At 36.2% G+C, this 72,089-nt stretch overlaps 1 protein-coding gene and 1 pseudogene across 2 annotated transcripts; both read left to right on the top strand.

Annotated features, from left to right (window-relative positions):
- The first annotated feature begins 12,271 nt into the window (after positions 1-12,271).
- Positions 12,272-15,442, top strand: LOC140814131 (flavonoid 3'-monooxygenase CYP75B137-like; annotated as a pseudogene).
- Positions 15,443-24,811: 9,369 nt separating this feature from the next.
- Positions 24,812-51,355, top strand: LOC140814272 (DNA mismatch repair protein MSH4). Of its 2 annotated transcripts, none has more exons than XM_073173206.1 (24): positions 24,812-24,928; positions 25,179-25,382; positions 25,468-25,503; positions 25,585-25,697; positions 27,140-27,185; positions 28,037-28,083; positions 28,396-28,503; positions 36,510-36,585; positions 36,891-36,963; positions 37,063-37,208; positions 37,290-37,375; positions 37,852-37,991; positions 38,066-38,205; positions 38,287-38,337; positions 40,374-40,437; positions 47,569-47,712; positions 47,800-47,867; positions 47,998-48,056; positions 48,596-48,752; positions 49,263-49,315; positions 49,407-49,505; positions 50,502-50,616; positions 50,687-50,809; positions 51,051-51,355. In XM_073173206.1, exons 1-24 carry the CDS (start codon positions 24,863-24,865, stop codon positions 51,213-51,215), a joined length of 2,379 nt encoding a protein of 792 aa, XP_073029307.1. In that variant the 5' UTR covers positions 24,812-24,862; the 3' UTR covers positions 51,216-51,355. The 2 variants fall into 2 exon arrangements, with proteins under 2 accessions (XP_073029307.1, XP_073029308.1); XM_073173207.1 differs by having other exon boundaries at positions 51,039-51,225.
- Positions 51,356-72,089: the final 20,734 nt, after the last annotated feature.

Below are 72,089 nucleotides of genomic sequence, written 5' to 3'. Positions count from 1 at the left end.
TATTTTTACAGCCGTATTTGATACAGATCATTGTGAACCGTTGAGATTATATACAATTCAATCCGAATCAGAGTTGAATTCGAGAATTTCAGTGATGTGATCAAAATGTTCAGAACTAGATTTCGATAATCAGAACAGAGCATCGATCAGAGTGACAGATATATGATTCGTACTGTATGAGAATAAGTATCTGGTGATGTCAAATGTTTCAGAATTGTACAACAGAATTTGATATCGATAGTCAGAACCAAATACCAGGTAGGTATTTTTCTTTAATTTATGTTATTAATTGATGTTTGTACCAAATAGTTCGAATCTGAAATGACAGATATTATCAAAAGCGCACAGAAGTAGATTCAGGATGATTCTGATAACAGAAAGTGTATGATAAGTCGAACAGACAGTTTTGATATAGACAGATTAAATCAGTTAGGGCAGAATTTGTACTGAAATGTCTGAATCGCCAAAAAATAAAGATAGAAAGATAGAGATCAGAAGATTTATTACAGAATTTTTATAATTCTGACTGAACATGGGGAGTATATTTTGATGAATTTTGTAATGAGATCACTACAATACTTTCCAGATTGTGAGATGATATGATTATGATTGACAGATTGTTCAATCTATATCTATTAGTTTGTACAAGATGACGTACAAACATGACCAGATGACAAAGATCGATGTCAGAGAAATGGTCAAATTGAATAGAATGTTGAAATAGATTATATCAGATTGTGATTGTTAAGTTATTTTTCACTTATGGCAGATTATACCATAAGTTATTTCGCAGATTATTCACCGATTGACAGATATCCAGAGTATACTATCCAGATATTGGAAGATATCCAGGGAACTGTAGTGCTGGATGTTAGCACTAGATGATATGACATGTTTTCATTGTGTGAATTATTGTATGATTATGGCTATCAGATTATCAGATGGGTAATGAGATAGTTACGGACGACACATGGTATTGTGAGTACTGCAGATGTCCTTTGTATAAGAATAACATCTCGGAGATACATGAGATAGGATCTGATACGGTCAGAGATATGACCAAGAAAAGGTAGCTAATTCAAAAAAGAATGAAGATAATTTAGATCAGATATACATAATATGCCAACGTCGGATGATGACGATTGGTATTCGAGGCTGAAGATTTAATGTATCCTTGAATAGAATAAACAGACTTGATAACAGCTGATGATGTTGAATTGTTATGAGCTGTGGATGAGCATATACGGATGTTGTATAGCCAGTATTACGAGATTGATTTTGTCAGAACTATTTTGAGGGGTATTATGACATTATACTTCTTGAATTCTTATTCCAGATTGGAATCGGAAGTCCGTAAAAGAAGAATACTTCAGAATGAAGATTATTCTGTTTTTGAAAACACAGTAAGATTGTCAGAATCTCAAAGAAACTATTTGAGGGATAGAATCTGATATTAGATTAAGTTTTGAGAATTGATTCATCGAGATGAGTTCATAATTTAAACTCTATATACATTTCTTCTGATATATCTGAATTGATTACTTGCGAGTTCGAGGACGAACTCAGATCTCAGAGCGGGACAAATGTAAGGCCCGAGATCTAATTACTGAAATCAGACGTGATTAACTGACATGAGTGAGGTTATACGAATCTGAATGAAGAAGTCGGGGCATTCAGAGACCAAACTGGGTAAAGCATGTGAATTATGTATATTTTGTACATAAATGCTGGCGCTCGAGCGGTAGAAAAGAACCGCCCGAGCACCAATGCATCACAAGAAGGGATTTGGACAGAACGTCTGGCGCCCGAGCGGTAGTTTTTGACCGCCCGAGCGCCAGGGGATGGTAAGATGAGTAACCGGGCAGAAGGTTCGACGCCCGGGCGGTAATTCTTGACCGCTCGAGCGCCGCTTGAAAATAGTGAAAAAGATGACACGTAGCTTGACATGCAACGTGTATATATTATACCGTCGAAACATCAGTTGATTTATATTTGATCAGAGTCAGTATTAAAGAGAGTGTACTGTTATGTCATTGATACTAATCAGACTTTGTATTGATTTGAGTATTGATCAGAACAGATTCTGAACTGAAATATATACTGATATTGTATCTATGTGATTGTCATTTCCAGACTGGGTATGGACAGATCAGAATACACGACTTCGTCTTCGTCAGACCGGGAAGACAAAGGTATAAATAAATGTTGATTCGGGACTGCACAACTCAAGTTAGGTTTGACTTGAGTTTCCCAAAATCTCATACTTTATTTTATTGCATTAATATTTGCAGATTATCAGATTGATATGTTTAGTCTATTGAATTATAGCAGAGCCAGAGTTTGAGTCTAGGACAGATCAGCTAGCTAGGACAGAACCGCCGAGTCTTTGTCAGAACCGCTAAGACTCTAGATTTACGGTGTATCGATGAGCTTAGATATAAAACGACTTCTATTGTAGACATTCGATACAGCATGCCGAAGTCTATATTAGATCGGGATCCCTAGATTAGAAATGAGTTAAGATAAGATAACAAGACCTTGATTTAAATACAGATTGGTATTAATTCATGTAGTCAGATTAGATACATGTTTTGATGTTTGGTCATGCTTTTATATATGTTTTTTATGATTGCATGTATACATTGTTTATACTGGGATATTTATATCTCACCGGAGTTATCCGGCTATTGTCTTGTTTTGTATGTGTGCATGACAACAGGTGGGGCAGGATCAGGATCCAGAAGATGATGAGAGATCGAGATTAGAGTGGTGATCACGGACTTGGATATAGATAGGTTTTATTACTTGATTGTAGTAGTTGAACCTGGTTTTAAATTAGATGTATTTTATACATGATTTGTATTATTATACTAGTTCGTATAATAGAATGATTCCATTACCTTCCGTATTTTAAAAGAAAAATTTTAGACCCTGTTTATCTTAACTGATAACTAAACCCCAAAGATGATTAAGAAGATTATTAGCGTCCGGGTCCACACAATAAGTTTTCCAAGAAAACATGCTTTACATTTAAACTTATTATTCTGAAAGATCTTCTGGTCTTTCAACGGATGGCCATCTGTATTTTTTATACTTCTTCGCATCATTGTTGAACCAGGATGTCTTAATCGATCACGCCAATTGGTTAATATTGAAGAATTATAAACTATCATGTTTGATTCAATGAGACTTATATGTATATAATGCAATCCAGTAGGGAGCATTGGTAGTTTTTCAATCACATATTTCTTTCCTGATTTATATGTGGTAAGACACATACATTTCTCATTCCCTTCGTTCATTGTTTTAGTATCATACCATGAGAGTATATATCATTAAAACTCAACAAATTTCTTTTCGATTGTGGCGAATACAAAGCATCATTGATAAAAAAAAAATTGTACCATTAGGTAACAAAAATTGTGCTTTACCACAACTTTAATCAAGTCTACAGGACCTGATATTGTATTCACCTTTGTTTTTGTAGGTTTTAGTTCCAAGAAATATCTTTTATCTCGAAGAATAGTGTGCGTTGTACCGCTATCAGGTATGCAAACTTCCATGTGATTAGTTTCTTGTTTAGCTTTGTTCATGGCATTTTCCATATTTGAACTTAAAAAATATGCTATGAAAAAAAAAATTACTGACAATATATATGTAAATATAACACATATCATAATTGTACAATAAAACATTATCATATGAATACATAAAAAATAAATTAATGTATATTTATATTCCACCAATATATTGTTCATTTTCAGAGAAATCATTGAGAAAATCTGCAACATTAATTATTTTCATTTCTATCCCACCAACATATTGATCATTTCCAAAGAAATCATTCAAAAAATCAGCAGCATCAAAATGAGTTCAATTACTCAAACAGTCACTGCGTTCAGTGAAGTTGGTCTCTTTTTCTTTCCCCTTTATCGATTCTTTATAGATCTTGCAAAGGTGCTCGGGGGCTCGACAAATACGAGACCAATGTCCTAGAGTGTCGCATCTGAAACAAGAACTTTCAAATCTTTTCGAGTGATTTTCATTAACACTCATATTTTCATGATACCTTTTCAGTGGGTGGTTCGTGTCGCCCTTTTGAGACGAGTTATAAAAATAACTATCTCGATTGTTTTCAAAACCACGGCCTCGACCACGACCACGACTACGACCACGACCAATTCCACGTCCACGACCACGACCTCGACCTCGACCTCGACCAAAACCTTGTCTTTGAATTTGATTTTGGTTTCCAGGTTTAAATTCATTTTTACTTACAGCATTTACTTCTGGAAATGCTGTTTATCCATTGGGTCGGGACTGATGATTTCTCATTAGCAGCTCGTTGTTCTTTTCCGCCACAAGAAGATAGTCAATGAGTTCAGAATATCTCGCAAATCTACGCACTCTATATTGTTGCTGTAGAGTTATATTTGATGCGTGAAACGTGGAAAATGTTTTTTCAAGCATTTCCGATTCTGTAACCTCATGTCCACAAAATTTTAGCTGCGAGATTATTCGATACATTGCTGAATTGTAATCACTGACTTTCTTAAAATCTTGGAATCTTAACATATTCCATTCATCACGGGCGGTCGGAAGTAGAACTTCCCTTATATGTTCAAATCTTTCTTTTAAACCTTTCCACATAGCCATGAGATCTTTTTCGATTAGATATTCACATTTTAAATCTTCATCAAGATGTCGACGCAAAAATATTATAGCTTTTGCTTTTTCTTGTGATGAAGATATACCATTTTCTTTAATGGTCTCGCTTAGACCCAATGTCTCAAGATGCATTTCTACATCAAGGGTCCATGGCATATAATTTTTTCTCATAGTATCAAGAACAATGAATTCGAGTTTTACCAAGTTTGTCATGGTGGTACTAAAAAAATTATGATGCATTTTATTAGTTAATGAATATTGCGATACAAAGTAGTGGATAAACAACAAGTACAAGCATTCGTAAAAATAAAGAAAACGCACTAGGAGGATATTCTCCAATAAATACAAGACTCGTGAGTATGATAACCAAAATAATTAAAAATAACCTTGAGCAAGTCATCTTCTTCTTTTTTCGAAAATTTGATGAAGAATAATTTTTAGAGAAGAAGAGAAAGTTGGAGTGATTGAATGTGTTTGTGAGATCATATTTATAGGGCAAAAACTAGCTGTTTTGTTACCGTTTATGACCGTTGGTATACAAAAAATAAATGTATGTATTTGTATAATTTTATGGTAATAATATGGTGTATATAATATTAGTCATGTTTAAATAAATATATATATCATATCATATTATTATATTAATGATGTGTCATAAGTTATTTTGTTTAAAAACCTTATATGCTTTTATACTTGTCGTATCTCTTACCGGGAGTGTGGGATGTCGCCTTAACATTTTCCCAGGATTTATAACAAGTTTTTGAAAAATTTATTTTTATTATTTATAATCTTTATTATATAATAACATTATATTATATATTAAATATATACACAATAAATAAATAAAAGTAAAATAAATATTATTACTTTTGTTATCTTTTTCTTTTGTTTTGGAGGTTGGAAAAATATGGAGAACTTTTAGAGTTTCATGCTGATAATGTGTTGTGGAAAAGTAAAAAAATTTATGGTAAAAAGTAAAAATTTATAGAAAAAAGTAAAAATCTCAAACTCTCAAAATTTACTAAAAAAAATAAATACTTTATAAAAAATTTCTCTCGACTCAATTGTGAATTTCTTCACAAATGGTGAAGCTATTTATAGAATTTTTTTGATAATAATCCAAAAATAAAATACATTATTACCTATATCATCATACACAAATTTCTAATTTTTATTTTCAATATTCAATTATTATTTTTTCAACATTCAAATCTTTTATTTTCAATATAAGTAATTTGATTTTTGTTGTGAAAAAGTAAAAATTTATGGTAAAAAGTAAAAATCTCAAACTCTCAAAATTTACCAAACTACACACTTTATAATATTTTTATCTCTACTCAATTGTGATTTTCTTCACAAATGAGAGATCTATTTATAGGAAATCTTTACAAATAATCCAAAAATAAAATACATCATTACCTACATCATCACACACTAATTTTCAATATTTACAACTCTTATTTTCAATATTCAAATATTCAACATTCAAATATTCAATACACACATTTTAAATATATTTTTCAACACTCCCCCTTGTGATGATGATCATAATGATTGTCTTCATTACGTATTTTTATACTGTCTCGTTAAAAACCTTACTAGGAAAAACCCATTGGGATAAAAATCATAGTAAGGGAAAAAGAGTGCAGTCACGTAAACTCCCCCTGATGTTGACATGAACAATTCTTCACAAATTTCTTAGATTGCGCATCCCAATATTATATATGTGCTTTCTGAATATTGTCGTAGGAAGTGCCTTTGTGAAGAGATCTGATGAGTTTTCACTTGATTGAATGTGACGAACATCAATACATTTATTCTTCTCTAGCTCCTTGGTGAATGCGAAGAACTTAGGAGGAATATGTTTAGTTCTGTCGCTTTTTATGTATACCTCTTTCATTTGAGCAACACATGCAGCATTATCTTCATATAGTATCCCAGGCTTCTCGTCGAATGATAATCCGCATGAGATTTGAATATGTTGGGTCATTGATTTTAACCACACATATTCACGACTTGCTTCATGTAGTGCAATAATCTCGGCATGATTTGATGAAGTTGTTACGAGCGTTTGTTTCTGTGAACGCCAAGATATTGCAGTGCCTCCACGAGTAAATACATATCCAGTTTGGGAACGTGCCTTGTGTGGATCAGATAAGTATCCAGCATCAGCATAACCAATTATACTTGGATTAGCATCTTTTGATTACAAAAGTCCCAAGTCTGTCGTTCCTCGTAGATAACGGAATATATGTTTAATTCCGTTCCAGTGTCTCTTTGTTGGATATGTGCTAAATCTTGCCAACAGATTCACGGCAAAAGATATATCAGACCTTGTACAATTTGTAAGATACATAAGGGCGCCGATAGCACTTAGATATGGTACTTCTGGACCAAGAATATCTTCATCTTCTTCACATGGTCGGAATGGATTCTTTTCTATGTTTAATGATCTAACAACCATTGGAGTACTTAAAGGATTTGATTTATCCATATTAAAACATTTAAGGATCTTTTCTGTATAATTTGTCTGGTGAACAAACATTCCACATTCTTTTTGTTCAATTTTTAAACCCAGACAATACTTGGTTTTTCCAAGATCCTTCATTTTAAATTCTTCCTTCAAGTATGACACAACTTCTTGAATTTCCTTATTCGTTCCAATAATGTTTAAATCATCAACATATACAACAATAATTACGCATCCGGATGTTGTTTTCTTAATGAAAACACAAGGGCATATTGAATTATTTACATTTTCTTTTTCATCAAGTGATCACTTAGTCGATTGTACCACATTCGACCGGATTGCTTTAACCCATATAATGATCTTTGTAATTTCACAGAATAACATTCTCTGGGTTTTGAACTTTGTGCTTCAGGCATCTTAAATCCTTCAGGGATTTTCATATATATATTACTATCAAGTGATCCATATAAGTAAGCTGTAACAACATCCATAAAACGCATTTCTAAATTTTCAGATACTGCCAAGCTAATCAAATACCGAAACGTAATTGCATCCATCACGGGAGAATACGTTTCTTCATAATCAATTCAGGTCTTTGAGAAAAACCTTGTGCAACAAGTCGAGCTTTATATCTTAATATTTCATTTTTCTCATTTCGCTTTCGAATAAAAACTCATTTGTATCCAACAGGTTTTACACATTCAGGTGTAAGGACTATAGGTCCAAAAACATTACGTTTATTTAGCGAATCCAATTCAACCTGGATGGCTTCTTTCCATTTTATCCAATCCTGCCGATTTTTACATTCACCAAAAGATTTTGGTTCATGATCTTCATTATCATTTATGATGTCAATTGCCACATTATAAGAAAATATATCGTCGATTTCTTATATATCTTTTCGGTTCCATATTTTTCCAGTATTAATATAATTGATAGAGATTTCACGATTCTCGTCAGTTTGTGGTTCTGACAGAACATTTTCATCATCATGTGTTTCTTCAGGAACACCATTCTCTATTTTGTGATCATCATGTGTTTCTTCAGGAACATCATTCTCTATTTTGTGATCATCGTGTTTCTCTATGAATTTTCTTTTTCGAGGATTTTTATCCTTGGAACCGACTGGCCTTCCACGCTTCAGGCGTTTTACGACATCATGACTTTTTCCAATTTGTTTCTTTGGAATTACAATTTGAGCAGGAGCATTTACATCATGTATATATGATTTAGTTACCCCTTTTGCATCTGTAAATACATCTGGTATTTGATTTGTTATTCTTTGCAAGTGCACAATTTGCTGTATATCTTTTTCGCATTGTTGTGTTCTTGGATCCAGATGTAACAATGATGATACATACCATGTAATTTCCTTTTCGGTATGTTTCTGTTCTCCCCCTAACATTGGGAAGATTTCCTCATTAAAATGACAATCAGCAAAACGTGCTGTGAACACGTCGCCTGTCTGAGGTTCAAGATATCGAATGATTGATGGACTATCATAACCGATATAAATTCCAACCTTTCTTTGAGATCCCATTTTCTTTCGTTGCGGTGGTGCAATAGGCACATACACCATACATCCAAAAATTCTCAAATGAGAAATGTGTGGTTCTTTACCAAATGCAAGCTGCAATGGGGAGTATTTATGATATGCACTTGGTCTGATGCGAATTAATGAAGCAGCATGTAAAATTGCATGTCCCCATATAGAAATATGGAGCTTTGTTTTCATAATCATTGGTCTAGCAATCATTTGCAGACGTTTAATCAATGATTCAGCCAATCCATTCTGTGTATGTACATGAGCAACAGGATGCTCAACAATGATTCACATAGACATACAATAATCATTGAAAGTCTGGGAAGTAAATTCACCGGCATTATCAAGTCTAATTTTCTTGATTGTATAATCGGGAAATTGATTCCTCAATTTTATTATTTGAGCAAGTAATCTTGCAAATGCAACATTTCGAGTTGACAATAAACATACATGTGACCATCTGCTGGAGGCATCAATCAATACCATAAAGTATCTGAATGGTCCACATGGTGGATGGATTGGTCCACAAATATCACCCTGAATACGTTCAAGAAACATTGGTGATTCAGTTTGGATTTTGACTGGTGATGGTCTTATAATAAGTTTTCCAAGAGAACATGCTTTACATTGAAACTTATTATTCTGAAAGATCTTCTGGTCTTTCAGTGGATGACCATGTATATTTTCTATGATTCTTCGCATCATTGTTGAACCAGGATGTCCCAATCGGTCATGCCAATTTGTTAATGTTGAAGAATTATCAACTACCATGTTTGATTTAATGGGACTTATATGTGTATAATGCAATCCAGTAGGGAGCATTGGTAGTTTTTCAATCACATATTTCTTTCCTGATTTATATGTGATAAGACACATATATTTCTCATTCCCTTCATTCATTGTTTGAGTATCAAACCCATGGGAATATATATAATTAAAACTCAACAAATTTCTTTTCGATTGTCGTGAATATAAAGCATCATTGCTCAAAAATTTTGTACCATTAGGTAACAAAAATTGTGCTTTACCACATCCTTTAATCAAGTCTACAGGACATGATATTGTATTCACCGTTGTTTTTGTTGGTTTTAGTTCCAAGAAATATCTTTTATCTCGGAGGATAGTGTGCGTTGTACCACTATCGGGTATGCAAACTTCAGCTTTGCTCATAGCATTTTTCATATTTGAACTTCAAAAAAATATGCAATGAAATAAAATTACTGACAATACATATATAAATATAACACATATCATAATTGTACAATAAAATATTATTATATGAATACATGAAAAACAAATTATTGTACATTTATATTCTACCACTATATTGTTCATTTTCAGAAAAATCATTTAGAAAATCTGCAGCATCAAAATTGTTCATTTCTATCCCACCAACATGTTGATCATTTCCAGAGAAATCATTCATAAAATCACCAGCATCAAAATGAGTTGAATCACTCAAACGGTCACTGCGTTAAGTGAAGTTAGTCTCCTTTTCTTTCTCCTTTAATGATTCTTTATAAAGTTTGCAAAGATGCTCAGGAGCTTGACAAATACGGGACCAATGTCCTGGAGTACCACATCTGAAACAAGAACTTTCATATCTTTTTGGGTGATTCTCATTAACACTTGTATTCTCATGATGCCTTTTCGGTGGATGGTTTGGGACGCTCTTTTGAGATGAGTTATAAAAATAACTATCTCTAATGTTTTCAAAACCACGGCCTCGACCACGACCACGGCCAATTCCACGTCCACGTCCATGTCCACGTCCACGACCTCGACCTCGACCAAAATCTTGTCTTTGAAATTGATTTTGGTTTCGAGGTTTAAATTCATTTTTACTTACAGCATTTACTTCTGGAAATGTTGTTGATCCAGTGGGTCGGACTGATGATTTCTCATTAATAGCTCGTTGTTCTTTTCCGCCACAAGAAGGCAGGCGATGAGTTCAGAATATCTCGCGAATCCACGTACTCTATATTGTTGCTATAGAGTAATATTTGATGCATGAAACGTGGAAAATGTTTTTTCAAGCATCTCAGATTCCGTGACCTCATGTCCACAAAATTTTAGCTGCGAGATTATTCGATACATCGCTGAATTATAATCACTTACTTTCTTAAAATCTTGGAATTTTAACATATTCCATTCATCACGGGCGGTCGGAAGTATAACTTCCCTTATATGTTCAAATCTTTCTTTCAATCCTTTCCACATAGCCATGAGATCTTTTCGATTAGATATTCACATTTTAATCCTTCATCGAGATGTCGACGTAAAAATATTATAGTTTTTGCTTTTTCTTGTGACGAAGATATATCATTTTCTTTAATGGTCTCGCTTAGACCCAATGACTCAAGATGCATTTCTACATCTAGAGTCCATGGCATATAATTCTTTCCCGTGATGTCGAGCGCAACAAATTCGAGCTTTGTTAAATTTGACATGGTGGTACTAAAAAAATTACGATACATTTTATTAATTAATGAATATTGCAATACAAAGTAATGGATAAACAACAACTACCAGCATTTGTAAAAATAATGAAACACACGGAAGATATCTCCGATAAATACAAGACTTGTGAGTATGATAACCAAAATAATTAAAAATAACCTTGAGAAAGTCATCTTCTTTTTTCTTCGAAAAATTTGATGAAGAATAATTTTTAGAGAAGAAGAGAAAGTTGGAGTGATTGAATGTGTTTGTGATATGATATTTATAGGGCAAAAACTAGTCGTTTGTTTCCGTTTATGACCGTTGGTGTACAAAAAATAAATGTATGTATTTCTATAATTTTATGGTAATAATATGATGTATATAATATTAGACATGTTTAAATAATTATGTATATCATATCACATTATTATAATGAAGTGTCATAATTTATTTTATTTAAAAATCTTGTAGGCTTTTATACTTGTCGTATCCCTTACCGGGAGTGTGGGATGTCGTCTTAACATCCTCCCAGGATTTATAACAAGTTTTTGAAAAATTTATTTTTATTATTTCTAATAATAACATTATATTATATATTAAATAAATACAAATAAATAAATAACAGTAAAATAAATATTATTACTTTTGTTACATTTTTTTTCTGTTTGGAGCTTGAAAAAGTATGTAGAACTTTTAGAGATTCGTGCTGATAACGTGTTGTGAAAAAGTAAAAATTTATGGTAAAAAATAAAAATCTCAAACTCTCAAAATTTACCAAACTACACACTTTATAATATTTTTCTCTCTACTCAATTGTGATTTTTTTCACAAATGAGAGATCTATTTATAGGAAATCTTTACAAATAATCCAAAAATAAAATACATCATTACCTACATCATCACACACTAATTTTCAATATTTACAACTCTTATTTTCAACATTCAAATATTCAACATTCAAATATTCAATACACACATTTTAAATATATTTTTCAACAATTTTGAAATTTTCAATATAATTTTAATCGAATATTCATTTTTATTAATGTCAAATCTGGCACAGTATCCACTCAAGATATTTTTGAATTCGGCTCCGTCGTATTTCGCTAGATAAATTCGTTGTTGGCTTCGCAATTTTACCCTTCGAAAAAGCTAGTCTGACAGATTAATCAATCACAGTCACAAGTTCATATCATTCCAAAGTTCCAATTATTCAATACATTATCATCTGTTATCAAGAGAATCTAAGCCATTAATTGCTAATATATTTGGTTCTTGGTTATTGGTTCTTGAAATTTCATTGCTAAAATGGATCAAGAACCTGTCTTCTCCTCTCTGGATCAATGGCCGCTGATCACTTTTACGGTAATCGCCCTTGTCGGAACATCGTGGCTTCTCCTCTCAATCTTCAAGAAATCGATCACGGAAACTCAGCCACTTCCGCCGGGGCCGAGGGGGCTTCCCCTCGTCGGGAACCTCCTCTCACTCGACCCGGAGCTGCACACATACTTCACGAATCTGGCTCGAACCTACGGGCCCATATATTCCCTGAAGCTTGGCAACAGGACGGGAATCGTGATCAGCTCCCCCACCTTGGCTAAAGAGGTTCTCAGAGATCAGGACACCGTTTTCGCGAATCGGGACGTTCCGGTGGCGGGGAAGGAGGCTACGTACGGCGGAAATGATATTGTATGGAACCCGTACGGCCCGGAATGGAGGATGCTGAGGAAAGTGTGTGTCCTGGAAATGCTAGGTAAGCACATGTTGGATTCTGTGTATTCTTTGAGGAAGAAGGAGCTCCGGCAGATGATAAAGTACATGTATGAGGAGGCGGGGGCGCCGGTGAATGTGGGGGAGCAGATGTTTCTGAATCTGATGAATGTGATCACAAATATGATGTGGGGCGGGACGATGGAGGGAGAGCAGAGGGCGGTGCTGGGGGCGGAGTTCCGGCAGGCCGTGACGGAGATGACGGCACTGCTGGGGATGCCGAACGTGTCGGATTTTTATCCGGCATTGGCGAGGTTTGACTTGCAGGGAATACAGAAGAAGATGAAAGTGTTGGTGAAGAGATTCGATGGGATTTTTGAGAGGATAATTGGTGAGAGGTTGGGGAAGGAGACTACTGAAGAATGCAATGATTTCTTGCAGGTAATTTTTTTTAAAAAATTTCTTTTTTTTCTTTTAAACAAAAAAATTTCTTTTTAAAGAAATTAATTGGAACGAGTTCAATTTTTTTTTTTTACAATTTAAATAATATCATTGTTTTATGTGAAGATACAATATTAAAAATAAATATATTTTTGGGAGGATGAGTTTAGACCCATTTCATCCGGAAAAAAAGCTCGAGAAATCTTATACGAAAATCCTATATTTTTAATTTAAAATATAAAATACAGAATCATCCTATATTAATGGTGGACTTTGTAATTAAATTCAGGTTATGTTGAGGCTGAGAGATACGAATGTGGATTTCACCATGACCCATCTCAAAGCTTTACTCATGGTATGTTACTATGACTATAATTATCATTTATTGAAGTTTTATATATATATATATATATATATATATATATATATATATATATATGATTTTTCTATATTATACTTGAAATAACTTGAGATAACATAAACATTTCAAAAGGGAAATGAATAATTTTTGTTGATCATACATATGTACCAAGTATAAGGTGAGTTAAATCAGACTAATCAACCAATTCTAAGTCGAGTTCTATATAGATTATAAGGGAATTCTGAATTCTCTCTAAATTAATTTTGAGTCAGCTTGATTTCGAGTATATTTTTTTTTAATGTTAGGTATTCAATGTTAATATGTCAAATAAATATATAACATCATTAAGAAAATTTGTAATTTTTCTCATATATCCATATTTGTGATTTTTGTCTTATTAGTTTTCAAAATTTTCAGTATTAAGTTTATTTTTTTATATACATTTTTAGTCGTTTTTTAACGTGTTACCGATATGGTGTAAATGTAAAACTAACATAGTGTTGAGGTATGTAATGTGACATCAGCGATACTTGCGAAATGACATTAAATTTTCATTATCAAAAAATTGAAGCAAAAACTTGTATGAGACGGTGTTTCAGGTCGTATTTTGTGAAACATATCTCTTATCTGAGTTATCCATGAAAAATATTACTTTTTATGTTAAGATTATTATTTTTTATTGTGAATATCGATAGGGTTGACTTGTCTCACATATAAAGATTCGTGATATCATCTCATGAGAAACATGCTCAATTAAAATATACAAGACTATTATTGATTGTTCACAATACAGTGAACTAAAATCACAAAAATGATGATATAAACAGAATCAAAATTACGATGTTGTCATGACGTTATTCTCAATTATCGTTATTAGTATTAATCAATGTATTAAATTTTTCTCATAACTGGATGCTGTTTTTTCTTCGATTTCAAATAAACTTTCTCCATCTAATCTCCATGTTTAGAAATCCAAATATCGTGGTCCAAATTCATCCTCCGATAATTTTATGACAAAATGGTATTTTTAATTTGTATGTATACACGCAGGACATGGTGGTCGGAGGCACTGAGACAACTTCGAACTCGGTGGAGTTTGCCTTGGCGGAGATGATGGCCCATCCCCAGATCCTCCGCAAAGCCCAGCAAGAACTCGAAACCACTGTCGGCAAAAACAACATCGTCGAAGAATCACACGTCCACAATCTCCCTTACCTCTACGCTGTCATGAAAGAAACCCTACGCCTTCACCCAGCCCTCCCACTTTAGTCCCCCACTGCCCCAGCTCAAACTCCACCGTCTCCGGCTACACCATCCCCAAAGGCTCTCGAGTTTTCATAAATGTCTGGGCCATACACCGCGATCCGGATATATGGGAGAACCCATCGGAGTTTCGTCCGGAGAGGTTTCTCGATGGGAGGTGGGATTACAGTGGGAATGATTTTCATTACTTTCCATTCGGGTCTGGACGGAGGATCTGCGCTGGAACGGCGATGGCGGAGAGGATGTTCATGTTCTCCCTTGCTTCGTTGGTTCATTCTTTTGATTGGAGTTTGGCCGGAGATAGTCAGAAGGTGGACTTGGAGGAGAAATTTGGGATCGTGTTGAAGAAGAGGATGTCTTTGGTTGCGGTGGCGACGCCGAGATTGGCTGATGCTGGCTTGTATGAGTGAGATTTGGAAGCTGCAGCCATGGAAACAGAGCTGCAATGAGTTGTGTTATTATTGTCAATTTTCTTTTCCACTCTTTTAGTTCAACACTCTATTTTAGTAAATTTACTTTAACAATAATAAATCATTTGAGTCAATCGATCCTAACAATTTTTGGTTTAACTTAAAAAAAACCAATAATTCATAATGTGGTCTCTTTTAATTTTTCGAATTATATCTATATATTAACGAAAATATAAAAAAAATCAAACAATGCATAATAGTCAAAATGTTTATACTATAATTGAATAATTTGATTGAAGTTATCCTAAATGATTACTAAAAAAAGTTCATTTAATAGTTTCAGAGTTAAAAATGTTGGTCCAAAATGTGTAATTTAGTTGTTTGATAATTTCTTTATCAATTAATTTCATATCTAATATATTTAATATTTTTTGTGATATAGTTGATTGGAGAAAGTTTGGATGCTCAAGTTCGTTCCGTACTTACTATCGTAATCGAAATAATCAAAATTTTACAAGCAATTAAGCATTTGGGAAACACATCAATTTTCTCAAGGTAATTCACTTAATAAATTGTTGTTGATCTTGCTTAGTGTTTTAGTTATTTTCGTCTTATTGCTCGTCCGATATTGTTTTTGAACAGACTTACCGTTATGATAATGACTGTAATAGTCATTCATAGAGTTCTGTTTGTTATATCTGGACTGCTTAGGTGACAAGCTGTGTGAATCAGTTGAACTCTTTGGACTATGTCTAATCCCGTGCCTTTTATCTTTGTTCATATTTTCAATCGGCTTTTCAACCAGCTTACTGGGTTCAAGTTGTTCATGTACCATAAATAATTTAACAAAGCAAATGCATTTCTCTTTTGCATGTATTCAGTTCTAGCATAGTACCGCTTGTTGAAGGTTCATCACTGTTAAAATCTAAACCAGTTTTGTCCCCAACTGATTTTTGTAAACCTTGAATTTTAGTCAACTTGTGTGATGACTTGTTCTATACTTGAATCAGATCAATTAGTCTTGAGTTTTCGGACTTCAACTGCTGAATCAAGGATTAATTCTCATCCTTTTACGTTGTCAGCTTAGAAATCTCCTTTTTGATATTCGACATCTCAACTGATTGTGGACAATTAATTTTAGTTTTTCATTTGTAGGATCTGTTTGCGTAGCTTAGCTTACTCAAAGGAGAGAGCAAGCTAACGATACTCATTTTGTAAGGTCCAAAATACGATAACATAATCTAATTGCATGCGAATCTATGAACAAAGGAAAAACCTAATTAAATTATTTTAATTGCATTAATTAAATGTGGTAGAGATTTTTACATGTTTGAAATATGGTTTTCTATTAGAATGTTATTTTAAGGGGTATTCGAGACGCGATCGAGGAACTGAGACCGAGGACCGTAAAGGAAAAATATTTTTATTAAATGATTATTTTTAATTATTTAATATATAGTATATTTTATATGAAATTTTTGAAAATGATGTGTGTTCAAGTGTTTTTACGCTTCGAGTCGTATTTTAAATCGGTATTCAATTTTTAACGAAAATAATGACTTTTTGAGAACTCAGCTTATATTTTTGAAAACTTTCCTAAAAAAAATATTTTACTTACTTTCTAATAAGCCTAATGGGCCTATTATACCAAGGTTTTTAGGTCAAGCTTTCCGCCTTATTATTTTATGCCAAATATTGATTTCTAAATCCTAATTTACAACACAAAACTCACGCACACCAAGCTCTAGGTCCTAGGGTTGCTCTCGGCCACACACACAACACACATTAGCATATTCACGTCGGTTTTGAGGCACAAAAACGCAACAAGCTTCCTTCCCCGTCTATCCGCCAACGTCTCTCGTGTCAAGAATTGTTTTTTGTAATACGCAAAGACACATCTTAATCTTCTTTCACTAATTGTTTATACTATACTATGTGTATTTATACATGTTAAAATTTGAGTTTTCATGCTTTTAAATTCATGCTAATGATGCACAAAAGGGATGCCATAGTAGGGTCATCAAAATGGACGAATTTCAGTGTGTTTAAGAGTCCTTAGGGGCCACGGTTCAAGGCTGGTTGAGGCAAGGTTAGGGCTGCATAATTTTTGGGTTGAGGAGAACTAGGGTTTTGATTTTAGGGCTCTTGAAGGGGCAGGCGGTGGGCTGCTGTTGGGGCACGTCCAGTGGTCCTAAGGGAGCTGAGTCATTGTGTAGAGCCCAAAATCAGTACGCGTAAAACCCATGCGTTTATTTAAATTGCTAAATTATTTATTTAATTTTAACATGATTTGTGATCTTTGCATTATTTAAATTATTACATGTTTATTCGATGCACGTTAAATGTTTTGCTGAGTTGTATATTTCAGGCGAACATTCGATGCATGATCGGGAAAAGAGACCGGTGATGATCTATGCGATTTATGAAAATGTGGTATTTTATTTCAAGTCAAGAAAATTTGGTATTTTAAAAGATTTATGAAATTTTCAGCATTTTAGAATCTAATTTAATTCATTAGGTGATTTAAAGATTTTAAAATTTTAAAGTTTATCACATGTGTATCTAATTTTTAATTAGGGGATTGTAGTAAAGTTAGTATTGTGTTAGTAATTTAATTAGCATGTTAAGTAATTTATTGAGCAAATTTTCCATACACACACACACACACTCACTCACGCACAGACACACACACACACACGTTCTGCACACACAACACACACATACACGTTTCATTTAATTTGAGAGACAAATCTAGGGTTCTTATGTTATCCCAGCAGCCAACCTTCTCCTCTGAAAAATTCCAGCAAGCTCTCTGTTTTTAGCAAGAAAACGTGCAACAATCGTCTCCCGATCATCTCCCATGAACCACCGCGTCGGTATTCGTCATCTTCGAGCGTTTAATCTCAAAGGCATGTATATTCTTTTATTTTTGCATCGATATTTTAAAAGTAAGTATTTTGATGCGTATTGTATGCAAAATCCATGTATGTTGTGAAAAAGTTTGAGCAAAAATATTTTGAAACGATTTTGGATCAAAATTTTAGATCTCAAAAACAATTCTGTTGTCACTTTGAGTACTGTGAATTTTCGGTCGAAATTCTGGAAAAAAATTTCAACATATAAAACGTAGTACTTTTCAATACCTTCGATTTGACAGTAAATTCGTAATTTTTCGACAAGAAATGAGTGAATTATGATCATTTTTGTGTGACTGCTCAAACTGAGACGTTTTTAAAAATATGTTCTTCATGTTTCTTGAGTTATTTGGTTGCAGGATTCGTTGGGAATCGCCGAGTGGTCATTTCTGCATTTAGGTGTGTCATGTGTTGTGATCAGTCTTCTTTCTGTGTCTCGTTTTGAGTCGGTACGAGTTTGGTTGCATTAGAAGGCATAAGGAAGTGAATGGGTCGAAAGCGACATTTTTGGGTTGAGTTCGCACAAGGTTAGAGCCGCAGCTCTACACGAGGAGAACTGCAGCTTTGGAGCTGGTTCAGGTATTTTGGGCTTCGAGTTCAGTTGTTATTGCTTCCTTTGGGTACTAATACGTTGTTATGTCCAAGCTTAGTGAGGGTTAGAATAGACTTTATGAAGTTTGAATAGGGAACATTGGACTATGGTTTAGGTGAGGTCCGTGTCTTCCATTGCTTGGGAAATTTCATACTCCATGTCAAGATTGTTTGGGGGTTCGAGTCGTGGTTTAGTATGTTGATTAAACGTGGTCAAGTCCCGAGTGGTCTAGAAAGTCATAAGTTATTTAATTACTTTGGTGGTGAGTTTGTTTGGTACAGTTAAGTTATGAAATTTTAAGTTGTTGAAATAATGTACTAGTATGTATGTACAGCAGTAGCCCCAAGCATGATTCAACGAATCCTTCAATGCTATGTAAGTATGTTTGACGTGCAAAAGAAAATAGTTTATGTTTTTGAGGTATGCTAATTGTCTTGTGACCTATGAACTGGTTTGGAAGCCGGAAAAAATGTGCAAGGACCTTTCCAACCCGGTAAAGTATGACCGAGTTTTGGTCAGGATTGGAAAGTGGTAAAGTATGACCAGGGACCAATCCACCTAGTAAAGTATGGTCGGGGATCTTAGGTATGTGGTAGTGGACATCCCTGCCAGTCCATTACTGTGGTTTAGTCTGATCAGGCGCACTATGTTATGGGTCATTTGCTTTGAAACATATCTCTACGCAAAATGATGATGATTACGTATGTTTAAGTATGTATGATACAGTACGTTTATGAAAATGTTTATGCAATGAAGGCACGTCTATGCTTGTGTAAGTATGTTCAAAGTTAAGTTACGTATGTGCTACTTTAAATCATGTTGATTTTATTACGTATTATTACTTATTCTCAATTTATACATGTTGAGTCTTTAGACTCACTAGACTTGATCGATGTAGGTGCGGACGAGTATGAGGAGACGAGAGGCGGGGATCAGTGAGCTGGCTCGGACTATGCAGTGGACTAACTCAAGGACCGCCAAAGTTTTCAAGGATTTTTATGCATGTTATTTCATTTACTCTGATTTTTAAGGAATTTACTTTATGATGTTTTAAACAAGTACTTGTTGCAAGTTGTTTACAATTTCAAATATTTGTTCAAGCATTTTAATTATGTGGCATTTTGAATGAGAATTTATTATTTAAGAATTTTTTATTTTCGCAAATTTTAAGTATGTTTAAAAGTACGATACGCTACACATAGTCCAAGATAGTTTGAGGGAAGGCTGGTGCAAGGGCTAGTGATGAAGCTGTGAGAGTAGGACGCGCAAGTCTTGTAGATTCACGGGTTGAGGGATGTTCGCGTAAGTCCTGTATAACTTGGTCCAACAGTTAGCTAAGGATTCGATCTAGGTCCTAGGATGGTTGGTTAGGGTCTGGACATGGTGGTTAGGGTCTAGGTTCGAAGGGTGGAAGATGGTGGATGCTAGGGTTTCAAAAAGAAAGAGGAGAAAATTCCAACAGCTATCTAGACATCTTCGAGGGTCTTAAGTGTCTTGAATTGGGTTGAAAAGGGTTAGTTAGATGTTGATAAGATATAGTTTAAATTTGGTAAAGTTTGGTTAAGTTTCGAGTTAATTCGAGTTAAAATCGGGATGTAGGTTCAATTTTAAAATGAATTGAGAAATTAGTTGAAGAGCTTAAGTTTACGTCTAAGAAATATTTATGGATGTACTTTAAGGTGTTATATTAAGTTTGGATGGATTCGAGTCATCGTTTCAAGGTCTAAGGGTAAATTGGGAAAGTTCGGGTTTCAGAGGTAAAACGATCATTTTACACCTGAAAAATGTTAGACGACAGTGACCTGAATGCTGAAATGAATGTTAAAATCTTTATTTTGAAAGATTATGGCATTTTATGATGAAAAACGATAATGCTAAAAGACGTGTTGCATGGTTGATTTAAAAAAAATGTTATATGCATGAATTTTTATAAGTGATGGATATAATGAGAAGATTGAAGGAGACTTGATTGTGACTAATACAAAAATGAATACGAAAGGATATGATTATATGTAAGGTCAATGCTCAGTTGACGGGTGAAAGTATCACTGATGTCCCCGTCTCTTGGTTCCATGATTATACATAGATGGATCCATCGACCTACAACTGATAGAAAAGTCACGGTTAATGATCTAAATTCAACAAAAGGGAAACATATACGTATATGTATATGATGAAAGAGAAAGGATATGATAAAAGGAAAAAAGTTTAAAGTTATGCATGTTCATGAAAAGCTATTCTATTAAAACTATTTTTCACTGTTATTTATGGATATATATGTATTACTTGTTCTAACGGTTAAGGTTTTCTGAGTCAATAGACTCACTAGGTGTAAATGATGCATGTGAGAATAAATTTGATGAGGATGCACGACTTGATGGTTGAACTGGCTGGGCTGATGATGCACTTAACCCGATGACTTTTGTTAGTTTCCACGTTAGTACGATTTTCAAAGATTTTGATGGATTTTATTACTTTATGCTTTTGACTTGTTTTTTAGAGGATTTAAAAGTGGATGAATTATTTTGAAAATGTTAGTTTTAGGTTTAGTTTGACGATTTACGATTTTACGTTTTGCATGACATTCTTTTGGATTTTTAAATAATTGTTGGTTGGTTTATTTTATATAGTGCAAAGTAAATATATTTATATATGTATGCATTTCGGCCGAAAGGTTTTTTAAAGGGAGGAAAAAAATTTTAGTATATCTTAAAGAAAAATGAATAGTAAACATTTTAATTGATATTAGAGCAACGTTCTTGCAAAGGGTTGTGCCACCTCAAGTTTCGAAAAGCTCAGTCATCAAGCCTCAAGATGATACTCACGAGGATCGACAAGAAAATGCACCCCTATGGCAAGTGCATGTGGAGAACATATAAGTGCTTCATTTGCAAGGAGGAATGACATAAAGCCCTTGACTGCCCAGAGAAGAAAGGACCAACTGTTAGCAGAGCTTATGTTATCCATACTGAGGTGGCATAGGCAGAGCCAAACACTACTCTGATCACCGGTAACCTAGTTGTTTAACATTTTTATGTTGCTTCTATTGCATGAAATGTTGAATTGGTTAGTAGAATTGATTGAGATAATAAAGAACTTAGAGAAAATTAGGTTGCATGCTATACTTTAGTTGGATTTAAGGGATGACAATTTAACAAAGGTATTAAATTTTAGCATAGTACCACTAATTGAATGTTCATTTTGGTTATTGAAGCCCAGATCGGTCTTATCTCCAACTGATTTTTGTGACCCTTGCATTTCAATCAGCGTGATTGATGACTTGTTCCAAGCTCGAATTACTTCAGTCAGCCTAGAGTTTTCTGATCTCAGCTGCTGAATAAAAAAATTGCTTTCATTCTTTTCAGATGTCAGCTTACCAATCTCCTCTTTGAAATTTAGGCTCTCAGCTGATTTAAGACAATCAGTTGTGTCATCTGAGGGATCATTTTTCTTAGCATTAGTCTCTTCAAAGAAGATAGCTATCTTGCAGTATTCATTAACCATATCGTGCAATATAAAAATAATTTCTTCTCGTGTAAAATCTGTAGAGCTAAAATCAAATATCTGATCACTGTTGGACTCCAGCTCAGCATCATCAGCCATAAGGCATATCACTTTTTCTTCAACACTTGAGCTGCTTGAGCTCTCTGTCTCAGATGCTTCGCTATTAGTTTCAGCCCACTTTGACTTATTTTATTTAGCTACCAGTACTTCATGCTTTTATCTGGAGGATGAATTGTCTTCTGTGCTCGAAGAGTTTTTTTTACCATTTTCAACTGATTTTCTTATGTCCTTTTTCGGTTTTGGACAATCAGCAATGAAATGACCAATCTTTCCACTGTTGAAGCACGCATTTGGTTCCTCTTTTTATTCATTTCTATTATAGTTTATCTGGAAATGACCTTGTTTCTTTATCATAAATTTCCCGAATTTCTTTATAAACAATGACATTGCATCATTGCTTAGTTGTTCAGCTGACTTCTCAACTGAAACTGTTGGTACATATTCAGTGCACTTAGAGCAGTTGTAACTAATGGAATTACTGGTTCTCCTTCTCTGGTTTGCATTTCGAACTCGTAGGCTTTTAATCTGCAAATAGATCATGTAGCTCCACCTTGTTCAGATCTTTTGATTCTCTCGTGGCCATAGTTTTCACATCCTTTTCTTTGGGAAGGCCACACATTAGTTTTAATGCAATCTCTTTGTTTGAGTGCACTCTTCCTAGTGCATTCAGTTCGTTTATAATGTAGCTTATTCTTTCATCAAATCTAGTAATTGATTCTCCAGCTTTCATCTTGATGTTATCGAACTTTTGAACAGCAAGTGAAAGTTTGTTTTCCTTTGTTTTCCCATTTCTTCACATAACAGGATCAGCTTTTCTCAATTTTTCTTACATGATTTACATATTTTGATTTTACTGAAAGTGTTTTTATCGAGTGTCTTGTACAATATATCCTTGGAAACATTGTCCAAGTTGGCCTTTCTTTTATCTTCTGAAGTCCAATCATCTTTTGTCTTTTCTATACGATGTGATGCTCCATCAGTAAGAACAACACCTTGACTTTCATAATCTTCATGGATCCGTCAGTAATGACATACCACATGTTATCGTCTTGAGCAGCTAAATGAGCTTGCATTCTAATCTTCCAATCGTCACTCTTCTCTGGAGAACATGAGAAATGTTTTAAATGACGACATGATTATCAGTTTGATCGTGAGAGTAATCAAGACAAGATTAACCGCTCTGATTCCACTTGATATGATCAGTTAATATAGTCAGAATTTTTAGAAGGAGGTTGAATAAATACTCAGGCTTTTTGAAATCTTTTTAAGTATGAATCAGTCTTTTATTTGACTGATCCTGAAATCTTGTTTTCCGATATAAATCAGTCAACTAATAATAGTGTGGAAATTGATTGAAATATAGATTGAATACTGAGTGTATGATATTGCAAAAACTTAATGGATAATAAACTAGAACACACGAATTTTATGGATCTTCGAAGTCTTCAAATGCTCCTACGTCACGTCACCCCTTCAATCCCAATGATATGTTTTTCACTAAAAGAATTTGATGTATTTACAACATATTGTAATAACCCACTTCACTTGGACTTATACACTATCAAACTGAAACTCTTAAATTTTCAAATTCCTTATAGAAAATAACTGATTCGCTTTTAACAAGTAGCCTGAATACTACGAATTAATACAATGAAAAGAAGAGCGTAAAATTTTAGATTTAGAAAGTACTCGAAGAGAGTATCGGAACTGATTGATGATTGACGATAGTGTGTTCAGTATGTTCACCAACCCTCTTCAACAGAGTTGATCAGCTATATATAGTCTTTGATCTCAACGGTCACATTGAATGAATTTAATGACAAACATTCGTTGAATCGTCGTTTAGTTCAATATGTTGACTTTATTTGACAGTGGTACTAGATATCAGATTGTTTTGTTCTGTTACATCTGTTTTGCTTTTGTACGGACTGTCAGTCTGTCAGCTGATACTACAACTGATGTCGTGTCTAACCGATCAGGAGTCAATTGATCAGGCGGATCAGTTCAGCTGGAGATTTCAGTTCAAACTGATATTATTTCAGTTTGAGATACTTCAGTTAATGAATATTCTTCCAGTTCAGTTAATCAAAATCTTCAGTTCTAAATATCGGTTCGTTTACTGAGTTTTATGTCATCTTCTTCCGGTTACGATTTGTTCGATCAGTTTAGTTTTTCAGCTCTCTTGCGGATATAATTGTCAAACTCTGAAATTTATAATATTCTAACAAAAATATATTTAGATTAAGTCTTTTTAATTCCAAAAATAGTAGAATAAATTTGTTGAACAAAATAATGGACATTTTACGAATATAATTATCCGACACGTTCAAATCGAACATGTTAATTAAATTTTAATATTGTCAAAAAGCTTATTTTTCTTTTTAATTATAAAATCCCCAAATTTTTGGGACTTCGCAAACATAATAAAAATATATATACACAACGTTAGGAAATGAATTGGCGCGAAGAGTAACGCAATTTCAATGGAAGATCTTGCAGGAGAGAGCTCCAGCTTCATCGTCGGCCTCATCGAAAACCGCGCCAAAGAGGTATTTTTCTCTCTTCGTTCTCTGAATATGTAGTGTAGATTAACTCAATAATCGATACCATTCATTCATATTTATCTATGCGTGTGTGTATGTATTATGTACGTGTAAGTGTCTGCATCCGGAAATGGAGGCTATGGTAGCGCCGAAGAATTCAGAAATTCAAAAATTAGGCATTCGTATCTTCTACTGATGTTTGTTATACTCCGCTAAATTTGTTTCATTAATGAATTTCCCATCCCCGAACTATCAGGTTGGGGTGGCAGCGTTTGATTTGAGATCAGCTTCATTGCATCTTTCTCAATATATTGAGACAAGCAGATCCTATCAAAACACAAAGACACTGCTCAATTTTTACGATCCCATGGTCATAATTGTTACACCTACCAAGCTTGCCGCTGAAGGTATGGTTGGAGTCTCCGAGCTAGTGGACAGATTTTGCTCTTCAATCACAAAGGTAGTTTGTGCGTGTGTATATATATGCTTTTGGATGTTATATACAGACTAGATAAATTCAGATAATGTTTTTTATGCACCTGCAGGTCATATCATCACGCAGTTTCTTTGACGACACCAGGGTAGCCCAGTGGCCATGCATTTATTCTTTTAGTACGTTAGGAGGTGATGTATGACTTTAACTAATGTATTCCTCTATCAAGGGAGCTGCGCTAGTAAGAAATTTGGCTGCAAAGGAACCATCTGCCCTTGGTTTGGATACTTATTACAAGCAATATTATCTTTGCTTGGCGGCAGCAGCTGCAACTATCAAGTGGTATTTTTACATCCTTGAACTGTTATGAGTTTCAAGAGACTATATCATCATCTTTGGTAGATAATAAAAATTAAAGTCATGGAATAAAAATTACGTGCTAGACTATGAGTCATCATTGCCTAGGGTGCAAGATGCCCTGCAATGATGTTTAATGTTTTTCCTATGACCATTTCTTTTACCAATTTTTTCCGTCCGAGTATGCCGGAAAGCGGTATAGGAGGGGGGATTAGAACGATAAAATTTATGGATTTACGCAAGAGAATTTCGTATGAAATACTTTTGCCACTTACTACTAAGTTGGTTAAGCCTTAGTTTGTTTTAGGATCAACAGATATTTGTTGAGCAGTTAATAAATTGTCCAGAAGACTCAAACAAAAGATCCAGTTAAAAGACGGAATGGACAATTATCAGCAAAGGTAACAAAACACAAATGTAAATGTGTAATGTAAATGAGGTTCATGGAGATTTGAGGGTGGTGTTATACCACTACATTATCTCTTGTTCTACTGGGGAAGGAATTTACCCAGAAGCTTTATTTCGACAATCCTTTGCAATCACAATACGCCACGACAGACTGTAACTCCTAGTACTACGAATGCTTAGAATTCTTTAGTTTCTTGTTTGAGCTTATAACAACGACCATGCCGCTCGTATTTATGTTGAATATATTTATAATAAATACAACTGAATAATATAAATTTTGAGAACTATGACTTGCAGCTTGAATAATTTCCCAATTGAAAAAAAAAATGTCCTACAACCTGCTCTCATCTAGCAAGCTTATTCGAATTGGCTGTTTCCATCTCATAGTTGTGTAGTACAATCTGTTTTTTTATCCCATCAAAATACAAGTCCCAACAAATTTATACAACTAAATTTTTCTAGAAAGGTGAAGATATAATTTGATCCGTTGAAATGGTGTAATTGAGGAGAACCAAAATACCTATAAAGCACATATTTACATCATTCATCTTTTACAAGCCTTTCAGAAGCCCTTCCCCTCGTTGCTAGTGATTGTGCCTATTTCTAAGATCTTTAAGTGGGTAGATTTCCCAAAATATGTTACATCCTTGATTGAACTCTTATTATTGCAACTAGGTTTTCAGCTTTATGTTTTAGAAGTGGGAAGGACCCTTGTTATTAACGTAAACTGGTGAAGAATGGCATATTTATTGAAATGATCTTGCCATAATGTATGCTATACTACACATTTTATTTAATGTACGTCAAAAGTAAGCACATGATTTTGCTAAAATGGAGACCCACCCTTCCAACCACTTTTGAATTATCTCTAATTTTATATAAAATTAATCTCATGTCTTATGATAACTTTTCTACTATATGTGTTCGCATCAAGTATACTGAACAATGAAACATTTGGATTCTGATAAGAATAATTCAGCTAAAGCTTTGTCACAAAAATTTCAACCTGTTACATACAGGACAGAAGCAGAGAAAGGAATCATCGTCACTAACCATTCATTATGTGTAAGTCATTGTTTTCTGGTTTATTCCTCAGCCTCTTTGGACAGAAAAGAAAAACTAGAATATGATAAAATGTCAGTGGTTCTAATTCCCATATACCATATTTCTCTTGAAAACTCCGTGGCACAATATATGATGAATAAATTCAATGGTTGTGCTTGGACATCCATTAATTGGTTTCTCTTCTCGTAATTAATTATCATTCTATGGCAGATTCATCTATTAGTTTGTCACTTTGTCTGCATTTTTTCCAAATAAAACTTTCAATAAGAATACAAGGTAATCATTTTATAATTTAATGACTTTGATGAAATCTTCTATAATCTTCAGTTCTTTACTAGGAAGATTGTTTTTTGCTTATCATACTACTTGCAGTTATGAGTTCCCCTACATATTTACTCCTCTCTTTCCGAGTTCAAATATCCCATGAACTGTCATGGAATATGTAAGAGTTAAAAAGGATGGGAATCTCATGCATCTTTACTCGTTCACTATCAGGTAATTATAAAAAAATCCTTTTTCAGTGACATTGTGCGTATAAGCAATGCCACCTCTAGATAGTTGATGAAAATTTTAGAACCTAGAACATTATTGGAAGATTCCTTAGAAAGTAAGAGGATTTCATTGTTGACTCATGGAGTACTTGCTTCCATCATTATCTTAGCCCTTCTTCTTCCCATCCAAATCTCTACTACACGTATCAATTCAGTAAAATCTTAGAAGTGACTATTGCTTCTATGATTCTATAGAAGACATGTATTTCGCATTAGTGTATGTTTATCTGAACTAATTATTGGCGCAACCAAATGTAATTGCATCATTACCAACTTTTTTCGATTTTTAACTTTTTCCAGGTTACTTTTAATGGATCATTTGACCACATGAATATAGATGCTACCAGGTATCATTAAGTTTTATCTTTTTTAGACATCCTTTTACTTGACAACTATGGCGTGAAGTTTCATTGCCAGTTTTGTTCGCTTACCTTTTACTTGTGATATTTTAAATATGTCAAGACTTCTATTCTTTATATGCTGGAATACTATTGAGCCGTTTGTAAGGAAGTATTGTGCTTACTATTCTTCATAATCTCCTTTTGTCACTATTGACATGTATACTTGCCATACATACCGACCAACGGATTCTCTTTAACAGGGCCACAAAGGTTGCATGTCATGTTCGTGCTCCTAATTATGTAAATACTTTGTTTCAGTGTCCAGAACTTGGAAATAATTGATCCAATGCACTCCAGTCTTTTGGGTACTAACAACAAAAAGAGAAGCCTATTTTCGATGCTCAAGACAACACGAACTTTTGGAGGGTATGCCTCAATCTGATTTATAGTTACTGGAGCATTTGATCTGCAGATGTCCATGTACATACACACATGTATCCATATGCTACACTGTAGAGTTCATGATTAGTAAGTGTCGTCACGTGGAGGAGAAATTGGGAGAAGAAATTTTATTCATCACAAAAGTTCTCTCTGCTTAAAGCAATAAGATACAAAAGAGATTTACAGTCTTTCTACCATACCAAGATAACGTAAGATTTGCTATCTAACTTTAAAATTTAAAATAACTTCTATCTAGTAACGAATAAAAAAAATAATTATCTAAACAAATAAAATCTATTATTTAACGGTAAGTTCAGGTCCTACAGAATGAAGACTAAAAAATTGTATGTTTTCAATTTTGTTTGTATAAAACACAAATGTACAACTTCATTAGTTGACCTATTCTTGTGGATCCAATGCTGAAGTTTTGACAAGGCACAGTTTTAAATGTAGCGCATTTACCCGAGCCACTACTAAATAGACTAATAAACATACTTAATAACAACAATTAAACAACGGAAACCAAATAATTTAATCATCTTATAACCCAAACGAAAACAGAACAATAACAACAATTTTAAACATTAATACAACCATATCGAAATCATAATACTGCACGAGAATACGATAAACCAAATAAAACCTCCATTGGATCACCACCGAAAACTCAACTGCTCTAGCCACTGCTCTGGCCATCCGAACTGTCCAACCTAAGATCTGTCCGGTGAAATGGGATGTCCAAGATGAACGTAAGCGACAATCGCCCAATACAAGGATGTACAAGTATACAAACTGATATGATGCATGTGAAATTCAATATGCTCGGATATCAAGGATCAAACCAATAATCTCATGCTCAGTCTATAGGCGCCTGAGTGTGTAGTCTCTGATCTGCCTTATGCATGTTTTGGCTCTCACACACGTCATCAAGACATGGACCTACAATGTCTAGGTCATCAAAGCTCGCGGGTCTCGTCGGACACTGTAGTTCTCGATGCCCCACCTTCCACAATACGAAATAGGGCTGAGCAGCCCCAACAAACGAGGTATATCTCAAAGATATTAGGCTCAACATGATATGTCATGCATAATATGCCAAAACAGTAAAACATGTATAATGCAACAGATAAATATGCAGCATATACGTGTGTATACTATGCTTGGATGTCTCAGTCAGTACATCACATACCTCACTAAAAAAATCTGACAAAAAGCTCTGAACCTAGAAAATACCAACATAATGAAATCTATATCAAACTAGATCTTGAATTACCAAACATGCTCCAAAGTTTTTTTAATGATTCTTAAATCACTAATTAAGGCTTTAGGATTATACCTGCTTCCGTCGTCAGCCCATTGATTATGTCTCAACCCCATTTCACCGACCTTCTCCTCGAGTCGACGCCAGCTCCGAAACTTTCCGACACCAAAGTGTCCTAAAAACTGGCTAGAAAACCTAAGATATATGGCTAAAACTCTCTCTGAAGAAAGCAGTGTAGGAAACAAAGAAAACAGCTTCCATTTATAGGCTGAATCCGGATTAGTTCAGAAAATCCGAATCAATGTTATCTGCAACGTTTCAGAATCTCATTTGTCTAGTTGGATTTCTCGGGATAATGTAATCTGAAGTAGATTGGGTTGTCCATTTTAAATTCGGTGGATCCCAACAGGTTGATTCCGAATTATCAATTTCTTAATAATGCTTAAGTAACAACCCTTTAATCATTTCTTAATTAGTACTTCATTCAAAATAAAGATTCGGGTCATTACATCCTCCCCTAACTGAAATTGTAGGGATCTACGCTTGGTATTTGCGCAATTCGATTGACGATCTTGTGCAGTTTTAATTTTCTTCTTGATCAATTCTACTTGGTCAATCGCTTGTTGCAGTAATTCAAGCCCTTGCACTTGTCGTTCTCTTACTTCGTCCTGAACATGGAGTACGACAACGTCTACCATACAATGCTTCAAACGGAGCTAAACCAATGCTAATGTGGTAGCTATTGTTGTATGCAAACTCCACAAGCGGCAGATGATCATGTCATGCTGGTCCAAAATCCAAAGCACAAGCACACAACATGTCTTCGAGTGTCTGAATAGTCTTCTGAGACTGACCATCGGTCTCTGGATGATAGGCAGTACTCAGACTCAATGTCGTTCCAAATATTTTTTTGAAAACTTCCCCAGAACCTTGAGGTAAAGCGTCGGTCTTTGTCACTGATTATACTTTTTGGCACACCATGATATTTAAAAATCTCATGGATGTATAGTCTTGCCATGCGATCGAAACTATATTCTCGACTATACGGATGAAATGTGCTGACTTAGTCAGTCGGTCTACAACTACCCAAACGACACACAATTCTTAGATGACAATGGCAAGTGGATGACAAAATCCATTGTCACATGCTCCCACTTCCATTCAGGGATAGGAAGATTTTGAAATAATCTTCCTGGTCGACGATGTTCAGCTTTCACTTGCTGACAAACCAAACACTTGGCTACGAACTGGTAAACATATTTCTTCATACCTTTCCACCAAAACTTGGTCTTCAAATCCTTATACATTTTTATGCTTCCATGGTGGATAGTCAACTTACTCCTATGAGTTTGAGATAAAATCCCGTCTCTTAATTTAGAATTTTTTCTGGAACTATGATTCTCCCTGACAGACACAAGGTTCCATCTGTTTGGAACACTAAGCCTGATGTATTGTCTCCGTTATCTAACCTTGCTAACTTTTTCACCATCGGATCAGAAAACTGAGCTTCTCTGATATTGGCATACAATGTCGGTTCGAATAAAATGCTCGTTAATGACTGAAGTGAAATCCCAGAGAACAACAATCTTGGATTACACTTGATATGAAACTTGTCTGAAGTGCAGATAATCTCACCTTACGACTAAGAGCATCAGCTGTAAGATTCGCTGATCCTGGATGATACTTGATTTCGCAATCATAATTTTTTAACAAATCCATCCATCTTTTTTGGTGCATATTCAATTCTGCTTGAGTGAAGATATACTTCAAACTTTCGTGAACCGTAAAAATCTCAAATGTCTCTTCATTGAGATAATGCTGTCAGATCTTCTAAGCAAACACAATCGCTGCCAATTCTAGATCGTGAACTGGATAAATTTTTTTTGATAAGAAACTATTTTATTAATATTAAATAGTAAAAGTTTACAAAGCGTAGTGGACGAGCGAACGATCCACGACGTGAAATGTAAACTAGGATCAAGTCAAGAACAAATAAAACACCAATCCCTAACAAGATCTGTTACTAGTAAATGCTGAAACGAGGGTATGGTTAGTGTCCATCTCGCCACTCTGAGTCTAATTGTCTCCCACAAATTCTCTGAAGACTCTTCTAAGTCGTTGAGAAGTCTGTTGTTGCGCTCCAGCCATACCTACCAAAATAAGCAATGTACAATAATACGCCAAAAGTGTCTGAGGCGCTTTCCCTTTAGATAAGCGTGCTCCATAACGAACATGTCTCTTGAATGGAGAGGAAAGGTCCATTCAAATCCCAAATGTTGCATGACCTTGATCCAAATACATCTTGTGAAAGAGCAGTGAATCAATAGGTGATCTTGATTTTCTTCATCTTTTTTACACAAAACGCACCACTGGGGACATATAGCGTAAGTCGAATTCCTTTTTTGCACTTTGTCACTCGTTTGCAGTTTGTCCAACGCAACAATCCAGGAGAACACTTTCACCTTTTGAGGGATCGGTACTTTCCAAATTTGAGCAATGAAAGGGAAAGATGGAGTATGTAAATTGTGAAAAAAGGAAGAATAGAGAGAATTAACGGAGAAAAGACCCGAAGGATCCCCTAACCAAACCCTGACGTCCCTTACCCCCACACTCAAAGATACTGAATGTAGAATCCCAGAAAGAGATGTGAATTCTCCCAACTCAATATTGTTCAACCTTCTTCTGAAGCGCACATCCCACTGAACAACAGAAAGACCTTGACTATCAGAGATCGAGTAAAAATGATTGACTTCCAATTGGTCATCTTCAGGATGTTCTAAGTCAAAATCGTCTGTGTCATCCTGCTCACGATCTTCTGGCTTGCTCAAAACCTTCATTACTCGATCATAATCTATCACCTCGCCCCATTCTTCCAAAGAAAATTAGATGACCTTCTGTCCATAGGAATTCGTAGGTGAAAGCTGTCCCTCAGCTGTCTTAGTAAGTTCCTTTTCCTCACCGTGTCCATCGGATAAAGAGTGAATAGGAGATCTTGTAAAATCCTCTATTTTTTTTGGTGAGATCCATTGCAAAATTTTAACCACCTTTCTACCCTTGTGATTGACTGTCGGTACTCTTGTATCTTTGACCTCAGCCTCTGCTCTGCTTGTTTAGCCTGGACCCCACAGGTCATCGCTTCGTTCCGAGTGGCTAACTATTGGCTCTCCATTTTCCATCTTGTCCCTGCTATTATTTTTGGTTCCCCCGCCAACCATTGTCCTCTTACCATTGATCAAAGCTTGAGCAGAGGTCTGTTTTCCGTAAAGCTCGTAAGCCTTAATATCGAAAGTGTCAACGTTGATAGTAAAATCCGTGATGACCTCGTTGATTGGCACCCTCACTTTGCTGGAAATAAAACCATCTGTTTTTCCTTTGACCTTAATCTTCGCAGCCCCTAGATCGCGAAGGAGTCTAGTGTCGTTACTGACCTCCACTAGGCCCCCACATTGCTCCTCGATTACCTTGAAGATGTCTAATGTCCATAAGTGCCAAGGTAACCCTGCAATCTTGATCCAGCTGTTGCAACAACTGAGAACCGAGTCCGATGAACTGATATCTGGTCTCCACTTCTCAAAATCTAATGCCACACCACCATCGAAGAAACCTCTTTTTAGTTGAGTAAAGTACTCCCATTCCTTCTGATGCGCAGGCCACCAAACCGCTTTGTTAGCTTGGAAATGATGAATTTCGATCCTCCTCTTAACATCTTGACCTATAACCCTAGCAACCTGGTCCCAAGACACATTCACCCTGCCTCTAGTAATGATTATGGCTTCATTCCAATTCTTCTCTGATGAATTACAGCAACTGACATCCTTGCCCTTCAACAAATCTTGATGAAGGACCCGTTGTTCAACCTTTGCTATCTGCTGATTCCGAGTAATTGAGATAGGATCAGTTCCTTGCTGAACATACTTGTGGCCCGACGACAACGGTCTCCCTGACAGTAAGTTTGCGAGAATATCTGAAATCCTAATCCATCCTTGTTGCTTTAACCCACTAGGAATGATTATGTTCTGTTTCTTCCCGTTATCGCTAAATCTGGAAACCTCTAGGAAACGTCCTCTTCTGTTGACAAATCTCTGTGCTACGATCGTTGCATTGCAGCCCCTGAATCGTAGAAGTCCGAGCGTGAATGAGGGTTAAGAATGAAGTTTCTGATTTTGAAGCTGAACCAACGAGCCTCGCTTAGATCCAAGTCCAGGAAGTAAGTCGCATTCCTAGTTCTTTCAGTCCAACGAAACGTGCCGCCTCGGTTTACCAACTTATTCGAGAACAACTTGAACTCGATCTTAACCCCATCCTCTCTAAACGTGGGCTTTAACGCGTTAGACGGAAACCCACTAGACCTGGCTTGCATCGCGATGCGACCAAATAAACCGACCGGAAAACAAGTGAGGAACGACGAAAATGAAAGCTCAAAGGGATGTGGAAAGAGAGGGCTGAACCGAACCGTAACTGAGAAACGAAGGGGGAGAGAGCATTTTTTAAAAAATTCTCTCTCTAGGGTTTTTTAGAAATTGACCTCAATAAATAAAATTACGACTAAACTGGATAATTCTCTTCATGCTTGTTCAACTGTCTGGATGCATATGCAATCACATGACCATTCTGGGTTAAAACATACCCAAGTCCTTGAAGTGATGCATCAGTGTACACAATGTACCATCCTGATCCAGATGGTAAAGCTAAAACTGGTGCAGTTGTCAAACGTTAACGCAATTCATTTAAACTATCTTCACAATCATGTGTCCATTCGAACTGCACATTATTACATGTCAGTTGTGTCAATGGTTTGGCAATCTGAGAAAACCCTGAGATGAATATCCGGTAATAACTTGCCAAATCTAGAAAACTTCTTATCTCTAGAGCCGATTCCAGTCGTGCCCAACTCAACACTACTTCGATCTTGATATGATCCACTGATATCCCACCTTTGGATATACCATGTCCCAAGAAGACAACTCTCTCGAGCCAAAACTCACACTTGTTCAACTTAGCATACAGTTGGTGATTTCTTAAGGTTAGCAACATAATCCTTAAATGTTGTGCATGCTCTTTAAGACTACAAGAGTATACCAGTATGTCATCAATAAAGACAATGACAAACTTGTCATAATACTCCTGGAATACTCGGTTCATCAAATCTATAAATATTTCTGAAGCATTCGTCAAACCAAACGGCATCACTAGAAACTCGTAATGCCCATACCTTGTTCGAAATGCAGTTTTAGGCATATCACGTTGATGAACTCGAAGTTGATGATATCTAGGCCGTAAATCGATCTTCGAGTACACCGAAGTCCTTTGCAGTCGATCAAACAAATCATCGATCCGTGGTAACGGATATTTATTCTTGACTTTTACTCGGTTCAACTGTCGATAATCTATGCAAAGTCGCATAAACCCATTTTTCTTTTTAGCGAAACACACCGGTGCTCTCCAAAGAGGCACACTGGGTCTAATGTACCCCTTGTCAAGAAGATCTTGTAACTGTTGTTTCAACTCTTTTATCTCCGTTGGTGCCGATCTATGAGGCGCTCCGGAGATAGATGCGGTTCCTGGTACCAATTCTACGTCCGCTTCTACTTCCCTCTCCGGAGGAAATCCATGAATTTCATCGGGGAAAACATCAATAAATTCATCGACAACTGGAATGTTCTTCACGTTGATTACATCATTCAATACGTCCACAGCATAAATGAGGTATCCCTCTCCCCTTTTTGCTAAAGCCCGTTGTGCCTTTATAGCAGACACTACTGGCATTGGAGGTTGAACTCCCTCACCGAAGAAGAACCAATTCTCGTCTCCGTGTGGACGAAACTGAACGAGACGTTGATAACAACGTATAGTTGTTCATTCGTTCTATATTTAGTCAATAGATCAATTCCCATAATACAATCATCAAATTGGCAGACAAGTATTTTCCCTCAAGCTCTAACAAACAGTCTACTTCATGTCGCTTAGCTAAAACTTCTTGTCCTATAGGTGTAGACACCGACATTAAAACATCTAATGACACGTAGGGTAGTTTATGCTTCTTAACAAACATTGATGCTATGAATGAATAATGCGATGCCTCAGTGTCAACTAATACATATGCAGGGATATGGCTAAAACTGGCTAGAAAGCCTAAGGTACATGGCTAAAACTCTCTCTGAAGGAAGTGGTGTAGGGAACAAAAAAAATCAGCTTCCATTTATAGGCTGCATCCGGATTAGTTTAGAAAATCCGAATCAATCTTATCTGCCACGTGTCAGAATCTCATTTGTCTAGTTGGATTTCTCGGGACAATGTAATTTGTAGTATATTGGATTGTCCATTTTAAATTTGGTGGATCCTAAATTATCAATTCCTTTATATTGCTTAATTAACAACCATTTAATCATCTCTTAATTAGTACTTCATTCAAAATAAGGATTTGGGTCATTACACTAAATTTCTCGGCTTCCGATTATTTTCTGTACCACTAGACCTGCATGAATTATATAGCTCTGTAAAGAAAGTAAATTGCTGTAAATCTTGCTATTTCATGTCATGCAAATTGTGATAATTGATGCGGTTTGAATAGAAAGTAATAGGCATGAATAAATTGCTGCATATGCATGGAATTACTGAGATACATCTTGGTAAGAGAGAATTCTCAGATATGGGCTTTAGCTTTATCTGTTGAACATGCATTCAAGTTTTTCTCACTATTAACCAATTTGTCATACTCTGATTTCTGCAGGACAAGACTTTTGAGAGCTAATCTTCTACAGCCTCTAAAAGACATTGAGACTATAAATGCTAGACTTGATTGTTTGGTAAGTTTTATCACACCTGAAATCTCCACATACATTGGAATTCAAGCAATTATCAATTATTTTTCTTCTACTTCAAAATTTAATGGGGGTATCAAAGTGATTTGGTCTCACCTACCAATTTATGCACAAATAGTAGAATTTAAGCTATTCTCAATTTTTCAGTTCAAATGAACTTGCGAAAACATAAGCTGATGTGGATTCCCAAAACTGGGGTTTTCAATTTAGTCTTTGCTGATAAAAAAGAATGAATACATTCTCTTCTATTTTCATAACAAGGTTGATGTAACTATCGAATTTGATTCCAGGATGAGTTGATGAGCAATGAGCAGCTGTTTTTTGGTTTGTCACAGGCTCTTCGTAAGTTTCCGAAGGAAACTGGTAGGTTCTGGGAAAAGGGGAAATGGTTACTTTTCTGGTTCTTGCCTGCTAAGACTGCTGTAATTGGTAGAAATATGATTATTTATGCTTGGTTTCCAGATAGGGTCCTTTGCCACTTCTGCTTCAAGTCAAAGAAAGTTATGAATGAAGTCTTGACCATTGACAACTCCAGAAGGAGCCAAATCTTGATTTCAAGCATCATTCTTCTGAAAACTGCTCTGGATGCATTGCCATTACTTTTAAAGGTGCATCTGTCTCTTCCAATTTTCTGATCATACACTTTATAGGCTGATGATTTTCTGATTCTACGACTTCAATATTCTTAGGTGCTCAAGGATGCTACATGTTTTCTACTAAAAAACATTTACAATTCGATGAGTGAAAATGAAAAATTTGATTCTACAAGGAAAAGGTATCCACTTCTACTACTGAGTTATTTAGCTCATAGGTAATTCAGTCCATCTTGATCCTATGTCCGTTCTGGTGGAACTTGTGGTTCTACAATTTTCTTCGAAGTTTAGATTCATATGAAGCTAATTCTCTCATCAGCTAGAAAGGCTATGCATCATAGTAATTAATTAATTTTCCATTTCTTCTCAAAAGGAAACTAGCTTCGAAGTGACACTGAATGGATGTTCCTGTGATTATTTAACCTGACAGCTTAGAAAAACCTCGAAAACGTGAATTTGTTTACAAAAATGCCTTTTGACTTGAACTTAGGAGCCATGACAGTATTGTTCTGATTTAGTCTTGATGATCATAAAATAATTTACATCAGCTCATTACCCAGTAATTCATGTTGTGCCAAATAGGTCAACTATGTTCACAATAGTTACAAACATGGGCAGTTGTATATTATAAAACAGTGGTGAAATATGGCTCCATTAGGATTGGAGATGTGATTGATGAAGACGCACTTCATGCACGTGTTCCATTTGTTGCCCGAACACAACAGTGTTTTGCTGTCAAGGCCGGAACTGATGGACTTCTAGATATTGCAAGAAGATCGTTCTGTGACACCAGTGAAGGTTTTCTGCAAGATGCCGGGTTTGATTTGTCTTCAAGTAATTGATTTCTAGCACTTAACCATCAATGTTTGCAGCAATACACAACCTTGCAAGAAAATATCGGGAGGATTATAAGCTACCAAATTTGAAACTTCCATTCAATAATAGACAGGGATTTTATTTTAGCATTCCCCAGAAGGACGTTCAGGGAAACCTTCCCCGAAAATTCATCCAGGTTAATGAACAATGGACTTAATTATGAAAATCTCCTCCGAAAAATTCTTCTGACTTTTTCCTCTGTTGTTTTTGTTATCAGGTCATTAAACATGGAAATAACATCCACTGCTCTTCTCTGGAACTTGCCTCTGTGAGTGATATCATCACTTTGTTGGTTATCCTTTTAACTTCTAGTGGTCTAATACACTAGTCAAGTATATAACATTTTTATTGAAGCGATGATGTGATTATAACTCTGCACTCCAGTGCTAATTTTTAAGGATGTGTGCCTCATATTGGGCACCAATGCACATTTTTCCTCTTATAACTATTACATTTTCTTAATATAGTAGAAGATTAGGAAATTTTATAGCAGCTATATATTGGGATATTTTTCCCTGACTCGTATGGATTTCTTTACTAGTTTAGACTTTAGATTATAGAGACTCTTGCATATTGGAGATCCATGCAACTGATTTTGTCAATGAAAATGTTCTTATTTTACACTGATATTTTTAAATTGTTGTACATTAACATTCAAAGAAAAAGAGATTGCGTGAGACAGGTTCTATTGTTTGTTTTTGCAAAGTTCCAATCAAATCATGAGCCATTAGCTCAACCCTAAGATTAGGACCTTCGCCAATGAAATTCTAAAATGCCCAAATGGGATTCTCTAGGTGATCACGAATAATGGTGGGGGCAGGCTCACCTGGATTTCCCCGACAACAACCGTCCTGGTTGAGTTTGAAGGTGCCAAACTGTGGTTTGGTCCATCTAATACCAGTCACATGAGTAACTCTTTCCTCAGAAAGCGAAATTCCCAAAGCTTAGGCGGTAGAAGAAAGTGTCTCCAATGTTCAAACATGTACATCCCTGGACCCTGCATTAGCATATTAGAGATATTGGACAAGATAGTTCAAATAATTTTGGGGGCTGCACACTTGATGTTTCGATGTTTGGAGCTGTTGCAAGGCACGAGAGAAACCAGATAATGAGGAATGGAATAGTTTCCTTAATATGCACCTTTTGTCTCCACTCTTCACCAAGCTTCAAATCCTCCAACTTATCAATGTGAGAAACACCAAAATAACAAGCAAAATATGTCCATACCTGTGTAGTTATCTTGCTGGAGCCCTTTTTTTTGTTACTTGTATAATAACTCATCAGTGATTTTATTTATCTAAAACCACTTTTCCATTAATAGATAAAGATATATATTATTTGTTAATCCAGGAAATTTTTTCTAGTTATGTAAATCAACTTTACAATGAGGCCTACTCTAGGGTTGGAGAAACTTATATGTTAGATTCTTTAGGATCTTATTGTCTTTAAAAAGAGTTTTGTCTGATAATCGGTGAAGTTATCAAAGGGTATACCGGTCCCTTTCACAATTGGAAGAAATACCTTTCAAAATTCACAATTTCAGTATAGTACACTGGCTCTTGTTACTCAGCTATATGGAAGCTTTAACTCCTCTGGTTCGTCTGGTGTTCGACACCTGCTTGAACTTTTTGTACTTGAAAAGGCATTTACAATACAATTCACTTGCTAATGTTCACAGCCCTGTTGCTCGCCAATGGTAACAGTTCTGAGCAAATATTTGCAATATAATACTGTCGAAATGTGATGTAAATTAGGGTAGAATCAATTCCCTTAATTAAGGGATTAGAATCAATTCCCTTAATTAAGGGATTCGGTTAGGTTAATGTACAGTTAGTCAATATGCTGATTTTTAGGAATTAGTTAGTTTCCTTTTTCTGTTATTCTAGAGTATTCTGTAAATCCCTATTTATGTAACCTTTTACTCATTGAAGTAAGGAAGAAATTATTCCTGAATTATTTTTCCACAAATACATGTATGTTCTTTTCAATTTGATGCTCGTCTATACAATAACTTTTTTTGTAGGAATAATTTATTTTCACTCGTGAATTTGTTTTATAAGTTGTCATGCTATTTGTGCTATAACCAATACAATAGAGATTAACCATACGGGTGATGTTATGTGTTTTGAGTCCAATCAGTCATCTAATAAAGATTGATTGGGATATGTTGCTATACTGGACTACTCACATTGCATCAATGAGGATTTAGGCAAACAAAGAATCTGAAAATTTATGTTATAGTGTTATGTCCTGTCGATATTTTCATTCGTGATTACTTTCCTTCTTTGATTTCTTGAATAACAGTTAAATGTGAGGAACAAGTCTGCTGCTAAAGAGTGCTATCTTCGAACAGAATTATGCCTAGAAGGTTAGTCTAAACTTTGTTTACTTTAATACATGTGGTGGCTTACATGTCTTCTGCGGTTGTATTGAGATTTTTGTAAGCGTGACTACAAAATAATATTCATGATATATTTTTTTCCCAATAGTTTCGTGATGTTTTATAATTGTTTGTCCATTTGGTTTCGAACAACTGTCATCTTTTCCACTATGGATGCACTCTTTATGATGCTTGTCTCGTACAGTAACATACAATAAAGTTGGAAAAGCAGCGGTGACAATTTGGGCTAGTGAAAGGATTTATGACAGTGCAGGAAGGAAATTGTTTAATCAAGTTTTTTCCTAAAACATAATGCTCCATTAAAAAACTAAATGATGGATTGAAAAATATAATGGACTATGACCCAAAGTTGTCGGCACCACGTGGCTCCAGGTCTTAGTTACACATATTTTTTTTCCTTGAAACCTTTGTAACTATGACAAGCAGAAAAGATGGGAATTTTTTGAGGAAGTATTTCTAATTAATGTATTCTTTATTTGTTAATGATATGAAAATGAAGAAAGATGCAAGTCTTATATAGGCTGCATATGAAACCAAGTCCACAAAAATCTGAACATAATTAGGAAGAACTTAACTAAGCATGAGGTTTCTCTTTTGATGATATAATTGGTTGCTTTGAAGTGAGCTGGAATACTCTCTCATTCTTATCCATATCCATTATCTCTGAACCTCTTGGGCAGTCAAATTATCTCATCTTCTTCGGATGGGAACTATGTTGTCGATGCTCTTGCTTATCATGCTTGTATCAACCACAAATTTGTATGAGCTTACTTGCAGTGTGAGTGCTTTTGCGGGGATTCTTTTGTAAACTTCAAATGGGTATTTCTTTTGAGTATTTTTACTTGTTGCAACCAGAGCCGCCCCCAATAATTAACTTTCTCAATTAAACCTTGTTACTACCATAAATTGGCTGTTTCTGGATGACTTTTGTAACCCTTTCATTTCATTTTGCTTGACATTTGTGATAGTCGAACATAATTCATAAGTTCTAAATTTGATTATTGTTGATTAATGGTATCAAATGAAAGACAATCATTCAGCATGATTGTAGGGAATAATAAGGAAATATTTGTATTGTATTATGGTAACTATTGTCATAGTTGTTAAAGGCGCGCCTGAGGCGCGCGCGCTAGGCGGCGCTTCAGCGCCTCAGATGACCACCAGGCGACGTGCATGGCTGGGCGAGCGCCTTTAGCGCCTGAGGCGCGCCTTTCTCCAGGCGACGGGCGGTCCAGGCGTTCCGCCTCTTTGCAGCAGGCTTCTCTTTTATTTTTTAATGACCCAAAGCCCAATTAAATAAGCCCATAACTAATTTCAGCCCATAAGTAATTTATTTTAAAAAAATATCCTAGTTTGCATGTCGATACGTATTCCTACAATCGTCCAAAGGCCCGCCGATTGAAGCTTCACGCTGCGCACCAATCTCTTTCTGCCGATTGAAGCTTCTGCGCAGTGCGCACCATCTCTTTCTCTCTGGTTTTTTGTTTGTCATCGAGTCAATCCACTCTAGGTGTAGGTCTTGTTCATTATAGTTTCTGGTTTTTTGTTTGCGCACCAATGACAGTAAACTTCTGCAGTAAATAGTCGTGGAACTGGGTATTGGTAGGGGAAGTTTAATTGTTGACTACAATGGGGCTGTTTTGATGAATATTTATTTATTTATTTTCTATATTATCGCCTCGTGGCTAGGCGATCGCTTTTTGTCGCCTAGGCGTTCGGGCGCTAGGCAGTGGCTCATCGCCTTGACGTCGCCTAGCGCCTTGACAACTATGACTATTGTAATTAGCAATTAGAGATATTATTACTATAATTATCTGTGATGTTTAGACTATAAGTAGGTATAGTGATAATTAGGGCAACAACACAGGAGTGTAATTATTCTCATTATTTTGAATATCAATTGCATTGCAATTCAACATGGTATCAGAGCCATCTCCGAGGGGCTCTTAGGCGTTGAACAGGTTACTAACCTTGATCGCTGTCAGCGTTGAAAGGACCGCTGCACAAGACATTCTCCATCACTACCATGTTTGACAGAAAGGAGGAATCTTCTATGGATGAACGTGCTGGTAGCAAGACTACCACCACTTATGATAATCCTTCTCTGCAGATCAGTCCTGTCAAACTTGATGGAACAAATTATCTCGCGTGGTCGTGCTCCTGCTTGCTGTTTATTCAAGCCAGAGGTATGCAGGGGTATATCAATGGAAAAATTACATCGAATCGTGCTGATACTTCCAGATGGGAGTCTGAGAATTCGCTTGTTATGTCATGGCTAATAAATTCTATGCAACCACAACTCGCACGTGGATACCTTCTGCTGGACACGGCACAAAAAATTTGGGAGGCTACTGCTCAGACTTATTCTCAGTCTGGAAATGATGCCCAAATATACGAACTGCGGAGGAAGATCCATGAGACCAAACAAGGTGAGATGACGATTGCCCAATACTTTTCTGAGCTCAGCAGTTTGTGGCAAGAACTTGACTATTATCAAGATTTTCAAGCCTCATGCCCAGCTGATGCAACAAAGTTTCATACATTGATCGAAAAAGAACGAGTGTATGATTTTCTAGCAGGGCTGCATGATCTCTTTGATCAAATCAGAGTACAGGTTCTTGGAAAAGACCCTTTTCCCTCCTTACGACATACTTATAACTATGTGCAACAAGAAGAAAGCAGAAGAAATGCTATGATGCCAATTATCTCTAATGAAGGATCAGGCATGCTTGTTGACTCACATAGTTACACCACAAAACATAATGCTGCTAGAAATACAAGCAAAGGAGGTGAAGTACAAGATGAGAAAAGGTGTGAACATTGTGGGAAACCAAATCACACTAAAGCCACATGCTGGAGTATCCATGGCCGTCCTAAACGAGGCCGCGGGGGTGGAAGATTTAGTAGTTGACGACCTCAAGCTAATGTTTATGAAGCTTCCCATATCGAGCAACCGAGTGAAGAAAAACCCTCCAAGGGACTAACCAACGAGGAGTTACAGACTCTCAGGCAACTTATGTCTAGAATTGAATCTCCTTGTACCATAAATGCCACTTCCACTCATTCCTCTCATCTTGCCCGCACAGGTATATCACGCCCATCTGCTCATACAACCCAATATACTCATTGTGTCGATAATAATTCATGGATTCTTGATTCTGGAGCCTCTGATCATATGACTGGTGCTCGTGAAAAATTCCTGACATATTCTTTGTGTTCAGGTAGTAATAAAGTCCGTATAGCCGACGGATCTTTATCTTCTATAACCGGAAAAGGTTCTATCAATTGCACCTCTTCACTTGATTTACCTCGAGCGTTACATATCCCTAGCTTTTCACATAACCTTCTGTCTGTTAGTGCCCTCACCAGAGATTTGAATTGTAAAATTGAATTTTTCCCCTCTCATTGTATTATACAGGAGCTGAGCACGGGGAAAACGATTGGCTATGCCGCTATGGTAGAGTGAACGATGGCCTATACCGATTGGTTGGAGGATCTAGTTTCAAAAGTCATGCCTTGATAAGTGATTCGGACTCCACTCATCACCAAATCCTTCAATGGCACAGAAGATTAGGGCACCCTTCATTTTATGTTTTAAAAAACATTTTTCCTCGTTTATTCCAGCAGTGTAATGTGGAGACCTTAGTCTGTGATGCTTGTGAACTAGCTAAGCACACTCGAACTTCTTATCCTTCCATTAATAATAAAAGTTCAGAACCATTTATGATAATCCACTCTGATGTTTGGGGACCAAGCCCGGTAGTCTCTCTATCGGGATATAGGTGGTTTGTAACTTTTATTGATTGTTACAGTAGGAAGACATGGGTCTATTTGATGCATGCAAAAAATGAAATGTTTGCTTGTTTCCAGTCTTTCCATAGAATGATTAACACTCAATTTGGTGTCTCTGTGAAGATTCTACGTACCGATAATGGTACTGAATATATGGAAAAGAACTTGCAATCTTATTTAGGCACTCATGGAATTATACACCAAACAAGCTGTGTCAACACACCCGCTCAAAATGGGGTTTCTGAACGGAAAAACCGACATCTTCTTGAGGTTGCCAGGGCTCTCATGTTCACAATGAATGTACCTAAAGTCTACTGGGGTGATGCAGTTCTCACAGCGATCTACTTGATCAACCGCATGCCTTCGAGGACCTTGAATTTCAAATGTCCATTGGAAATTATTCAAGGTACTAATTTCTCCAGTATCCCTCCTAAAATCTTTGGGTGTGTATGTTTTGTACATAAACATATTGGAGGAAAACTGGACCCTAGAGCATTGAAATGTATATTTGTTGGATATTCGACAACACAAAAAGGGTACAAGTGCTACCATCCACCAACTAGAAAGTTTTATGTCTTTATGGATGTTACTTTCCGATAAATGGAAGCCTTCTTTCCCACCTCGTCACCTGTGCTAGGGGGAACAATAACAATCATATAGAACAAGTGACTGGGCCTTCCACTGAGCAAACCTTTCCTGGACTGCCTGGAAATCGCGGTCAGGGGGAGTATCAGGGGGAATATCAGAATATTGAAACAATCTCAGATACAGATCAAGCCCCCCAATCCGAAACAGGAAAACTGGATCTACCTAATCTGCTGAGATATGCTCGCAGAAAAAAGGATGAAGCCACTCTGCATAGCCAACCGTCAGACCCGGACTCGACTCCTGTTGAATCAGGTAACTCTGAGACCTTTTCAGATGATATGTATAATGACCTTGAGCTTCCAATAGCTCTTAGAAAAAAGACTCGGTCATGTACTCAACATCCCATCTCTAACTTTGTTTCATATAAATCACTAACCCCATCATATAGAGGTTTTTTGTGTTCCTTGCATTCTGTCTCCATACCACAGGGATGGAAAGAAGCCATCAATGATCCTCAGTGGAAAGGTGCCATGGTAGAAGAGATGAAGGCCTTGGTAAAAAATGAGACTTGGGAGCTTGTTGACAAACCCTCGGGTAAAATCCCGGTTGGATGCAAATGGGTATACACTGTGAAGCATAACGCAGATGGCTCTATTGAAAGGTTAAAGGCCCGATTGGTAGCCAAAGGATATACTCAGACCTATGGGATCGATTATCAAGAAACCTTTGCTCCGGTCGCTAAGATGAACTCCGTGAGGGTCCTCTTGTCTTGTGCTGCTAATCTTGGATGGGACCTACAACAGTTTGATGTGAAAAATGCTTTTCTACATGGAGAATTGGAAGAAGAAGTGTATATGGAAATCCCTCCAGGCTTCTCATGTCAGAAAACTGAAGGAAAGGTTTGTCGATTAAGAAAAGCCCTCTATGGTTTGAAACAATCACCTCGGGCATGGTTTGGAAGGTTTAGTGCAGCAATGACTACTCTTGGCTACAAGCAAAGTAATGCAGATCACACGATGTTCATCAAACATCTCAATGGTAAGGTTACCATCCTCATTGTATATGTGGACGATATAATAATGACCGGAGACAATCAAGAAGAGATGATGAGACTAAATAAACAGTTCGCCACCGAGTTTGAGATCAAAGATTTGGGCAAACTAAGATATTTCCTTGGAATAGAGGTAGCTCGATCAAACAAGGGTATATTTATCTCTCAAAGAAAATATGTCCTAGACTTACTGAAGGAAGCAGGAATGTTAGGCTGTAAACCAGCGAATACCCCAATTGAAGCAAATCACAAGTTAAAAGAAGACGGCAGTAAGTTGGTCGACATTGATCGCTATCAAAGATTGGTCGGGAAATTGATTTACTTGTCTCACACAAGGCCGGACATATCCTATGCAGTAAGCATAGTAAGTCAATTTATGCATCGGCCTCGATCCACACATCTTGAAGCTGTCTACCAAATACTAAGATATCTCAAATCTAGCCCTGGGAAAGGTCTCCTTCTTTCAAACAATGGCCATTTGAGAATAAATGCATACACTGATGCGGATTGGGCAGGATCTCCTAATGATAGAAGGTCCACTTCTGGATATTGTGTCTTCATCGGGGGAAATTTAGTTACTTGGAGGAGCAAAAAACAGACCGTGGTTGCTAGATCAAGTGCCGAAGCTGAATATAGAGCTATGGCACAAGGCGTGTGTGAATTGTTATGGATCAAGAAGCTAATGCAAGACATTAAACTCTTTCAAGAAGAGCCTCAAGTGCTACATTGTGACAATAAGGCAGCTATAAGCATTGCCAATAATCCGGTTCAGCATGATCGTACTAAGCATGTTGAGATTGATCGATTCTTTATCAAGGAAAAGTTGGATGACAAAGCCCTAAGAATCAGCTATACCAATTCTGGAAACCAGTTAGCAGATGTCTTTACTAAGGGCTTGTGTGCTAAAGTTTTCCACCCCTTCATGTGCAAGATGGGTATGACAGATATACACACACCATCTTAAGGGGGAGTGTTGATTAATGGTATCAAATGGAAAACAATCATTCAGCATGATTGTAGGGAATAATAAGGAAATATTTGTATTGTATTATGGTAACTATTGTAATTAGCAATTAGAGATATTATTACTATAATTATCTGTGATGTTTAGACTATAAGTAGGTATAGTGATAATTAGGGCAACAACACAGGAGTGTAATTATTCTCATTATTTTGAATATCAATTGCATTGCAATTCAACAATTATATAATTTTGAAGTAAGATGCGATACACTTTAGTTTTTGTTATTGTTGTTTTCCTTTTCTTCCTAATTTTTTGATTCAAGAAGAGCAAGGTGAAAATTTGAAAATAGTGGTGCTGCATAATGAATAGGCAAAACATAAAAAAAATTCTCAAGCTAATTTTTGGCTTATTTGGGAATGAGTGTGCTTTTATCCACCTGTTGTGCCCTCAAAAGTTTCTGTCCAATCTAAAATAGAGCTAGAGGTCTATTTAATTAACCATTCAATTTTTTCTCCCACATCCCTAAATTGATAAATATTTGTTTTTTGCTTGAGACTTACACATATGCCACAGTTTATTTAGGGCACATTTGTAGATTTTACTTCAGTTGAAGAATCAGCAATGAATTATTTTACTTCATTTCTATCTCTGTTGGATGAACAATTATCAGATTTAACAGTAATTGTCTTGTTTTAAAATGAAGAGCTAATGGATGCCATACGGGAGGATGTCTCTGTGCTCACCCTTCTTGCAGAGATTTTATGCCTTCTGGATATGATAGTTAATTCATTTGCGCATATGATATCGACCAAGCCAGTTGACAAATATACCAGACCTCAATTTACGTGTAAGTGATGGCATTATTTCTTTTGCGTTCTTTCGGTGTATCAGAAAGTTTAATTTGATAACTGCACAACCATTGAATTTCTTGTAGATGATGGTCCATTGGCCATGGATTCAGGAAGGCATCCTATCCTTGAAAACATACACAATGATTTTATTGTAAGTTATGCATTGGATCTTCTAATAAATGCGTGTACTTTATATGGCAATATTCATGGATTATCTGATTTGATATTAGGAAGAAAAAAGGTAAATTCATTTTGACTGATGACTTAATTTGATTTTACAGCCCAACAATGTTTTTCTTTCTGAAGCGTCAAATATGGTGATTGTTACCGGCCCAAACATGTAAGGAACCTTATTTCTGAGTTCCTCTACTTTGTCATAGATTCTTTTGTGCTTTAAATGTACCAAAGCAAAACAAGTGAAGTGAAAGCCATATAAATGACGGCATTCAATTTCGTCTATGATCCTAAATATACAGTTATGTAACAGGTAATGTAGCATTAGGCGTCGATACAGTAAAATGGTGTCCATAAAACTAATTGACAAGGCAGTTGAATTCATAAAACGAAACTGAGAAATTCCCTTATCATTTTGTTAGGCAGGAGATATGAATCAAGTTAGAAATAGCAGTTACATCTTGATTGCTTAGGCTAGGGTTTCGTTCATTTGCCTTTTAATTCTGCTCCTTCAAACATAAAAACGGAATATTTCCTGCTCTGCTTTGGATGTTTCTTTTCATGATCCTACCTCAATGCTGCTCAGCAGTGGATGTGACTTGGCATAGATCTTCACTAAAGCCATAAAACACCTCTACTTTCCCAAGCTTAAGTTAAATCTGTACTTTTCGCGTAACTGTTATCAAATGACTTTTGCTAATGTAGGAGTGGGAAGAGTACTTATCTTCAACAAGTTTGCCTGGCGGTCATCCTCGCTCAAATTGGCTGTTATGTTCCTGCCCGCTTTGCAACTCTGAGAGTTGTTGATCGAATATTTACTAGGATGGGAACTATGGACAATCTCGAATCAAATTCCAGTACGGTAATTTTTTTTCTCATATTTTAAGCAATTGTCTTCTCCATTTTCTATACCAAGCAACACGATGTGTGCTTGTGGATATCATGTTACTATGATGGGCTTCACTTTGCCAGTGTAGGCCTTGCTGGGCTTGTTAGATGCATCCACTACTTAACTATGGCATTTCATGAAATAAGATTTGAAATTTAACTGGAATATACAGGGGACCTATTTTGTTTCATCATTCGGATATCTTTGTTTGCATTAGGCTGGTCTTTCAAAATTTTCAAAATGATTGTAGGGCTCTTGGACTTCTCTTTGTGTTCTTAAATATAACTCCTTTCAGCCTTAAAATAGATCAAGACCCGAAACAGACTATAAAGTCAGAGAGTAATAAGAATTGCAAAATGAAGTTATCCAGGTGTTAATCATAATTTCACATAGTGAAATTAATTTGATTTCCACTATTTTGGAACTGCTTTTGTTTAGAGATAATAGGATGAATATTTTTTATCTTGTGGTGTTCGTATGAAGTTTATGACAGAGATGAAGGAGACAGCTTTCATCATGCAAAATGCTTCTCATAGGTATATTCTTTATCTGTTGTCCATAAACAAAAGTCCTCGTTGGTTTTTTGGATGCATCTCATGGCTTTCTTGCTCTGTCTGCTGGAAGCAGAAGTCTAATTGTGGTGGATGAATTGGGGAGAGCAACATCTTCGTCTGATGGGTTTGCAATCGCGTGGAGCAGCTGTGAACATTTACTGGCATCGAAAGCGTAAAATTGCTTTCCAACTCCTTGTATTTGTGTTGAAAATAATTTGCATGTGGAAGGAAAAGCTTAAAATTGATTAATATTGTAATTTTAGTTGAGATTAATTGATAAACAGTATTCCAGACACTCTATGCATGTGCTTATCACATACATGATACATGCTTTCTAATGACGACAATTATTTGATTTCGGCATTTTTTTCATAGATATATTTCTTTGTGGTCTCATGATACTTGTGTTGACCTCTTCTATCCTATGCATCATCTTTCCAATTTTTACTTTCTTCTGTGGAATTGATCCAAGGTAAATCATTGCATACAATTAAAGAATAATTGCGACCACTACTAATCCAAAGCACCTCTAATGTTTAGGCATCACGAGTTAGAACATGATATATTTATGCTCTATACTATTTTTTTTGTGTATCCTGAAGGCTATTGCAGTGGGTGCCTTTTTTGCATTATTCAGTGAATGTCAGTTGGCACTTTCTCACTTTATTGCTGAAAATTAGTTTTTTTCCACGAATGGCACTTCAGTGATATGAATCACATGACTCCATTTGCTAATTCATATTTGTTAGTGTCGACAAGATTTTTCTACTCAGGCAGGACTTGTGTCACTGATTTAGCTGTGAATCAGGAAGAGATTGTTGAGAAAAAGATCTTTGTTTTTTTACGTTTTTAATGATTTGAAATAATTTCTGTTTTGCATAATGTTGTGCCAACTTTCTGGACAAATGGAATTAACAAGGATTTGAACTTGTATTTCAAACATCTATGCTGATAAACTATCTGTTTCTATAATTTGTACATTTTTTGCTATCTGCGTCAGGTATCAGCAAGATAAATGAAAAATGGGTCCTATTGTTTCCAACATCCATTCATTTATTGTCTCACTCTTCCCAGAATTTTGTCAATGAAACCGTTTCATATGATGATGGTGGCAAGAAAAGCATTTCATATTAATATAATTACACGGATTGGTATTTATTTGTTTCAGGTATACCATATTTGCTACTCACATGGAAAACTTATCAGAGTTGGCCACTATGTATCCCAACGTGAAAATCGTTCACTTAAATGTTGACATAAAAAACAACCGCATGGATTTCAAGGTATGATTTTTTTGGTTCTGTATTAGTTTTGTATTTTAGACTTCATTTTCTCACTTCAACTGCCAATCAGTTTCAACTGAAAGACGGGCCGAGGGATGTAGGCCACTATGGTCTTATGCTAGCAGGAGTAGCTGGATTACCAGGTTCAGTGATAGAGTCAGCCAAAAGCATCACAACAAAAATTACACAGAAGGTACTTTCTGGACCAGTACAGTAATTCTCATCTTGTTTGATGCTTTACTGGAACATGCAAGTGTATCTAAAAATTCAATTGAGGTAGGACATATTTAGGAGGGATTGATTGCCCTTCTATCTTGCATGCTAGGTTTTTAAGTGGATATTCAAATATAAAATCATGAGCTTGAGTCACGCCGTGTTCATGTGATTGAAATTTTAAGACTTGATAGGTTGATTGCTACTAGATCTGGTTGTAGGAAAGGAAGAGAATGGAGATACATTTCCAGGAGTATCATGATATTCAGATGGCTTATCGTGTTTCTCAACGGTTGATATGCTTGAAATATTCGAACCAAGGTGAAGAATCGATACGCCAGGCATTGCAGAATCTGAAGGAAAGTTATGGTGATGATGGAGTTTAATCTTTAAGAACTCTAGCCATAAATCACAAGCTTTTAATCCTTTTTTTAACTTGAGGCTGTTCATTTTTCTAATGTAAAATGACAGTTGAGATATTGTCGAGCTCGAATTTACTAATAATATAGAAAAGTATTACATTTTAATCCCTCAAATGGCTTGTTGTACATGGGTGGTGAAAGCTATCGCGATCTAAATATTTGTTAAAAGTTTTAAAAACATTAATAAAAAAACTTGAAAAATATTTATGAAATAAATAAATAAATTATTTTCTTAAAGGGAGACTTTGTATTCAGTCCCTCTTGAAACCCTTCTTTCATTTTACTCCCTCTTTCCCCAAAATACCCCTCAATCTCCTTTTTTAAATAATTGATTTTTCTTTTAAATTTTGGCCCATCATGCTTCCGTAAAATTAAATTAAATCTTATACCTCTTTGACCGGAGTACTACCGGGTTATATCCACCGTATTTTACAGACTGCTCCTCACAGCCCAACCACGCGATCGCAACCGATGGTTACTGACACAGATTCCTTCAGCAGCACTTGGCACAACCCTAATTCGTTTCCTACCTTAGGGTGTACAATATAAAATAAAATTTTGAAAATAATACATGAGAGGGGCTAGAGCAAAGATTTCTTTTATTCAAACACAACCATTTATTTATTACATAGTAACCTCCTGTAGAGGAGGAGAAACTTGTTTAGCTACTAATAGTAGCTGAACTCACTACACACATACAACTTGAAAGAGAAATATTACAAATAGATTTGAAGAAAAATGAAGAGGTTGATTGATGCCTTCATCTTCCTTCTGCTTCTTTATTTATAGAAGGCTCTTTCGGATTTGAAACTCGGACTTCAAATCTTGATAAGCCTTTACAGCTTGCATATGGACCCAGCGGTGGTTAAGTGGTCCTTCCATCTTTCTTGATTTGTCTTCTTCTAGATTATCAATCTAGAAACAATCATTTCTTGCAATTTTATCTGTCTGCATAAATAGTTTATATGCACCTGGATTAGATCAGCTTGTATTTCTTTTCCTGTTTCTTCGAGCTTCTTATGAAATTCTTTGAAATATTTCAGCTCTTTTCTTGTTCCCTTAATCCTTTTCCTGGAAACTCTGAGATATGCAAAATACATTTGGTTTCCAAGTTTGGTTTAAGTCTGGTGTGAGTTATTGGTTCCCATTTGGTCTTATTTATAGATTTATTTGGGTCCAGTTTCTCGTCTTTTTATTAGATTTTCCTTATCTTTAAAGATAAGGCATCCAATGTCCTTTGTCATTTTTCACCGATTATTGGTGGTCCTTTTCTTTTTCCACCGATTATTGGTGGTCCTTGAATTCCACTCACATGATTTTTCACATGGTGGTCCTTCTTTTCTTGGTGGGATGCTCACATGTTCCTTTTTACTTTGTCGAGGAATCTTTGGCTTTTGGTTTCCTCGAGGAAAACGTGAATGTGGTCCATCCCCACTTGTACTGGTATCGGTAAAGTGTTTCCGATCAGATCTCGGCTTGAATCCTTTACCGAATTCCGGTTCCTTCTGGTTTTGGCATTCCAGACAGATGTTTTCTGACCATCTTCCTATGTGTGCCATATTACAGAATTTTCGGCGAGTTTCTTTACTAGCCGGCAGCTTGCTGTTCCACAAAAGATTTCTCTTTTTCTCGAATAAATCTTCTGCAAAACTTGTTGTTTTTCCTGTCATGGTATTTAACAGGAATGATCCGTTCACTGAATGATTATAAAATTTGAACGGAAACTTGACTTTGTCCATCTCCGTGAGACAGACCCATAGACCCCAAACTCTTCTGGTAGACATATCATCATCAGAAATTGAAGCAACCAGGGGTGTTTCTTCTGTTGGAGAATCCTTGATAAATTTTTGAACATTAGTATCTGGCCTCCTTAGTTTGATGAAATGAAAGGCTTCGTGAGAACCTTTCCCTGCTGGTTCTGGTGCTGCACTGAAAAAGTATAGCTCCAAAACATCTCCTCTGGACAAATAATCATTATTCGCCCAAGTTTCGTGAACAGCTTCCTGGATCCATTTTGGTAGACCTGATATCTCCGGAAAGCTGGGTGATGTAGTATAAACTGAGGCAAGAGCCCCAAATTCATACCATGCTTTAACCTCCTTTGGATATGAATTTTGTCTCATCCATACCCTTGGATATTTCCCTGAAACATCAACCCTATTGGTAGCTGGGTTAATGCCAATTCTTGTTTTTAATTTCTCCCAATTCTGTTGGTAAACCTGAAATGGAGAAATTATACCTTCGTTATTACCAACCTTAGCTTTGCCTTTGTCAATACGAGGCCTAAGGTTGATCTCTCCCTCTTCAATCCCCGAGGTGAAGGGTTGACTTGAGGACTCAAGATAAGGATCATGAGTCTCAATTTTTGTTTCAGCCGACTCATCTGGTGATGATCCCGACTAACACTTGTGCAAGGGGTATTTGAATCCCCCGCTACAGGTATAGAGTCCTGTACTCGAAAACTCTCCATCTGGGAAACCAATGGCTTCTCAATGCCCTGGAGGATAGGCCTTTGTATTACAGACCATAACTGAGTATATGCCTGTAAACAACCTGTAATTCGATCAGAGACAATTCTCTTATCAGCTTGTTGTAGCCTTCCCGCAACTTCTGCGTTAACGGCCAACTTGTTAAACTCGGTTTGAAGCATTTCAAGGTGTTCCCTCAAATGCCTCTGCATCTTGATAATAGCATCAATGTCAATGCTGTCCATCTCTTGTCAAAAAATCTGCAAGAATATTTTCATGAGATTTAATTATCATAATATCAAAAATATAATTCTGACATAGTGCTTGCCATCGTAATAATCTAGCCTTCTCAGGTTTAGACTCAATTTTATTCCTTAAAAAAGCTTTAACTTGTGTGTTATCAACTTTGAAAGTGAATTTCTTTGCAAGTAGAAATAATGGCCATTTTTCAAAAGCCCTCTTTACTGCATAAAATTCCTTTTCGTTGATATGCCATCTTATGGCTTCTGCATCTGAGAATAACCCACTACAATATTTGCATGGTTGTTCTCCTTCTGGGGTGAGCTTCGTAAGAACTGTTGCCCACCAATGATCACTAGCATCAGTATATAATACCAGATCATCTTCATCTTGAGGAATAGCCATTTTCGGAAGATTTTTGCAAACCTCCTTTAAATGGATAAGTCCTTTTGTGTGTTCGTCTGTCCATATAAATCTAGCATCTTTTTTCAATAATGGACTGAACACCTTCCTGTGTTTTGCTAGGTTTTTAATAAACATCCCAGCAAAATTAACAACTCCTAAAAAACTTTGAAGTTGTTTCTTGTCTTTGAGACTTTCTGGAAAATTCTGCACCTTTTCGACTATGTGGTCTTGCAGAATTATTCCTGACTCATCGATTTCAATTCCAAGGAATTCAATCTTTCTTGTAGCAATGACTGCTTTCTTTTCAGATAAAACCAGTCCTTCTTTCTTGCAAACATTAGAGAAAATCTCCAAATGTTTAACATGTTCATCCATATCTTTGGATGCTATTAAAACATCATCAATATAAACAAACATAAACTTAAAATAATCTTTAAAAAGATTATCCAATTTTCCTTTGAAATATCTGTGGTGAATTAGCCAATCCTATTGGTAATACCTCCCAGATATAATGTCCTTGAGGTGTGGAGAAAGCTGTGAATTTCTTGCTTCCTTCCTCCATCCGAATCTGATAAAATCCTGACTTACAATCAAATTTAGAGAATATCTTTGCATTGCGTATGCAACTAATTAGATGTTCTCTGCTTGGTATAAAATACCCATCAAACTCCAGAATCTTATTAATTTCTTGATAATTAATAACTAATCTGGGTTTTCCTCGTTTTATCTCACCATGATTTCTTACCAGGAAACCTGGACTGCTATATGGTGACATACCTGCCTTGATCAAACCAAGATCCAAATGTTTCTTGATTATAATCTGCATATCCCTTTGATCAATAATGTTCATTGGGATGGGTTTACAACGGACAAATTCATACTCTTTGCCTTCCTTAATCTTAAGGCAAGCCCTGAGTTGATTTCTATCCCACCATGCCAAGGGATCTTCATTGTAATTTTCTTTGATCCTTTTCTTGACATCTTCCAATGAAACCTTAGATTCGAACTTTACTTCATTTGCTTGTAGAGTTATCTTAAGGCATTCTATATCTTCTGGTTGGAGTACTTGATCTGCTCTTAACTGGAGCATTGTTTCTCCAAACCGTCTAGAATCCTTCATTTTTGGGTTCAGAAGTTGTCCTGAATCACCACGCTTGCTGCGAAACTGGATCGGCAATTTTCTGTAAAATGCCTCCCTAAGTCTCTGGACTATGATTTTGTGATTACAAGGAGTTGTAAACACTAGTCTTCTAGTCTCATTTTCTTGTGTATAGGATTTAAAAATTTGTAGGAAATTATTTCCTAACAAAATGTCTGCTCCTGTATCATGAAAATAAATTAGTGGTGTTTTTACCTTATACCAAGGTGTTTGTCCAGCACCGCCAATCATAATTTCAGTCATCTTAATCCCTTTACATAAGATTAAGATTCTTCTGGAAAAATCTCTTCCAGCAATCTTTGGTAATTCTTCTTCCAAATTATTTGGAAAAATCCCTCTTTTTGCTGTGCAGATTCCAGCACCTGAATCAATATAAGCAGCAAAATATTCTGCCTTATATTTTTCATATAACATTCCTATCGGAATGTATCATCTATCACATCATATTACTTGTGTAAATTGTGTTTGCATGGAAAAGAGGATGGCTTTGTTTTATTTTCGTTTTTATGCTTAAACATGTCAAAAACTCGTGAAATTATGGTGCAAAACTTGTTAAAATATTACATGAAGGGCTGCCATGACAAGGTATCAAGGTGTGACGTTTTTCCATGAGTTTTAGTGTTCTAGAATACACGCAAACACACTGCCACACGAAGAACAAAAGCTGGAAACCGAAATCATGCACTTGTTGATCATAGGGCTCGGTTAAGGAGGGAACTTGAGGTGTGGCTTTACTGGGCTAGACCAGGGCTTGACAGGGTCATGTATTAGTCGAGAGAAGAGCCCTAGACATGATAGGACTCGAGCATCAGGGCTGGGAAGGACGAGAGAAGAGCCCTAGACCTGATAGGACTCGAGCAGCAGGGCTGGGAAAGAGTCCTAGCATGCTAGGACTCCAACCCATGAGCCCCATGGTTGCAAGCAGGTGTTTGCAGCGACGCGCAGGGTTAAGGCTAGTCCAAGGGGGCTAAGGGCTGTGCTAGGGTGACTCCTCGGGGTCCAAGGTGGGTGCACTAGAGGTTCGTGATAAGTGCAATTTATTGAACTTTTATTACTTGTTTTTAACTTGGATTTTGTGATTCTTGAGCAAGTTTTATGTGATTTGTTGTTGTTTTTTATGTTGTAGTTTGGAAGCTTAGAATGAGAGTTTGGAGTAGTAAAGCGTTGAATTGGAAAGTGCAAAAGATAAAAATTGCCGAAGCTCTAGCGCACCCGCGCCTATACATTTACCGCACCCGCGGTAAAGTACTGCACCCGCGGTACATGTTGAAGCGCACCCGCGGTCGCTTGTGTTCGAAATTCAAGATTTACCCGAAGTTGCACCGCACCCGCGGTAGGTTCATTAGCGCACCCGCGGTCTTCGCAAAACAGAATCCGGAAAATCTATAACTTTGTGTGTTGCGCATGAAAGTCTAAGAATTTGGGGTGCTGCGATGGGAGGCTTGTCTGGACTATAAAAAGACATCATTTACTTATTGGGGAGCCAAGGAACGAGTGGAGGCTGCTGCTAGAAGATTGAAGATCAAGTTCATCTAGTTCTTGAGAAATCTTTTGTACAAATTCGGGGGACAGAAATTGCACTTCAAACTCTTGTTCTAAGTTCTTCTTTCTTTTATTTTTCATCTGATATGTCTTGTTTTATAACCATGTTTTGTTATTTTATTTGTGTTATTATGAACTAAGTTTTAATTCTAGAGGAATGATGGAACAAAACTAGAAACCATGTGTTGGAATCTATGAACTAAGCTATTTAAGTTCTTCATTTTGTTCTTTTGTATTGTTCCAATCTTAATGCTTTCAATTTATTGGCCATAATTTCAATGATTTATATGTTTACAAATTGTAACTCGGAAGAGGAAATTATAAACAAGAAAAGGAAAAAAATACATCAATGGTATTTATAAAGTTTGGGAGGGCCTATAATGCTATTGAAGCCTATAGAGAATCTAGTGCTTGATGTGTTATTTATTTGTAGATTGTTGATGGGAACATTGAAATCAAATTTTAGATAACCGAAATCTACTAGCACTCGGGAGAGGGAGTAGATAAATATAAGATTCTTGGCTAATGAATGAAAATGAGTTTTATAACATAGCTACAAGAAATTACACATGGTGGATAGTTGAGTGAAATCGGACCTCTAGATCTTTTATCTCATTGTTATTTGATAAAATTATTTGCTAAAATTTGGTGTTCTATATATCTATATTTAATTATTTTTAAATCCATTTTCAATTTAGTCATTCATAAAATCAAATCCTTAAATTGATTTTTCTAAATAAAGTCAAGATTATTTTTATCACAAGCATTAATATACGTTTATATACACACTCATCGTGGGATCGACAGTTGTACTCGAAAATACATTTTCTATAACTTGACGTCGTGCACTTGCGAGCAATTAAGAAAACACACGCAACAAGTTTTTGGCGCCGTTACCGAGGAGTTTTTATTTTAAATTTATATTAGTATTGTTACCAATTAGTCTTGATTTTAATTTAGAGCTGCTTCTATTGTATTAAATTTAACATTGATTTGTTTCTTGTCTTTGTTTGACGGTGCATGCGAAGATCGCAAAATATTGACTTGCTTATCTTTGATCCTGAGATCGAAAGAACCGGAAGAAGATTAAGAAATGCAAGAAGAGAAGAGATTCGAGCAATGGCTGACAACAGAGATAATGAAAATCCACCCCATGAAATACCCATCAGAGATCATTTTAGGCCGGTACTAAATGCTCATTACTCGGGCATAGCACGAGGGATTATTAATCCAAACAACTTTGAGCTCAAACCTGCATTAATAAACATGGCTCAACAGAATCAGTTTAGGGGAGCAGCTACTGCAGATCCTCATCTACATCTCAGAACATTCCTTGAAATCACTGACACGGTAAAATAAATAGTGTTTCTGATGATATAATTCGATTGCGCTTGTTTTCCTTTTTTCTTAGGGACCAAGCAAGAGGATGGCTCCAATCGATTCCTTTGAGGAGTATCACTACATGGCAGGAGTTAGCAACCAAGTTCCTTGCTAAATATTTTCCACCTGCGAAGTCTGCACAGTTGAAAATTGAGATAATTACTTTTAGGCAGACTGACTTTGAGCAATTATATGAGGCATGGGAACGATATAAGGAGTTGTTGAGGAGGTGTCCAAACCATGGTTTTGAAGATTGGGTACAGATTGAATTGTTTTACAATGGTTTGAATGGACAAACAAGAGGCACTGTGATGCAGCAGCTGGTGGCACGATATTTGTAAAATCACCTAATCAAGCATATGATTTTCTTGAACAGATGACCATTAACAGTTATCAGTGGCCGTCTGAGAGGTCAGGAGTAAAGAAGCCAGCTGGAATGTATGCCATAGATCCTATTACATCACTCACCGCACAAGTTTCAGCTTTAACAACTCAAATTGCAGCTATGAATAAATCTAGTACAGTAGAGGTTGAAAATGCATCGGTTGTTACTGAAGAACCACATATTCCTGATGAGGCTCATTATATTAACAATAGGAATTTTGGTGGCTACGGAGGATATCGAGGTAACCCTCCCCCTAACATTTATCATCCTGGTTTGAGAAATCATGAGAATTTTTCATATGCTAATAATAAGAATGTGTTGAATCCTCCACCGGGGTTCAATACATCAAAGGGGAAGAAAAACCTTCACTTGAGGATCTAGTTGGGACATTTGTTCTTGAATCTAGTAAAAGGATGGCTAGGACTGAATCTCATCTTGAGGGCATGGAAACTCACTTGGTTAATATGGGTGCCACAATGAAATCATTGGAGACACAGATTGGACAGTTGGCTAATGCATTGAGAGATCAAAATAGAGGTCAATTCCCAAGTAATACTGAAGTGAATCCAAAGGAGCAATGCAAAGCTGTAACTTTGAGAAGTGAAAGAGAACTAGTGGTGCAGAGTCCCAAGGATAGAATGGACAAGGAGAAGACAGTTGAGAAAGAGGAAACTGAGGGATCCAAAGCTTAAGTTGAAGTTGAACAACCCCCGGTATTTAAGCCAACTCTTCCATATCCGCAAAGGTTCAAAAAGAAGAAATTGGATGATCAATTTGCAAAATTTTTAGAGATTTTCAAGAAGTTTCACATCAATATTCCATTTGCTGATGCTTTAGAGCAAATGACAAACTATGCAAAGTTCATCAAAGACGTGATGTCAAAGAAGAGGAAGTTGCAAGATTTCGGGACAGTGAAGTTGACCGAAGAGTGTAGCGCCATTCTCCAAAAGAAGTTACCACAAAAACTAAAAGATCCAGGGAGTTTTACTATTCCTTGCATTATTGGTGGTACTCAAGTTAATAAAGCTTTATGCGATCTTGGAGCAAGTATGAATCTTATGTCATTTTCTACTTATAGGGACTTGAAGCTTGGGGAGGTAAAACCAACCACTATAACTTTGCAACTTGCAGATAGGTCACTCACCTATCCTCGTGGAATTATTGAAGATGTTTTGGTAAAAGTTGACAAGTTTATCTTCCCTGCTGAATTTGTAATACTTGATATGGAAGTAGATCAAGATGCTCCATTAATTTTTGGGCGCCCCTTCTTGGCCACTGGAAAAGCATTGATAGATGTACACAAAGGAGAACTCACCTTGAGAGTTGGTGGAGAAGCTGTGATATTCAACATCTACAAGGCTATTAAAGGTAATGACGAGGTGAGTGCTTGTAAAAGTATTGATATAATTGACTCTTGTGTTGCTGAGATTGGTATAAGTCATACAGTAAAAGATCCATTAGAAAGATGCCTTTCTAATACTGTCGGTAGAATTAATGATGATGATTGGGAATTGAGAGAGCAACTTTTGGCTCTTGAGGAGTTGCCAAAGGTGAAGGAAGCTGCACATGAAAAGTTGGAAGATGAAAAGTGTTCAGAGATTATACCTTCATCCCCTGTTTTGAAGGAATTGCCAACTCATCTTTGCTATGCTTTCTTGGGTGAGAAGTCGACATATCCGGTAATTATCTCTTCCTCTCTTACTTTAGATGAAAAAGAGAAATTGTTGAGAGTGTTGAGGAAATTTAAAACTGCATTTGGGTGGTCGATTTCTGATATCAAGGGAATTAGTCCCACCATATGCATGCATAGGATTTTAATGGAGGAGTCATACGCTCCTTATGTGGATCATCAAAGGAGGCTAAATCCAACCATGAAGGAGGTAGTGAAAAATGAAGTGTTGAAATTGTTTAATACTGGAGTTATTTATGCTATTTCAGATAGCAGTTGGGTGTCTCCTGTGCAAGTAGTGCCTAAAAAGGGTGGAATGACTGTGGTAAAGAATGAAAATGATGAACTAATATATAATCGTACTGTGACTGGATGGAGAGTATGTATTGATTATAGGAAGTTGAACAATGCCACACGTAAAGATCATTTTTCATTACCTTTTATTGATCAAATGCTTGATAGACTTGCTGGTTATTGTCATTATTGCTTTTTAGATGGCTATTCAGGTTATAACCAAATTGCTATAGCACCAGAAGATCAGGAGAAGACCACTTTCACATGTCCTTATTGCACGTTTGCTTTTTAAAAGGATGCCTTTTGGGCTATGCAATGCACCTGCTACTTTTCAGAGATGTATGATGGCCATATTTGCAGACATGGTGGATGACATCATGGAAGTCATTATGGATGATTTCTCGGTATTTGGCTCTTCATTTGATCACTGTTTACATAACATTTCCCTCGTTTTGTAGAGATGTCAAGAAAAGAACTTAGTTCTTAATTGGGAGAAGTGTCATTTTATGGTCCAAGAGGGTATTGTTCTTGGACATAAAGTGTCTTCAAAGGGATTAGAGGTAGACAGAACTAAAGTAGTTGCAATCGAAAAACTTCCACCATCGAAGAACATCAAAAGGGATAAGGAGTTTCTTAGGACACGCCGGGTTTATAGTAGATTTATCAAAGATTTTTCTAAGATTTCTAAACCTTTGTGTAATTTGCTTGAAAAAGAATCAACTTTTATTTTTGATGACGATTGTCTGCAGGAATTTGAGAAGATCAAGAAGGCATTGGTGACAACTCCAATCATGATAGTACCAGATTGGAAGGAGCCCTTTGAATTGATGTGCGATGCTAGTGATTATGCAGTAGGTGTAGTGTTGGGCCAAAGGCGTGATAAATTTTTTAGATCAATCTACTATGCAAGTTGAACCATGGATGTTGCACAACAAAATTACACAACTACTGAAAAGGAGATGCTAGCAGTACTATTTGCATTTGACAAGTTTAGACCTTACTTGGTCGGTACAAAGGTAATTGTTTCCACTGACCATTCAGCTATTCGATACTTTTTTGCCAAAAAGGATGCAAAACCACGCTTGATAAGGTGGATTTTATTGCTCCAAGAGTTTGATTTTGAAGTGAAGGATAGGAAGGGGTGTGAAAATCAAGTAGCCGACCACTTGTCACGGATCGAACTTGAAGAGAAAAAAGAGGAAGGAATCATCAAAGAAGCATTTCCAGATGAACAGTTGTTTGAGGTAAATTCTATACTCCCTTGGTTTGCTGATATAGCCAATTTCTTGTCTTGTGGTGCTCTTCCTCCAGATTTGACTTATCATCAAAGGAAGAAATTCTTTCACGATGCAAAGTTTTACCTATGGGATGATCCATATGTCTTCAAGAGATGTGTTGATCAGATGATTAGAAGATGCGTAGCGGAGGAAGAAGCGAAAGTTATTCTTGAACAATGCCATTCTTCGCCATATGGTGGACACTTTGGAGCATCAAGAACAGCAGCAAAGGTATTACAGTCTGGTTTTTATTGGCCTACTTTGTGCAAAGATAGTTATACCTTAGCCAAGTCATGTGATAGATGCCAAAGGGTTGGCAATATTTTTAGACGTCACGAGTTCCCATTGACCAATATTTTGGAAGTGGAACTTTTTGATGTTTGGGGTATTGACTTCATGAGACCATTCTCATCCTCTTTTGGTCAATCTTATATTTTGCTTGCTATGGATTACATGTCAAAATGGGTGGAAGCAATTGCCACCAATACTAATGATGCTCGAGTGGTTGTTAAGTTTGTTCACAGAAACATCTTCACAAGATTTGGGACACCAAGAGCCATAATTAGTGATGAAGGTACACATTTTTGTAATAAAATCTTTAACTCACTTTTGGCTAAATATGATGTGAAGCATAAGGTGACCTTGGCATATCACCCACAAGCAAATGGACAAGCCAAAGTATCCAACCGGGAGATTAAGCAGATATTGGAGAAAACGGTGAAGACAAATCAGAAGGATTGGGCACTGAAGTTGAATGATGCTTTATGGGCGTACAGAACTGCATACAAGACACCTATTGGAATGTCACCCTATAGGTTGGTCTTTGGTAAGGCTTGTCACTTACCACTGGAATTGGAACACAGAGCTTTTTGGGCCGTGAAAAAGCTTAACTTTGATATGGAAGCATCTGGTGAGCTGATGTTATTGCAATTGAATGAGATGGAGGAGTTCATAAACGAGTCTTATGAGAATGCAAAGATCTACAAGGAGAAGACCAAGAAGTGGCACGACAACCATATCTTGCACAGAAATTTCGAGCCTGGACAACAAGTACTATTGTTCAATTCACGCCTCAAACTATTTCCTGGTAAGATAAAATCAAGATGGTCGGGGCCATTTACAATAGAATCAGTCCAACCATATGGAGCCATTGAGCTAAAGTGCAATGACGGAAGAACTTTTAAAGTAAATGGACAAAGGATCAAGCATTATTATGGGATTGAAGTGAGGCATCTTGACAACATCCCTTTGGGCGGATCAACTTGATGTGACTGGTGGTAGTCGGGCTGAAGACGTTAAACCAAGCGCTAATTGGGAGGCAACCCAAATTTTTGTTTTTTTATTGCATTTTGCTTTCGGTTTTGCTTTTATTTTTGTATTATTATTTTTTTTGGTTGTGTACTCTTGGTATAATGTGTTCTTGTATCTTCCCAAATCTTATGAATCCAAATTGTTTTCTTTTCAGGACTAAAAAAAAAAATTTGGAGAATCAAAAAATTTTTCCCGAAGGCAAAACGCACCCGCGTTGGAAATATAGCGCAACCGCGGTAGCTTTGGAACAAAAATTGAAAAATTTCCCGAAGGATAGCGCACCCGCGGTACCTGTAGAATCAAAATACTGAAATTTCCGGAGAGTACAGCGCACCTGCGGTGTCCTTTACACCCCGCCCGCTATAAAATTCCAGAGGCCACAGCGCACCCGCGGTATGTTTAGCAGCGCCCCCGCGGTCGATGAAAATCAAAATTCACGAAGTTCCCGAGAGCACACCGCACCCGCGGTAAGTTATGAAGCGCACCCGCCGTCGCTTGTTTTAAAATCTGAAACGGGCAAACATTGGACATAAACGAAGAACCTTTCTCCAATTTTCTCCTCCACTTCGAAATTCCTTTTCTCAAAACACACTCTAAACTCAAATCTTGTTCTTCCAAGCACATATTTTCCACTACACACCTACATAACTTCAAAAAAATTCATCCAATACTCATCTTATTCCACAAATTCAACACAAAACCTAGGGTGTGAAAAAGGGGCTCGAAAATTTTCAACCAAGGATTGAATGGAGCTTTGATTTTGTTCTTACAAGAAACATTTCAACACTCAAGGTGAGCAATTCCATCATACATTTGATTTGAAATTCGAAATTATTGGTGCTCTTGGCTATGGAAGATAATTGAATTTTAGTGGAGTATATTTGTGACATTGTTATTTGGATTGGTGTGTATATTTGTTGAGGTGTTGTTATTGTGGTTAACAAGTTTGGGGGTGTGAAATAATCATCTAGTTTTTTGAATTAGATTGAAGGGAAAATTAGTGTTTTGAAGGTGTTTGATAAAATGCCTCCAAGAAAAAAACAATCCAAGGGTGCATAATCATCTGCAAATTATGATGCAAACAAGTTTTGGGACGAGAAAGCGGAGGAAAACTATGGAAAAATTTTGAACAAAAGCATTATAAAATAGAGGGGATTTGATATGAGTTTTCCCCGATCCGAAATTGGATTAATGCTTACTGCTAGGCGTTGGGAGGAGTTTGGCAAGCAGCCACAAGATGCTGTTATTTCTTTGGTAAGAGAATTTTATGCGAACCTTAAGGTTAAGCATGATTAATTGAAGGTTTTGGTAAGGAAAAATGGTAGCCTTTGATGCACATACGATCAATACGCTGTATGGTATCCCTCCAGTAATGCATGATGAATATGAAGAATACCGGACTGATCAAGTTGATTATAATAATATTCTTCAAACAATATGCATTGAGGGAGCGGAGTGGAGAATGAGAGAAGATGTGCATGTTAGCCTAGCCAAGTCTGATCTGAAAAGTTTTTCCAAAGATTGGTATTCCTTTATTTCTGCTAGGATTAAGCCTACCGAACACACCACCACCGTCATCAAGGAGAGGGCAATCTTGACTTTTTGCATCATGACGGGAATGACAATTGATTTAGGTCAATTGCTTCAGAGTTCGATGCTTGATTATGCAAAAGGTAACTCTCCTAGTGGACTCCTCCACCCTTCTCTTATCACTGCATTATGCCAGAATGCGGGAGTGACTTGGGCAGTGAATGAAGAATTGTTAAAGCCGAAAAATGTCATTGTGGTAATTCAACCACATAGGGCAGTGAGAGGTGAACAAGCTGAGGCACGTCGAGCTGAAAGGGAATTCAACAAAAGAGCTGCAGAAAGACGTGCCCATGCGCAAGCTCAAGAACCACAACCACAACCGCAACCAGGAAATATGAGAGATAGGTTGACCCATTTGGAAGAAGAAATGCGAAATCAACGCCAAGACATGGATGATTTTCGGTTTAGGACCGATACATTTATGGGATATATGATGGATTTTACGTCTGTCTTGGCTCAGCAATTTCCATCAGCTTCAACCTCTGGTAATCCATTTCCGCCTCCTCCACAGTGGCCACCCATATACCTCCCGCCAGAGTTCCAACCACCACAAGATGACGCAGATGATGAGGATGGCGATGACCACTGACGGTCGTTGCCCAAGGTATGTGTATTCGTCTAACTTTCATGATCATTTACATCGAGGACGATGCACATATTTAAGTTTGGGGGAGAGATATTATTTTATTTTTTCTGTTTTATTTTGTGTGTTGTTCATTTTATTTAGTTTTATTTGAGTGTTTTATTTTTTCTTGTGAGTTTGTTGCTTGTGTGTGTGTAGTGTCATAGTCATGAAATTTTTTATTTGAAATGGCCAATGATGAAAAAAAATTTGTATTGAGAAGAAAGGTCATGCATTTCATTAATGTTCATCAATAAATTTGAAAAATTTAAAGAACAATCATGAGATTTGGTAAATTTGAGACTTATAAATTCTAAACAACTCTGCGATTTTCATTTGATATTTAAATAAATTTTTGCAAACACATATATGATTGAGGAAATATTTGATTTTATTTGGACCTATTTATATTGTTCATAAATATTCATTTGAAACCCTCTTGAGCCTATATGAGAAAAGAATTGTGTTCTTGAAATTTCTTGGAAGCCAAGCACTTTTCTTTTGAATATATATGTATTTGGTTGATGCATTGAGACATCACTTTTCACGATGATTAGATTCTACTTTGTGTTAGTGAATTGAGATTTTGTCTAGAACTATCCAAAGAACACTCGAGGCGAAATACAGACAAACTATGATTTAAGAATGATTTAGGTGATTTTTTTGGATCGATTGAGTCTTTCAAGCTACCAAATAGAAATAATTTATCATTTTTCACCTCTTTGAGCTTATATGAATTCGAATGGCACACGTTAATATGTGTAAAAGACCCCCATTCTATATCCTTTCATGTAGCCCACATTTACCAACCCTTTGAATATCTTATACAATTATTTCCTACCTTCTCAAGGGAGTAAGAATTCAAAAGATTAAAGAAAGTGATATTCTTCTACAAAAGAATAGAAAAGAAAAATGATGAATGATGTTTGATTGAAGAAGTTGGAGAAAAAAGGGATAAAAAAAGATGAAATGAATAAAAAATGGAGATAAAAGAAAAAGTGGAATATGCAAAAGAGATAAAAATTCAATTTACTCCCTTATTTGAATTCTTAATCTTCATTTGTAGCTATAAACCAAGGCCTAACATTACAACCATTGAAAATCCTATTAACCTAGTCATAGTTGTCCAATATACTAGTGGAGAGGGATTGAGAGGATTTAGCCTATGAAAAATCGATAAACACTTCCATTGAGTACAAATCTTGATCATTTTTACACACACCTCATTGCATCAAATATTTATTGGGTATTCCTTTTTTGAATGAATATGGCTTTGAACTCAAACTTTACCGGAAAAGACCTCTTGATTTGTGTTTGTAAAAATTGAAATCGATTGAGAATGTTTTGAAAAATGAGTTGAAGAGATTAGAAGTTAAGAAAATTAACCGATTGCATGATTATATCCGGATAAAAAAATTGGTTAGATTGATTTGACTTGTGAATGGATGAAGAGTTAGTTAATTTTTCTTTAAAATATTTCATGACTTGTTTGTTTGTGTTGTTTTGTTTTGCTCGTGACTAGCAAAATATTAAGTTTGGGAGAATTTGGTAAGTGCAATTTATTGTACTTTTATTACTTGTTTTTAACTTGGAATTTTGTGATTCTTGAGCAAGTTTTATGTGATTTGTTGTTGTTTTTGATGTCGTAGTTTGGAAGCTTAGAATGAGAGTTTGGAGTAGTAAAGTGTTGAATTGGAAAGTGCAAAAGATATAAATTGCCGAAGCTCCAGCGAACCCGCGCCTATACATTTACCGCACTCGCGGGAAAGCACTGCACCCGCGGTACATGTTGAAGCGCACCCGCGGTCGCTTGAGTTCGAAATTCAAGATTTACCCGAAGCTGCACCGCACCCGCGGTAGGTTCATTAGCGCACCCGCGGTCTTCGCAAAACAGAATCCGGAAAATCTATAACTTTGTGTGCTGCGCATGAAAGTCTAAGAATTTGGTGTGCTGCGATGGGAGGCTTGCCTGGACTATAAAAAGACATCATTTACTTACCATCTAGGGTATTGGGGAGCCAAGGAAAGAGTGGAGGCTGCTGCTAGAAGATTGAAGATAAAGTTCATCTAGTTCTTGAGAAATCTTTTACAAATCCGGGGACAGAAACTGCACTTCAAACTCTTGTTCTAAGTTCTTTTTTTTTTTTTTCATTTGATATGTCTTGTTTTATAACCATGTTTTGTTATTTTATTTGTGTTATTATGAACTAAGTTTTAATTCTAGAGGAATGATGGAACAAAACTAGAACCATGTGTTGGAATCTATGAACTAAGCTATTTAAGTTCTTCATTTTGTTCTTTTGTATTGTTCCAATCTTAATGCTTTCAATTTATTGGCCATAATTTGAATGATTTGTATGTTTACAAATTATCACTCGGAAGAGGAAATTATAAACAAGAAAAGGAAAAAAATACATCAATGGTATTTATAGAGTTTGGGAGGGCCTATAATGCTATTGAAGCCTATAGAGAATCTAGTGCTTGATGTGTTATTTATTTGTAGATTGTTGGTGGGAACATTGAAATCAAATTTTAGATAACCAAAATCTACTAGCAATCGGGAGAGGGAGTAGATAAATATAGGATTCTTGGCTAATGAACAAAAAGGAGTTTTATAACATAGCTACAAGAAATTACACATGGTGGATAGTTGAGTGAAATCGGACCTCTAGATCTTTTATCTCATTGTTATTTGCTAAAATTTGGTGTTCTATATATCTATATTTAATCATTTTTAAATCCATTTTCAATTTAGTCATTTATAAAATCAAATCCTTAAATTGATTTTTCTAAATAAAGTCAAGATTATTTGAATCACAAGCATTAATATACGTTTATATACACACTCCTCGTGGGATCGAGTCTTGTACTCGAAAATACATTTTACTATAAATTGACGTCGTGCACTTGCGAGCAATTAAGAAAACACGCAACAGTTGGTCCAAGGGCTGGGTCGATGGCTAGGTCCTAGGCGCAAGTTTGAAGTGTCCATGCCAAGTGGAACTCTCGGCCGCAGCTTGTACTTGCACTTGCACTTGGGAGTGTAGCTTTGGGTTCGAGCTAGGGGTCAGGTCCTTGGGTGCTTAGGGTCCAGTAGGGTCTAGGGAGAGGCTGGGTAGGGATAGGCTCAAGAGGGATCGAGCTTGGCTCGATGAAAAACAAACATGGCTCGACGATGGCTTGAACCGTAGGTCTAGGGTTTTAACTTGGAAAAATAAATTGAAAATGGCTCACGGGATTCGAGTCATGGTTCATGAGGGCCAAATAATTATTATAAGTCTAAGTTATAAATTTAGGAATTTTATTTTTAAGTTTGAAATTATTCGAGATTAAAACGCCTTAAAAACGAATAATTAAAAACTAAATTAATAATCATCGATTTAACCCAAATATGAGAAAATTCATGTAAGTTTAAAAATTTATTTGGGACATGCTAGAGTCAATGAAATTGAGAAAATGTCAAAAACGTGAAATTTTTCGTCTAGTTAAAAAACGGTAATTTTACACCGAAAAATTAGTAAACGTCATGGAAGTGTCCTGAATGCTGTTATATATGCTAATATGATTTTTTCAAATGTTTATGGAAGTTTATGATGTTAAAATGTCTATGGATTTTTATGATATTAAAATATTTATGATTTAATATGTTAAAATGTCCATGAATTTTTATGATGTAATGTGATAAAACATTTATTTTAATATGGTTATGGATCTTTAGATGTCAAAATATTTATTTTAAATGTTTAAAGATTTTTATATGTTAAAACGTTAATTTTAAATGTTGTGGGTTTTTACGATGAAACGATAAAGTTAAAAGATATGTTGTATACTTGTTTTTAAAAGAAAAATGATATTAAATGCATGATTTTATAAAGTGATGAAAATGTGAAACATTGAAGGAGGTGGAGTAATTATGAATATTGAGGATATGAATGGGGATGTCGTGAGGGAAAAGGCCGCAGAGGGAGCCCATTCGTGGGAGAAGGCCGCAGAGGGAGCCCGTCTATGGGAGAAGGCCCCAGAGGGAGCTCGACGATCGTATTTCCATTCGATGAGGATAGGCCAAGGCTCAGTTGACGGGTGAGAGTGTCGCTGATGTCACCGCCGCCCAGTATTGTGGTTACATGTAGATGGATCCATTGACTTTATGAGGAAAATGAAAGTCACGATTAACGATCTGAATCCAATGAAAAGGGAAAAATATATCTGCTCATGATAAAAGGAAATGTTTATGATAAAATGATGAAATGATATATGATATGAAAGAATAAAAAGGAAAATGTTGATGTTTAAGTTATGCATGTTCATATGAATATGTTTATGATAATACGAAATTGTTTATGAAAATGGTTATGAAAGTTGTGGAAATTAAGTTTAAAGTCGATGCATCATTATGAAAAGTGTTTTTGTTTAAAGTTTATGCATCATGACGAAAACGATATTTTAAGTAAAAGTATTTTCACTCTATGTGATCTATATATGTATTACTTGTTATCAAGATTATGGTGTGTTGAGTCTTTAGACTCACTAGGTGTAGAACCCGTAAAAATCAGTAGACGTAAAAGCCATGCATAATTCTAGATTTTTAAAATTTAATTGACTTCATTGCATGATTATTTTAAATGCGTTTATTTGAAGTTAATTATTTATTTATTTTACGCAGTAGTTTAATCGTCATCGTTTCAGTATATAAGGGAGGCCGGACTGGAGATGGAGTATTGAGATAAATTAATAAAGTCATGTTTAATTATTTTATGCATTTTATGCATAATTCATGCATGATAGGATTTGCTTCACGAAATTTTAAAAGTTCGTGCATTAGAATTTTAAGTTGCATTTCACGTTCGAGCGAGGATCGGAGACCAGGGAATTTTCAGGAAATTTATTTTTATTTCACGAATTATTTTTATAAATTAATTTAGAGCATTTTATGCGTATTTGTCTAAAATAGGATTTTATTAGGGTATTTTTACCCGCGAAATTTTATTTTTAACGGTACGCTAATTTTATCGAATCGGAGGACTTTTTGATGGTTCGGCTAATATTAAAAAAAAAAAATCTTTTCAACTCGAAATATTTTTGGGAGTGCGTTTGGATTGAATGGGCCAACTTTTAGGCTTGTTGAGCTTAAATATCGGTTTTTAATCTTTAAAATAATATTAGGGCCCATTAATAGGTTAATTAGTCATTTAATTGTTATATAATGCACCCTTAACCCTAAACCTAGCCACCTTGCACCTCTCAGCAGCCGACACCCCCACTCAAAAATTTCCTCCCCCTCGGTTTCAGAGAAAACACCAGCCGAAAGCCACGTTTTTGGCTTCTTGTTGCAAAGAAAAAAAAAATCTCCGGCTCTCTCAATCCAATCTTGTTCTTCCACGCATCATCAGGCACGCTTGCATCTCTTATTTCTGCATCATCCATGTTATAGCACTGATGTGTATGTGTTTAAGCATGTAAAACTCTCGGTCCATGCATGTGTAGGGTAGATCAATGAATTTTCATGGGTTCCTTGTATTCTTACATTTGCTACTCACGTGTTTCCTTCGATCTGTGCAAGGGGCTGTGGTTATGGTTGTTTTTAGGGACATAACATGGTGGTCAGAGGCTGCCTTGAGAGGGAGGACCGTGGCTTGGTTTGTAGGTAAAAACCGTGAGGATGTGTGTGTCGGGTGAGTGGTTTGTAGGAGATGGAGTGGTTGAGTTGGGACCAGCAGTGCAAGAGACGAACCGATGCTTGAGCCAGGCCGTGAGGGGTCTGTGTAAAAGCTGAGGGTGACTCGATCCTATTGGAACCATCCCTGCACTCGATCGAACGGGCCTAGGAGGAGAGTCGCGTTTGGAGTTCTAAGGGCGGGTGGTCGATCGCATTCTCCAGCGTGCATGGAGGCGGGTTTGTGGGTCTGTTGGGTACCCTGGTGTCTGGTCTAGGCCTACAGTAAGTGGATTCATGGCTGGAACGAGAGGGATAGCTTGAGTCGTGAGTTTGAGGAGAATAGGTGCATGAGGTGGAGTAATAGAAAGGGGCCGATGGTTGGTTGGGGCCATTAATTATTTTAGCCGAGAATTTTGGGTCAAATCTGGGAGCGTTTGAGCTTCATAGTGTTTTTAAAAGATGGCAAAAATTTGAGAGGATTTTGGTTTAGTTTCGGTTTGATTCGGGTAAATTTTAGAGGTCCAGGGGTAAAATGGTAATTTTCGGGTTTCCAGGGGCAAAATGGTAATTTTGCACCCGGGGTGAGATTTTAGTCCTAGCAGCGCCTTGAGAACGAATCATAATATTTTTAAATGTTCATGCATCACGTTTATGATTTTTTTTAATGCTATTATAATAATTATGGTGCATGCTTAATTTAAAGGAATTTAAGTGAGGAAGTGAAGAGCACTCCGTCTCCGCCGCGCCGCGTCGTTATTTTGTTTGTTTTCAGTCAAAACAAACCAAGGCATGTTTATATCTCCTTTGACTCTTCAATCAAGTCATATAGATATTTTTAAA

The sequence above is a fragment of the Primulina eburnea genome, chromosome 15 (genome assembly GCF_022965805.1).
Source record: "Primulina eburnea isolate SZY01 chromosome 15, ASM2296580v1, whole genome shotgun sequence".
NCBI lineage: Eukaryota > Viridiplantae > Streptophyta > Magnoliopsida > Lamiales > Gesneriaceae > Primulina > Primulina eburnea.
Note: the sequence above shows the minus strand (reverse complement) of the source record. Positions and strands in the feature narration are given on the sequence as shown.

Bases quoted from the DNA above. Each gene is read 5' to 3' on its own strand.
- LOC140814272 (XM_073173206.1), top strand. From the start codon at position 24,863: ATGGAAGATCTTGCAGGAGAGAGCTCCAGCTTCATCGTCGGCCTCATC. The intron at 25,698-27,139 runs GTATTTTTACAT...TGTTACATACAG, and splicing joins GCAGCTGCAACTATCAAGTG to GACAGAAGCAGAGAAAGGAA. The intron at 48,753-49,262 runs GTAATTTTTTTT...GTTCGTATGAAG, and splicing joins TCGAATCAAATTCCAGTACG to TTTATGACAGAGATGAAGGA.